The sequence below is a fragment of the Lynx canadensis genome, chromosome D2, assembly GCF_007474595.2.
Source record: "Lynx canadensis isolate LIC74 chromosome D2, mLynCan4.pri.v2, whole genome shotgun sequence".
NCBI classification, from domain to species: domain Eukaryota; kingdom Metazoa; phylum Chordata; class Mammalia; order Carnivora; family Felidae; genus Lynx; species Lynx canadensis.
In genome coordinates this window covers 9,517,451-9,587,758 of record NC_044313.2, presented here as the reverse complement: position 1 = coordinate 9,587,758, position 70,308 = coordinate 9,517,451, and the positions used below count along the sequence as shown (strand labels likewise).

General features: G+C 51.6%; 2 protein-coding genes across 2 annotated transcripts in view; both read left to right on the top strand.

Annotated features, from left to right (window-relative positions):
- LOC115527058 (transforming acidic coiled-coil-containing protein 2-like) overlaps window positions 1-3,826 on the top strand; it is a gene marked incomplete at its 5' end in the record, with an annotated part of 24,271 nt that extends 20,445 nt beyond the window's left edge. The window contains one exon of the mRNA XM_030334441.1: window positions 3,512-3,826. Coding sequence (XP_030190301.1) covers window positions 3,512-3,577 — 66 coding nt within the window. The remainder of the gene's footprint in view (window positions 1-3,511) is intronic.
- A 9,792-nt stretch (window positions 3,827-13,618) lies between these two features.
- On the top strand, window positions 13,619-58,404 carry BTBD16 (BTB domain containing 16). The gene is made up of 15 exons (XM_030335093.1): window positions 13,619-13,636; window positions 15,905-16,053; window positions 19,510-19,583; window positions 21,761-21,904; window positions 25,576-25,665; window positions 27,310-27,424; window positions 30,940-31,009; window positions 32,427-32,557; window positions 39,809-39,928; window positions 51,585-51,676; window positions 52,553-52,635; window positions 54,820-54,897; window positions 55,602-55,700; window positions 57,028-57,201; window positions 58,272-58,404. The coding sequence occupies exons 1-15, from the start codon at window positions 13,619-13,621 to the stop codon at window positions 58,338-58,340; spliced, it is 1,506 nt and encodes a 501-aa protein (XP_030190953.1). The 3' UTR covers window positions 58,341-58,404.
- The last annotated feature ends 11,904 nt before the right edge of the window (window positions 58,405-70,308 follow it).

The following is a 70,308-nucleotide window of genomic DNA, read 5'->3' as shown; positions in this document are numbered from 1 at the left end:
AGCCGACGGCCGGTGGGGCTGGTCAGACCCTCAGATCAGCAGAGGCTGGGGTTTCCTGCGGCCTCCGCGGCTCCCGGGACAGGTGTATGCCTCGTGAGCGTACGCTTGTTCTCCATCCGGAAGATCCAGTGTGAGGCCAGCCCTGTTACTGTCCTCTCTGCTCTTCCTGGAATTGCCGTCCGCTTGGGTGTTTGCTGCTGGTTTTCGCTCCCTTTTCGGCATCCATTCATTTGTCACACATCTACTGAAAAATCTCGATGTGCTGGGCATTGTACTTCGCCCTGCATCTAGACGCTTACCGGTGGGGGAATCGGGTAACCACCAGAGGCCAGGGGCAGATGCAGAGAACGGGCCACGTTGGGGTCGAAAGGTCCCCCAGATGTCCGCCTGCTTCCACGGATGGGGGGGACCCTCCTGAGGTCCCTTAGCTTGTCCTGATTTCCGGTCTAGCACTCAGTCCACTGCACACACCCTCTCCCCGGGTGTCCAAATGAGAAGCCCCTTCCGCCCAAGAGCCGAATCTGGGTAAGTGTGGGCCAGGCAGTCTCCCTCCCTGAGTGTGTTTCCAGAACAAACCCATTATGGTTGATCCACTGAGCCTTCGGAGTCCCCTGGATGGTTATCCGAGAACCCAGTGGCCTGGGGTAGCATCACTTCACCTGCATTTGGGCCTTAATGGGTAGTCACGGTTGGGGCGGGGGTGTCCTTTGGGGGCCAATGGCACCAGTGCCATCGCATGGTGCTGGGTCCACAGTCTTCCTGGCTGTCCAGAATTCAGCACTAGAAAACCCACATTCCAGATCATTCTTGTTCTTTGCCTTTTCTTTTTGGGATGAAGACAAGTGGCCGCCAGACAGAATTGTATTTTTAAAAAAGAAAGAAGGAAAAAGTCTGGACGGTGCCAAATACCCCAGGTCTGTTCAACCGCCTCGATTTTCCAGGCTCTGCTCCGCGTTCCTAGCAGTAAGCACAGAGTCAGGTCCAGCATTTACTCATTCTGTCTGTATTTTTTGAGCGGCACTGCATTGTTAGTGTTAAGTGGGTGTTTACTTTTAAAGATTTAAAAAAAATTTTTTAATGTTTATTAATTTTTGAGAGTGAGAGACAGCATGAGCAGAGGAGGGGCAGAGAGAGAGAGACACACACACACACACAGAATCCAAAACAGGCTCCAGGCTCCGAGCCATCAGCACAGAGCCCGATGCAGGGCTCAAACTCACGAACCATGAGATCGTGACCTGAGCTGAAGTCGGACACTTACCCGACTGAGCCACCCAGGCGCCCCGAGTGGGTGTTTATTTTTTATTCTTTGAATGTTGATAATCCATGTGTGGCATATTGGGTGACTCCTGAAAAGTGGAATACTCCTTTAAGTTAAAGACCACATTCCCCCCAGCATTTTGGGCACTAAGGCAGTTGGGCATCAGATGTTTCTAGGTGGAAAATGCAGCAGTATGTTTGTTCCCTTCTGTTTGCATCAGGATTCGATGGTGTTTGCACTGTATCCTGGTGTCAGCAAAAACAGTAGAGGTAAAACCCGAGTCAGGATAGATGTTTTCTAGGCAACCTGGCCTGTTGAGACTCTTCCATTGCCAAATGAAGGTAATGATAAACGTTCTGGCAAACTAGAAAACACGGAAGACGGCGAGGTGGGGTGCACCGTTTTGGAGAACAGAAAAGATACAAATAGATCTGCAGCCATCTGAGACTAAAACTGAGGAAACACGGATTTATCCCGAATTCTTCCCTACGGGACTCTGAGATCCAGAAGGGACGGTCTCTGTTTTAAAGAGATTCAGAAGCATTATCCTCTCCCCCCCCCCCACCCCACCTCCCCACCAGGCAGTTCTGAAGTGAGGGCGCTGGGCATTTTGCCCAGTCAGGGTGCTGGAAAGGCTGGTGCCCAGTGAGCTGAGCTGCGTGGTGGCTGTTTGCTAGGCAGTGGGCCGATGCTGCAAAGACGGAGCTTGGAGAACCTCCAGGAGTCCATAGCGGGTCCGCCAGTGCCTCTCAGCCATCAGTCGCTGGACGTTACGCCAAATAAGTGAGATAGCAAAGCCGTCTAGGAGCCAGGCCGGCCTCAGTCTGTGCTCCAGGCTTGGAGCCTGGCCAGCTGTGTGACCTTCCGTTAAGCGCGACGCGTAACCTCTCTGAGCCTCCGTTTCCTCACTGAAACGTGGAAATAACAGTGGCTCCCACGAAGGGACTGTTGTGGGAACCGAGTGGGGCCACTGCCCGGGGTGTGTTCGGCGTGGTGCCTGGCACACAGGAAGCGTGCTGGTAAGATGAAAAGTTATCCTGGGCGGCCCCAGCAGCCGCGGGTTGGCGAGAATAGTAATTTCAGGATGAGCGGCCAGTGCGGCGTTCCTGCAGGGCACCCCTCTTCCCTCAGGCATCTCCGCGCCTCTGAGAACGGAGCTCTCAGGGCTGTGAATCCGAGCAGGGGGTGAGCCGGGGTGACCTTCCGGGTGGGGCTGTCTCCCGGCGGGGGCTGGTGGCTGAACTGCAGTGAGGATTGAATTCCTCTTCCACTAAGAAGGCCCGGCTCTTCCCAAGCAGTGACACTCAGGGGTGGCACCCGGAGCCCATCCCGGAAAGCACGGGACACGCGGCTCCAAGCTGGACCAGGAGGTTCTGAGGTTTCCAAAGAAGGGTCTTGGGCTAGCCCCAGGGGAGAGGCTTGAGGTTGAGGCTCCCCGTCCACGGGGACCTCGAAAAAGTGGCTGTGGTGTGTTCCTGGGATACCGATCCAGCCCCCTTGGCGAGGGCCGTTCGAGATGGGCCACCGAAGCAGGTCGGCATCAGGGCAGAGCCACACCTGCCTTTGAACGGACTCATCCCGTCGGATCCCCGTTCCCCGGACAGTGTTGTCTGCTGGTCGGTGCGGGCTGAGCATGTGGTCGGCTCCCCCCCCCCCCCCACCGGCTTTGGCACACGGGCAGAGCGTGCGTGGCACGAGGGAACCTGGAGCATCTCGCATCTGCCCCTGCCCCTCTCCCCACCTCCCCATATCCGCAGCACCCCCTCGTCTCGCAACCTCTAAATGCTAGAGACCCTATTCAAGTAGGATTGCTCAATGCTTCCTGGTGACCTTTCTCAAAAAAAAGCCACCAAAGAGCTCAGCCTGGACCGTCCTTTCATGTCCGCATCCCTCAGAGGCAAATGAAAGAAAGAGAACCAATGCTTGCTTCAGTCCCTACTGCGTGCCGGTCACTGCTGGGGAGCTTTGCATTCTGACCGCATTCCTTTCTCAGACAGATGTTATCATCCACATTTCAGAGATAAGGACACCAAGGCTCAGAAAGGTTGCGTGAGTTGCTCAGGGTCACAGCTAGCGCTTGGATGTGTGCTTTGATTCATCCCTCGTACCGCTTTGGAGAATTTCAGGGGGACCAAGAAGCCTGGGGCACCCGGGCCCCTGGAAAGCCCAGAGACCATTCTGCTGGGCTTGATTTCAGGCAGCCAGGAGATTTCAGCAGCCTTTTCTTTTCTGTTTTGTCTTCGCTTTCAGAATAAAGAGATAGAGGAACTCACCAAGATTTGTGATGAACTGATTGCCAAAATGGGGAAAAGCTAACTTTGAACCGAATGTTTGGACTTGACCATTGCGTGCAATATGACCGTCGGCACACTGCCGTCCTTCCAGCGACGCGGACAGGTTCTGTTTTCACTTTTTCGTATGCACTACTGTATTTCCTTTCTAAACGACATTGATTTGATTGTATGCAGTACCAAGGAGACTATCAGAATTTCTTGCTATTGGTTTGCATTTTCTTAGTATAAATTCATAGCAAGTTGACCTCAGAGTTCCTGTATCAGGGAGATTGTCTGATTCTCTAATAAAAGACAAACCGCTGACCTTGGCCTTGCCCTCTGTACATGAGTTCCCAGGGTGAGCGGCTTTTGGATTTAATATGAACTTGTACAGCTTGCACAGGGACTCTTGCCTTAAGGAGTGTAAACTTGATCTGCGTTTGCTGATTTGTGTTAAAAAAAAATGCATGTTTCAAATAAAATTCTCTATTGTAAATAAATTTTTTTCTTTGGATCTTGGCAGTAAGCGTGGCTATGATTTCTTTTCTGGGAAGGGTTGGGTCTTTTCTCGCCTTTGTTAGAAATCATATCAGATCTGGCCCTTTCCTCCTCTCTGTCTGGCTCACTTCTTCGTCCGTAGATTTAAATAACATTTCCTTCGTTATCGTGGCTGTTTGTAGGTTGGAAGCTAAGGAGAAGTATTGGTTTGCTATTTTTTAAATGCTTATGGGAGTGTATTGAATTAGCTTAGATTTGGTTTTTACAAACGCTTTCTGAGTTTTGGCGGGAAAGTCTATTTTCCTTTACTGGCTCGGGGAAGTTGCACGCTGTCCCTCTTCCTATGCATTCTTTTAGTGTGTGACCATCAACCCTGAAACATGGCCCAGTTCCCTCTAAAGGACCAGCCCCAGGCGAGCGGTTACCCACAGGAGACAGGTAGTGAGGCCAGTTGGGAGATGACGGCCGGATGCACCGGCTGTAGATTCTTTAACGGCTCCTGACTTTCTCCCAGCTTATAGGTTGGGCAGTGAGAGGGTGGGAAGGTATCTTAGTTTCCTAAAATTGCCACCACATCACATATTAGCAGCTTAAAACAGTAGAAATGTATTCTCTCGCCGTTCTGGAGGCCAGAAGTCCCAAATCTGAGCATCAGTGGGGTTTTTTCCCCTCCGGGGCTATGAGGTGGAGTCTGTTCCTTGCCTCTCGAAGCAGTCCCTCGTGTCCCTTGGGTGGTGGCTGTGTCACTCTAGTCTCAGCGTCTGTCTTCATGAGCCTTTCTTTTCTGTGTCTCAACTCCCTCTCCTCTCTCTGGTAAGGGCACCACTCATTGGATTTCGGGCCCACCCCAAACCCAGGATGATCTCTCAGGATTCCCGATTACATCTACGAAGACCCTGTGTCCAAAAAAGGGCACACTCCCAGCTGTGGTGGGCATTTTTGTGGGGTCCGAGTGTGCCCGTGGGACGGGTGGTGTGCTGTGTGAGCTTGGAAAGCAGCCGCGAGCCCCCGGTGGCCCTCGGCTCAAGCGCCCCTCGTCCTGCCCAGGCGCAGCGACCACGGGCTGTTCCCCTCACATGGGACCACCCGACGCCTCACAGGACAGGCATCACAAGGAAAGAAAGACAGCCCGCCTCTCCAGAAACGAGTCCCAGCCTCTGGCCCCACCGTCAACCCCCCTAACAGGGCAGGGGTCTGCCTCCTCCCACCGCCCAGCCACCTCTGCCTGGTCCCGTCTCCCAGTCTCCCCTCCTCACGGCTCAGCCGGGCCCCCCCCGGGCCCCCCCAGTCTCACTTGTCCAGGCCAAACCCCTCCCCCACCCTCACCCCAGATTCTGATCTCATAGTGTTCTCAAAACAGCCCAGCCTCTTGCTCTTGAAAGTTTCTATTTTTCTTATTACCTAAGCAAAACATTTCCATTGCTAAAAAGTCCAGAAATGCAGGTAAGAAAATGAAACAAACAAACAAGCAAGCACCATAATCCCTAAACCAAGAAATGATCACTGTTGATGTTTTTGTATTTATTTTTCTATGCCTTGTTTCCTCAGTATATGAAATATTTATTAACTTATCTTTTTAAAGGCGGGATTATTTGGAGTTCTGCAGCCCCCTGCGTGCCGTTTTGTAAACCTTTTTTTTTCATGTAATACTATAATGTAACCATCGTGTTATGCAAACTTTTATATCAATAAATACAGCTCTTTCTCATCATTTCGAATGACTGCATGTATTCCGTGGTACCCAAAATGTGTCTAACCAGCCAGCCGCCCACTACTGGACATTCATATTGTGTCCATTGTTTTGCTGTCATTATGCACGCACATTGCATTGAGTTGCCTTATGCATACACGTTTGTGGGCAGGAGTTTTCCTTAGGCTGAATTTTTAAAGTGAATAACCTGGGTGAACATCGTCACTACTCCCACCCAAGTCCAAGTGGGCTTTACGGCTCGTTGCAGTGAGGGAGGACAGCCACCAGGGGGAGCTGTAGGGCACCGCCGGAAGGGCGTCTTGGGAGGCAGGTGGGACAGGATTCGGACTTGGTCCAGCAGCTTCTGGGGAAGACGGCAGGAAGCAGGGCTTTGCTGCGTATTGGATGCTCTTGGGGCAGAGACAGTTCTCAGGTTGGGTATCTCATATCTTCGCTAGACTAAGGCAAAGCTGTAGTTGGTAAAGAAGCAGTAGTTGCTCATACGCATTAGCCAGGATGGAAGGATATTTGGTCCTTTTTGGGGTTTGAATAATGTTCAGGTTCTGTCTGTTCAGACTGATTCTGGGTGGGGCTTGTTTTCTCTTGACCCATCACAGCGCGGCTAGTCTGACACTGATTTTCGGCAAAATTGTTTGCGTTCGACAGGAGAACAGCAAGGCCAGGCCAGCTCCCAGATACCACAAGCCGTTTTTCTCCCTCTTGGACGTTATACACATTTTTAAAGTTTGGGAAACCCATTGCCAAATAGGCTTCCACTGAGGTTGTAGTAAAATTTACCCCCCGGGAGGCGCCTGGGTGGCTCAGTCAGTTGAGTGTCCGACTTCGGCTCAGGTCATGATCTCACGGTTCGTGAGTTCGAGCCCCACATCGGGCTCTGTGCTAATAGCTCGGAGCCTGGAGCTTGCTTCAGATTCTGTGTCTCCCTGTCTCTGACCTTCCCCCACTCGCACTCTCTCTCTTAAAAATAAACATTAAAAAAAATTTTTTTTACTATACCCCCCCACGACACACACACCCAACACGCACACATATTCAGTATATACCTTTTGAGGCATACATCTACCGCTAGGCTACTCTGCCTGTCAGCCTGGTCTAGCATGGAAAGGCCTGGCCCTACCTTGGCCTCAGGCACCTGCATGCTGGGCTGCTTCACCAGACCTACCCACAGGGCCACCGTGCAGAGGGCCTGGCCTTGGGAACCCCTATGGGTTGAGATCAGCTGCTTTGCGTCCTTTGCTCACTTGATATAACGCACACGTGCTTGCACATGTTCACCCAGGTGATGGCTGCTAGGGACTTCAATTATTTTGCTGTGCTGAGTGGGACAACCACGAGAAGCCAGCACCTGACCTGCCGTCCAGTGCTCCCCCGGCAGCCAGCATTACCACCTTGGAGATGCTCAGCGCCTCTCAGAATTTCGGTTTGCCAAGTCCGTTGAAATCTCGAGCTCTGAACATCCTTTTCGCTTTGTTTCTGGGTCAGCATTTCCTTAGGGCTCTCAAGTTGAAGGCGGTGTGACGGGGATACTAAGATCACCCATGAAGACAGAGTGGGGGGGGCGGATAGAAACGAGGCAGGTGGTCACTGATGACTGGGATGGGGGCTGCCATCAGACGGGGAGAAGGTTCTTTTTCTCTCAGGTTTGGCGCTCAGCCCCTTAGGTGTGAGATCTGAGGGGCCCAAGGCCACGCCAGGAGCATGACACAGATGGCAGAGGTGATGGGCCCGAGTGGGGGCTCAGGCTCTCTAGCTGCTTCTTTCACTTAATTGTCGGCGTTGGGAGGATGCTCAGGTTTTTTAGCCAACCTCTCTGCTTTCCAGGACATTCCACTTGAAAAGTTGAACTAGGCGGGGGCGGGTGTTCCGATGAAGGCAGGGTGGAGGTGTGTGCACAGGCAGGGAAGGGCTGGCAGGAGGAACGCTGTGTACATCTGAGGCCCACAGGGCTCCCTCGGGGTTTGTGCTCTCTAGCCCTGAAACAATCTGGTGAATGGGAACTATTTTTATTTCCATTTTACAGGAAGGAAACAGAGGCTCAGAGGGGTTAGAAACCTGGGGATTTGACTGAGTAGCTCAGGCAGGAGAAGGGCCAGCCAGGATTGGATCTCAGCTCTCCAATGACTGCAAGTTCCTCAGGCTGACAGCATCCTTTGTAAGACGTCCGTCGAAACTAGTGTGGAGAGGGGCGCCTGGGTGGCTCAGTGGGTTACGTGTCCAACTTCGGCTCGAGGCATGATCTCGCGCGGTACATGAGTTCAAGCCCCACATCAGGCTCTGTGCTGACAGCTCGGAGCCTGGAGCCTGCTTCGGATTCTGTCTCCCTCTCTGTCTGTCCCTCCCCCACTCATGCTGTTTCTCTCTGTGTCTCCCTTAAAAGTGAATAAACATTAAAAATGTATATATTAAAAAAAAAAAAGAGTGGAGAGAAGGTACCGGAAAGAGGATGTGCCCTCGGGCCGGTAGGGGTGCTCACATCCATCCTGTAATTAGACCGATTGGTGGCCCTGCCTTGAGTCTGGACTGGCTCTGCTGCTATTTCTATGGACCATGAAAGCCCTGCCGTTCAGTAGATAGGAATGGCTGCGGGGCTCCCCCCGTGTGCCCTGTGAGGCTGGCGTGAGTGGCTCTGCTCCGCCTCGCCTCCACGTTTCCCTCTGCAGTGGGTGGACCCGTGACATCTCCCCAGGCTGGTGGCACCTGGCTGGGCTTCTGAGGTCCCCGAGGCCAGAACAGCAATGGCAGAACACAGAGAATTCACGTATCTGCCTTTTGGGTTTTTCAAGAACTGGGAAACACAACCTGGAGATCAAAGGGGTAGGACTAAACAAAGCCCCTTCCCCCATTCCCACCCTACAGTGCAATCAGAGCGCGTGGTCATTCCTTCCGTAGCTCCTGACCCCTCTACCGGGGACACCCACCCCTGCCCCATTAAGGCTCATTATTATGATTATTTTTAATGTTTATTTCTGAGAAAGAGAGAGAGACAGAGCATGAGCAGGGGAGGGGCAGAGAGAGAGAGAGAGAGAGAGAGAGAGAGAGAGAATCTGAAGCAGGCTCCAGGCTCCAAGCTGTCAGCACAGAGCCTGATGCGGGGCTTGAACTCACAAACCATAAGATCATGACCTGAGCCGAAGTCGGATGCTTAACCAACTGAGCCACCTAGGGGCCCCTTTAAGGCTCATTATTGATGTCACATCCTCCAAGAAACCCTCTCTGAACCCTCAGGCCTGGGTCAGTGTTTTCAAATGTAAGTTTTATAATTATTCAGGCATAATGAGGCCGTCAGATCGGGAGACAAGTGCCCATTGAAGACATCGTTCCTTACCCACAGTTTCCGAGAGGGCACGCCATGCCGGGTAAGACCACAGAGTGAGGCATCCCAGTTGGTCAGGAGGCAGGGGAGCAAGGGAAGGGTAGGATGTGGACAAGAGCCTTTACTGTGGTTCCGAGGGAAGGAACGGGTGAGGGGGGTAACTAGGCTTAGGATCGGCTAGTTTGGATCATTTCCGTAGGCTCTGGGCCACTGGGGCTCTCTGTAGTTGTTTAATGTCTGGCCCTGGGGTGATTCGCATAGGGGGACAGTGGTCCTAAGGGTGAAAGTCCAATAAAGGGAGTGATGGGATATGGGCTCTGGGTTGGTTGGTTTGCAAGTGAAAAGTCTCGCTCATAGACACGTTAGTTTTACCATCCCCAGGAACTGACTAACCCTGAGAGGGACGGTCCCTCCTGGGGTCAGTCAGCAAGACGTCAAGATGCGGGAGCATCAGGATAAAAAGACGTGTTTCTGTAGTCGGCTGCCCCTGCCATGAACTCCTGCAGCTCACCGAGCTTGACCCTTGACTTGTCCATCACGCTGTACTGTCGTAAGGGCAGAGGTAAACCTCCCAAAGCAAAGCGTCTGCGCACAAAAGATGATGGGGGTGGGGGGGGCAGCTCACAGACAACGTTTTGAAACAGTTATATAGTTAATCTTATGTGCTCATGTGCATTAGAAATAAACCGGCATACCAATGTGTTATTTCATCGATAAAATAAATTTAGAGAAGATGGCTAAATAAAGAACATTCCAGGTTGGGGGAGGATTTGAAAGTGCACAGGTGGTTCTCATCCTCTACTTTGCCCCCCCTTTAGCCCCAACCCCCAGCACAAACCTGATGCTCAAACTTTGTTTAAATGTGTGAATGGGGCAAGCCCTAGGCCACCCAGTTTGTCATCACCCCCACCCTCCCGGAAGTCTGGGAATACTAGGATGGGCCGGGATAGAGCTGAGCGGTTGTTTTGTCTGAGCTTTGTTGAGCAGATGAGCCAGAGAGAAGAAGGCTTCCCCGAGGCCCCACAGCAAGTCAGTGGCCAGGGTCTGACCCAGTCTAGGGCTCCTCACTTAGCACTGAGACCACCCCACCCCGGCCATACAGGACTCCGTTCAAGGGCAGGACCCACCCTCTGCTTCTTGGTGGAAACCCCTGCCTGTCTTCTGGTTCATACGCCACCTCAGCCAGAGGTCTGGTCTACAGGCTGCACCCCACCTGCGGCAACCTGGACCCTGGTGCACAGAGAGCCCCCCACCCCGGGGAGCCAGGCAGTCCTGATTTGGGCACTCACAGCCTCCCACTGTGCACACACAGACCCACTGGGTCCTGAATCTTCTAGAATGACGTTCCTTAGAGCCAGCATTCAGGCTCTGAGGTCAAGACACTCCAAACGGCCAGGACTCCGGGCCTCTGGGTGTACTTTCCACTTAGGGAGGTTAAGGTCATGTCCAGGGGTCACACACAACTAGTCCCAGAGCCAGAGTCGGAATTGGATGTTCTTTCCTGGGTACCCCACTTCCCCCCACCATGGGTGACTGGATGGAGGGGGCTGAAATGGGCTCCCTGGGAAGCTAGGGAGAAACTTGTCCCTGGGGTGTTCGAGAAAATGGCTAAGTCACCAGAATCCCCCTGTACCGGGCATGGGAGATTTTGGTACGAGGTGGTTCTAGCTGAGAGCTGTGCTCTTTGGGGTTCGATGTCTGAGCCCCCAAAGGCCTTTGCTCTTGGGGTGTCTGGCTTGGCTGGGCCCATGGGGCATATATCCCAGCACACGGGGCACCACCGGGAAGAGGCCTTCAGAGAAACTTGCTGGGAGCTGTTTCCATTTCTTTGTATTAGTTGTCTTTGCCTTTGGCTAATAGCTCAGCTTGACAGAGCTCTATGGGGTTGTATGTGCAGAGGGCTTTGGAGATGAGCTGAAGGCCTGTGGGGGGGTGATAGACACAACCAAAGCCAGGGTCCTGCTTAGGGGCGCTGGGGAGTATGGCACTCTGGGACACTTCCCTAGAGTGGCCACTAGAGAGCGCCCAAGGGCCAGCTCCCAGCTGTGCCCCAGAAGGGGTGCCTGGAGGGTGTTTCTAGGCTTGCCCATGATGGACAAGATGGTCCAGGACAAGGTATTTCAAACTCTTTCACTGAAACCTTACGTGGGACCTACATTCCAGGGACAGGTAGCTGAGAAAGGTTTGGGGTGAAGGGAGAGAAGCGGCAAAGCAGAAATCTGTCCACTTGTGCACAGATATCTGCTGACATGAGATGGTGACCCACACAGAAACAGATACACACATGCATACGTGAACACGTGTGTATACACACACACACACACACACACACACACACACACAATGCTCACCCATGTGCATAGGCTGAGCAGTGGGTAGGGACTGGTACATCCATTTACCGAGTCAAGAGATGGCTTTTGAGCACTTCCTAAGGGCTGAGTTTGGTTGCTGGGTCCTGTGGGGATACAGGAGTGGGTAAGGCACCAGAGAACACCCCACAGAAACCAACTACTCTCCCGAGCAGAATGTGGGTGTCAGGGGAGGTAGAATCACAGATCTGAGGGTGAGGAGGGAGGGACACTTAGAGGTGCCTCCTATTTGTGGAGAGTTTTATATAGTTCTAGAACTCCGTTACAAGTAGGCAGATCAGTTACTTTCCTGTTTCACTTTATAGTTTGCATGACTCAGGAAAGGCCGCACATGAAGACCCTGGAGGAAACAGGTCTCGGGTCTTACGAGGGGCACTGCCTCCACCGTCATCATCTGTGAGCCCTGGGGTGGAGGTCCAGGACTTTGATGGACCGAGACTCCCAGGCATGACGGATGTGGCCCCGCCACCCCACCTCCTGGCTTCCGGCCTGGGCTTTGCAGACGAGGTCACGGAGTGCACTGCAAGATTCTGCCACGGCCCCCGGAATGAAAGCTCTTGACTTTGTCCCTGACTTTTAGGCAGTTCTTAGTTGTCGGAGAGAGCTGATTAAAAATCATCTATCAAGAGGGTCACCTGGGTGGCTCAGTCAGTTGAGCGTCCAACTTCAGCTCAGGCCATGATCTCATGATTCATGAGGAGTTCAAGCCCTGCATTGGGCTCCCTAGTGTCCGTGTGGAACCCACTTCGGATCCTCTGTCCCCCTCTCTGCCCCTCCTTCTCCCTCTCTCAAAAATAAATAAAACATTAAAAAAAAATCATGTATCAACAAAACAAATCATCAGGCATGGTTTTAATAATGTAAAACTCTCCAATTTTTTAAATTTATTTGGAGAGAGAGAGTGTGTGCGCATGCATGGGCAGGAGGGGCGGAGAGAGAGAGGGAGAGAGAGAATCCCAAGCAGGCTCCATACTGTCAGCGTGGAGCCCGACTTGGGGCTCGAACCCACGAACCGCGAGCTCATGGCCTGAGCCGAGACCAGGAGTCAGACGCTCAACTGATTGAGCCCTCCCAGGCACCCCCAGACTCTCCACTTGTTATTTAAATATTTTTGTCAAAACACTCCTGGACACTCGAGCTAGAAAACAGAGCACCCCAGAGTGCCAAATCTGGGAGGGATCTGAGAAGCTTCCAGTGCAATCTTCTCCTCTGACAGACGAGGCCTGAGGAGTTGGGGGTGGACTCTTCACAGAGGCCCTCTTAGCGGATCTTCCGGGTTACCCCGGCTGCTGTAAAGAGACGTGGAAACAGGGACAGCTCCGCTCCCCTGAGGAGCATGGCCTGGGACCTGCCACCCTTCCCAGAGCCCCTCGGTGAGCACCACCCCCACAGCCCCCAGCTGTGCTCAACCAGGCCTGGAACAGGAAGTGCTCGGAACCTTCCCTGACGTTGCCATGGCGCCCACGACCCGGAAACCAAGGGCAAGCTCTCCCCGCCAAAGCACCTTGGCCCCTAAGAAGAGAAGGGTGAGCCCCAGATGTCATGAGCGCTCTCGGGATTCAGAGTCGGAAGGTGAACGGCCCGCAGCAAGCCTGTAGTTCAGAGACCGGTGCAACGAGAGTGTCTCTGTTCCATAAGCTTCTCCAGTAAACACACCCGTGGCGGCGAGGGGGCTTGAGAGCAGTAAGTATGGCTGGTGCTTTTCCATCCCCGTTAGAGAAGGAGGGGGTCCCTAGTGACCGGCACTGCCCGGGCTTGGTAGGGAGGGGCTTCGGGGGTGGGGGGGTCCAGGAAGGCCTGGAACCCGAGGGACCAGCACAAATAGCAAATTCTGTGACCAGCCTACTTACAGACCTCCTTCGGTTCCGATCCCTTAGTTAAGGGCGAAGAACGGTGGGTTCTCTCCCCTTTGGCCTTATTGGAGCCACGTTGCCAGCACAACGGCAGAACTTTGTCAGTCTCCTGGCGGCCTTTAAAATGTCCGAGATTCTTCTCTTGATTTGCTGAATAACCCACCCTCCAAGTTTCCCCGTGATTACTCTTGTGGCAGAATACAGAATCTCCGGGCTAATCTCCTGTTTAGAAGAGACCCTTGGGGAAGTTCTTGAAAATGGAAACCTCACCTCTTTTGTCTCCCAGGTGTTTCTTCCCCCCCACCCTCCGCACCTCCGAGGGTCATTGCCACTGCCGCTCATGAAAATGCTGAATCCGGTGAGTAGACGAATTTCCCAAGGGGGCCGGCGGTGGGGAGCAGCGGAGGCATCTGCTCGCGGCTGTGCCGCCAACGTTGCCACAAGGGGATGGGTCACGCCACCGAGGACCCCCAGCTTTACCGGCTGACCCCGCTGTCAGCAGGCCCGCTGCCCGAGCCGGCCACTGTTCCCGTCTGACGCTGCACGGGACTACTGCCTGTAGATCCCCACTCCACCCTGTCCCATCGCCCACCATTTCCAGGCACTAGAGCGTACTTCCCAAACTTCATCTGACCGTGTTAACTTCATCACCGTCACCGTCATCATATGAAAACCAACAGACTCAAAGGTTAAATGACTTGCCTTAAGGCCATACAACCCGCTAGTGGCGATAACAAGATTTGACCTGAAACTCTCCATCCCATGGCCCCTGGTCTCCCCACCCCCCCCACCCTGCTGGTGACTGGCGTGGCTTAGGAACAACTGTATCCATTCCTGGGGGGTCCCTCGTGGTCCACTTTTCCTGGCGAGGTTTCTTTGAGCCACCACGTCTAAGGTTATATTCCAAATATTCTACTGCTCCCCTAAGGAAACTGCTGAGAGGGTTGCTCAGTCAGTTAAGCGTCTGACTTCGGTTCCGGTCACGATCTCGCGATTCGTGAGTTCAAGCCCCACATCGGGCTCTGTGCTGGCAGCTCAGAGCCTGGAGCCTGCTTCGGATTCTGTCTCTCTCTCTCTCTCTCTCTCTCACTCTCTCTCTCTCAAAAATGAATAAACATTAAAAAAAATTCTTTTAAATAAAGGAAACTGCTGAAGCCCTAGGACCTCAAGGAAATGTCTCAGTAAAAGTCTCTTCCCAGTGGCCCAGCCGTCCATTCCTGAGCACACACCCAAAAGAATTGAAAACAGGTGTTCAAACGGAAACTTGCACACAAATGGTCACAGTAGCATCGTTCACAGTCACCAAAAGGGGGAAACAACTCAAGTGCCCATCAGGTGACGAATGGATAAACACAATGCAGTCTCTACGTCTCTACGTACGACGGAATATTATTCCCATTCAGGGAGTGAAATTCTGACACCTGCTACAGCAGGGATCGACACTGAAAACACTACGAAAGAAGCCAAGCCTAAAAGCCCACATAGTGTATGATTCCACTTATGTAAATATTCAGAATAGCGGATCCACAGAAGCAGAAAGCAGATGAAGGGTTGCCAGCAGCTGGGGGAGGGGAAGTAGGAGTGACGGCTTAATGGGTACGAGATTTCCTTTTGGGGGAATGCACATGTTCTGAACTGGATAGCAGGGGGAGGGGGCCGCGTGGCCTCGTAAACGGACCAACTGCTACCGAGGTGTATGCCGTAAAATGGTGAAGGTTCTGTTTTGTGTATTTTGCCACAATAAAAAGCAGTCCCTACCTAGGATCCCCTCAGTTTGTTAACCTCTCAGAATCCCGCGTGAGGATGGGCATTTAAGGAAGTTTCTGGACGCATCATCCTGTCCTTGCTTGCGGGTTCTTCAGAGCTGCCTGCAAAGAAAGCATCTCTCTCCCCGTTGCCTCTGGCACCTTCTGGCCTAGATTCTAAAATTCCAAATTACTTGGTACCTGGAAATCCTCTGTCTCCTGAATGCGATGTTTGCCTGGAGAGGATGGCTCCTGGCCACGTTTGAAAGTTGACCAGTGTCTTCACACGTGTCTTGATTTCCCTTCTGCTGCACAATTTGGAAAACCTGGCGCGTGGGTGAGGTTAAAAAAGGATTTTCTTGGGGCGCCTGGGTGGCGCAGTCGGTTAAGCGTCCGACTTTATCCAGGTCACGATCTCGCGGTCCGTGAGTTCGAGCCCCGCGTCGGGCTCTGGGCTGATGGCTCGGAGCCTGGAGCCTGTTTCCGATTCTGTGTCTCCCTCTCTCTCTGCCCCTCCCCCGTTCATGCTCTGTCTCTCTCTGTCCCAAAAATAAATAAACGTTGAAAAAAAAAAATTTTAAAAAAAAAAAAAAAAAAAAAAAGGATTTTCTCGGGGCACCTGGGTGGCTCAGTCGGTTAAGCGTCCGACTTCGGCTCAGGTCACGATCTCGCGGTCCGTGAGTTCGAGCCCCGCGTCGGGCTCTGGGTTGATGGCTCAGAGCCTGGAGCCTGCTTCTGATTCTGTGTCTCCCTCTCTCTCTGCCCCTTCCCAGTTCATGCTCTGTCTCTCTCTGTCCCAAAAATAAATAAACGTTAAAAAAAAAAAAATTAAAAAAAAAAAAAAAAAAGGATTTTCTCCCTTCCTTTGCTTCCGACAGCAGCGCAGAGCTCGGCTGGAACGCCGGATGGTTGGCTCAACAAACCGGTGGCGTTTTCCCTCAAAGCCCTTCTCCGGAGACCTGCTGGGGCTTTCGCAGAGGTGCAAGGCTTTGAGCGTGGACCTTGATGAGGCTCTGAAGAACCCAGACAGGTAGGGAGATCGAAGGCGCATGGCCGGAAATGCCCTGTGGGGGAACTGCGTTTCTGAGAAGTGCCCCACAGGTGGGTCGCTGGGTTATCTGGGCTGCCGTTGGGACCATCCTTCAGGACGGACGACTTCCTCGGAGGAGGTCCGTCGGTGTGACAAAAGCATGGAGAAAGACGGGCCTTTTTCTTTTTCTTTTCTAGATTTTTCTTTTATATTGGGAGCTTTGGACCCTAACAGGATTCTGTTGTGTTTATCAACGGGGCTGTTGACAAAGGAAACTTAGCTAGTCTTGGCTGCGGGTCTGACCCGAACTCATGAATGGGCATTTCCACCCGGTCCTGGCTCCCCATGTGTGAGAAGGAGGCTCCTCCCTCGTTCCCAAGGTGTTCTCACAGCAGGCTGGGAGCATTACTTCTCCATGTGACAAGTTCTTTCCGGCCTGGCCTGGGACATGGAGCTGGACCCTACTGCAGAGGGAATACTTTGCTTCCCTGGTGCTTTGGACGTAAGTGTGCCACTACCCTCCCTGGGCTGACAGTACCTGCCTTCTGAGCACACGGTCGAATCTTCCCGAGCGTGGCCTGTACCCCTGGGCGGCACCTGGCACAGACAGAAGAGTTGTTTGTTCCACCTTCGCCGAGCGAGTGGCCAAATCCTCCCTTTCTAGAACCCCCGGCCAGCCCTGCTCCAATACCCCAGCCCCTCACAGGTGACCATACGTTACACACATTTGGATAAATCACAACCATCTGTGTTTGGTGCCTCGCTTCTCTGATGACCCCGGCTTAGAAAAATCGAGTGCTGTGCGTTGCTGTGTTTGGCGTTAGCCTTCAGCTATCTCGAACTTATTTTGTATTTATTTCATACTTTGTTTGGGTAGGCGTTTGAAGAAGTCTTAGAGTCACAGGCCCTTGTGTTCCTCAGTGCCAAGGCCAGGCTGGGGAAGCAGGCAGTGGAGCTGGTAAGCAAACTGATCCTGAAAACCGACGAGGGCAGCCGGGCAGCAGGAGCAGAAGTCTCCAGAACTTGGTCTGTGCGATCGCTGAGCTGAGCTTCAGGTGGTGGCCTGAGAGGCAAGGGCACAGAAGCCTGAGGGTGATGGCGGTTGCTGCTGGGTTTTAGGACTACGAGAAACAGCCTATCAGACAGGGTTAGAATTCCTTCTCTTCCATTTACTCAGCTGTGTGACCTTCAGCCAGTGGCTTAACCTCTCTGAGCCTGTTTCCTCCTCTGTGAAATGGTGGCCACAGCATCTTCCTTGAAAAGTTATCTTGGGCGTTAAATCAGACAGTGCACTGAACAGGCCTAGCACGGTTCTAGCACGTGCTAGATGACCCATTAATGCAGTTTTATCTCGATAGCCCGAGCAACCGTTTTGGTTACTGGTCCTGGTGATTTCATTCTGGGTTGTGTCAGCCCTGTGCTCTGCCAGCCAGCAGCCCCATTTTTCATTCTGCCTTGTACCACCTTCCCCAAAGCAAGACACCATGCCTACCTCACACAAGCGACACGGCGGGCCTCTCTCCTTGGTGATGCGAGGAAGCTGTGGGTCCAGAGGCCAGCTGGGGCAAGGAGGCACTCCGGGAAGGCTCATCACTCATGTACCCGGCGGTCAGCTGACCTAGGCTCAGCTCACATGGGCGGAAGGGCTCTTCTCCGTGAGCCTCTCGACCTCCTCCAGAGAGACAGTGGACTCACCTGGGCGTGTTCTCGTGCTGGTGATGACAGAGGACAAGAGGCAAGCCCAGGTGCACAAGTGCTTTCCAGACCTGCAGCTACATCACGTACACTAACACCAAGGCAAGACGCGTGGCCAGACTCAAAGTCAAGGGGAAGGACGTCAGGAGTTTTGCAAGTATTAAGCCAAAAGCCCTTTGAGTGGTTCACCGCAAGAAGTCCTTATGTCCATAAGATACATAGAGAATTTCCCCTTTTTCCTCTCTTATTTCTTCATCACGACTGGGGGAACTGAGTCCCCAGTGTAATGGCGCGTCTCCAGAATTTCCATGTGCCACTTCATCCCGGGCTGTCTAGTCCCAAAGGGTGACGAGGACAACTCATGCCATTTATTCCATTAACTTTCCAATGGTCCTAAAATCAACCTAGCCCTTGAAATTTGCGGAGCCCACAGGGTAAATGGTATACCTTGGCAAGCACCCATGACACCAGGCAAAGGCAATGTGGTTACTTCTGTTGTCTGGCTCAGCCGACGACAGTGATGTCTGTGAGAGTAGGTGAGCTCATGGGCATTGCCCACAGTTTCCAAAGTCCGTTGCCTCACTTTGAGATCACAGTCTGAACCCCTGACCTTGACCAGCGCTTCCCAGACGTGTGACCAAAGCCACCAGAAGGATCGAGGCTGGCTTGGGTCAGGTCCACTACTCCTGTTGGATAAATACCTCAAGCTCTCACTGCCTTCCTGGGGCTGAGTCACCGGAAGCCACCTTCCCCACTTGGAAAGGGCAACATGTGGTCAATATTATTCTGGACACAGGTTCCCCCACCCATGTGCCCTCCGTGAACCCTGGCCCACGAGGGTTCTTGGAACCATTGGAAAAACAGCATGGCAAAAGTGACACTGACCCTATGCGGTCATCAAGTGCCCTTTGGCTGGTTGGCCTTCTTAGCCATGCTGAGGAGCGTGGGCTTTCCCCGAGAGCCCTGGAGAGACACTGAAGGATTCTCGGTAGGAGACAGGCAAGAGCCGATGTGCGTTTCACGTGGTTCTCAGGCTGCAGCCTCAGCTCTACACCCGAGGGGAGCTCCCTGGAGACTGGAGACTGGCGGGGATTACAGGGTGATAATCGTGGCTTGGGCGAAACTCACAGCAATAAGGGGAAAGAGAGAGGGATGAATTCACAAGATACTTGTCAGATCTAGGCAAGCGATCAGATGTGACAACATTCAGTACGCGGGCCTGGACAGCTGGAGGCTGGTGGTGCCATTTGCCGGAGAAGGAGCAGGGCTGGTTTGGGGTAAAACCTGAGTTTGGTTTTTGGACACATTGAGACTGGGGCATGCATGACCCCTAAACAGAAGTACTGGTAAGTAACTTGGTAAGTTATTGGTAAGTGACTTCCCAGAAATGCCCAGAACCCTCCCTCCCTTTCTCTAGCAGATATTTGTTGAGTACCTACTCTATGCTACTGGACATTATTTTAGACCCTCAGCGAAAGAGGAGTCATGCAGGCAACCAGATATAACCTCAGATACCTTCGTGGTAAAGCCTCCCCGCAAACTGAAAACAGGAATCGAAATTCGGAGCCAGCCATCAGACAAAGCTTATCGTTTGCCAAACCGGCAGTCAAATGGTGACCTAAGGAAACTCTCGAGGGGCAAGATATGATAAGACAGATTAATAGGTGCTTTGAGGACACTCACACTAGAACGATACATGTTGCAGCTGGAGAAAACCGTCAGTATTAACTCCAGAATTTTTTGTTTGCCTTTTCCCTTGAGGTTATGCGTTTCACAAATTCAGAAAATTTTCTCTGAGACCTCGAAGAACAAGCCCGTCCAAAGCAGGGAGGCAGGTGAGTGCTTGTCGCCAGTGGACTCCATCAGAATTCTGCTGCGCTCAGGGCCAAGTGGTTTCTACGGAAGGAAACCCGCTGATAGGCCAGGTTCCTGGTCTCTGAGTTTCAGTTTCTGCCCATTGCACACTGTCTAATGTCACATAGGCTCTGTAAATATTTGTCAAATGCACCGTGAAATGATGCGTGAAACCAGGCTTGGCAAACATATTTTCATATGCTAATTGGTCACAGTCGAGACAGACATGCCGGTGTAAATAAATAGGCTTTGGATCGGTAGACTAAACAGAAACTCCATCAAGGATGGACAGTTCTTTCTTCTCTGTCCCTTTCAGCTCCAACCAGTCATGACCTGGACATCACATTTGCACGGGTCCAAGAGGACTTTTTCTGATTTAGAATCAAGAACCAGGCTAGGTCTGTCCAGCTGGGAAAAGGCTCACTGAGCCTCATCAGGCCTGGACAGGTCAGGTCCTTAAAGGAGTTTTTGGTTTTTTTTAGATAAAGCCCACCCCACACGAAAGCTGCCTGAGGTCAGAGCCAGACTCCTGCCCCAGGACAGGCCAATCGATTTCTTCTCACCTCTGGGTTCTGGTTGACTTGAGGCCCTGAGGAGTAGTCTGGGGCCATCTCCTGGCTCAGAGAAAAGAGTTCTGGGGTGAACTGTGACGCCTGCCAGGCGTGGGCCATCGTGAAAGCAAAAGTGGGTGTCCGGTGAGGGCACACGCTTTATCCACAAGTCTGCTCCTGCCTGAAATCACCCAAAACAGAGTAGGATTCTTTCTAGCCCGGCACCACCAGACCGTTTCCCAAGGTGACCCAAGATTTGAGATGCGAGCCCACATTCTGAACCGCAGCACAAAACAATACCATAAAGTTGGTGAGTGACAATGTTAGTGACAGGAGAGGAAACAGGTGCCCAAGCTCACACAGTCAAAATAACGGCAAAGTCAAGAAACAAGTCGATGGGGGCTCATGGCCCTCGAGGTCCCGTCTAGACCTGAGCTTTCACCAGCTCTGTGCTAACAGGAGTCCAGCCTGCAGAGGCCTCCTGCCCACAGCCTCTCATGCCTCACCTGGCCGGGTACCCTTGGGTCCCCCATCTGTCCTCCTGTCAAGGTCTCTCTCTTTTTCAATTTTTTAATTTTTTTTAATGTTTTGAAATGTTTATTTATTTTTGAGAGAGAGACAGTGCGAGCAGGAGAGGGGCAGGGAGAGAGGGAGATACGGAACCCAAAGCAGGCGCCAGGCTCCGAGCCGTCAGCACAGAGCCCGACGCGGGGTTCGAACTCACGCGCCGTGAGATCGTGACCTGAGCCGAAGTCGGACGCTCAACCAACTGAGCCACCCAGGCGCCCCAAAGCCTTTCTCTTTTTAATCACCTATACTATAAGCATGTGATAAAGCCCCTTGCATAAAGCCCCCTACAGTTTGCAAAAGCCTCCTTTACCTTATAATCTTGTCCCACCCCTGTAGCGGGGTTTTCCAGTGGTCCCCATTCCAAGGGAGGCTTATGAGGACTCTGCCTCCTGGTGACGGGACTTTGAGCTGCACTTTGCTGTCGCCTTTCAAGTGGGTGAAAATTAAGCACCCATGCCCAGTAGCTTCAACAGGGGACTGGGTAGTGAGATCGCTTCGCAGGGGATATTTGCCAATGTCGGGAGACATTTTGGGTTGTCACAACTTAGGCAGGGGAGGGTGCTACTGGCACCCAGTGGGTAGAAGCCAGGGATGTTAAATAACCTACAGTGAACCGGACAGCCTCCCAGCAGAGAATTATCTGACCCCAAATATGATCAGTGCCAAGGGTGAGACATATCGTAATGGGAAGTTATGGGGAGGCCCCCAAGAATATCCCAACCAGTGTCCCTTCCCCATGAAGCCTTTCCAATTCCCCAAGTAGAGGAAAGCACATGTCCCTCTGGAGTCCTACAACTGTTGGTCAGCTGCTCTTAGCCACTTATCTATTTGTGTTGCTTTGTAATTCTGCTTATTATATCCCCCTGGAGCAAGCGCCCCGAGGCCCACGCTGCCTTTTTGTTTTCTTCCTGGAGGGCCCAGCAAAGCCGCTGCCCATCTGCTCAGTGACTGTGACTGAATGGAAGGCGGGGGGATTGACACGTCTCTTGGTAGGGACGCCGTGGAAGCATTTACTCAGCACTGTGTTCTCTCCTCAGACGTGATTCTCGAATGTCTGGGCTCCAGATGGGAACTCCATCAGCCCCAGCTTTTCCAGTCCGAGACCTTGAGCAAGCTCTACCTGATGGCGCTGGCCCAGAGCACCAAGAGGCCCACAAAGGAACTGGAGAGTCTTCTGCGAGGTATTTTCTCCCTGGCACCCAGCACTGAGCCCCAAATGCCCTCTGGTCTGAGGCTCCCCAGCTTTGAGTTTGGTCATCTGTTTCGAGACCAAGGCCACTCTGGCAGATAAGAGCAAGGCCCGTGGTGTGACCTCATCACAGGATTTAACCTCAGTCTCTGGCTATAACATGGGAATAATAAATAGTTCTCACTATGTTCCTTTGAAGCCTAGAGAAGAAGGTAATACCTGTGAAATTCTAGAACAATGCCTGGCATATATTGGGCACTCAGTGAATGTCAGTTATTTTTCTCATAACAACCCAGTTCTGGCCAGCTGAGGTGGAGACTCTCCCTGCTTCTTTGAGAAGAACAAACGGTGGTGTGGAGTCTCCTGATGAGTTTTCTGGAAGGAAGGCATAGTTGTCACATCTGGCCCGATATGCTGGTTAGAGGTTTATATGTTGTACGTCGATGTTATGTTTCCTTTGCTTTCTCTTTTCCTAACTTCACGACATTCCATAACGTGTTCAGGCCATTTCTTTCTTTCTTTTTGTCCTTTTCAACCCTCGTAATCCCCAGGCTCCCCTTCTGTGTCCCCTAAGTCCTTCTCCAGATGCACTGCCTTCTTTGGGCGATAAAGTTTGGCATCGCTTCAGGACGACTCATAAGCAGGGACCATGGAAAAATTCAAGGTTTCCAGAGGCAGCCAGCATGCCAGTCAGGACAGGACTGCACTTCCAGGATGTGGCAGCGAAGTTCTGTTATTCTCCGGCCAGACAGGTTGGCTGAGCCCCCAGCTGCTGCCGCACCCTGAGCCTGGAGAGAGGGCCTGGCCAGGAGGCCTCTGACTCAGTCCTTCCTCGCAGAGCTGGGAGCTGAGAGCAGGCTGCGGCATTCCCCCAGGACGGTGACGTCCCTCACGCGCACTCACAATCTTCCCTACTCTTCCCAAGTGTCTGTCCCAGTGTCTTCGAGAAAGGGACTGAGTCCTCCTTCCGCGTCCCCTGTGTCCGAGTCAGAACACTCACGAGGCACCCGGGGAAAGACCACGGAGACCCAGACATGAGCGCATTGAGAAGCAAGAGAACGTGGACGCCTGGGTGGCTCTGTCGGTTAAGTGTCCGACTTTCGCTCAGGTCATGATCTCGTGGTCTGGGAGTTCAAACCCCGTGTGGGGCTCTGTGCTGACAGTGTGGAGCCTGCTTGGGATTCTCTCTCTCTCTCTCTCTCTCTCTCTCTCTCTCTCTGCCCCTCCCCTGCTTAGGCTCTTTCTCTAAAATAAATAAGCTTTAAAAAAAGAAAGAATTGGAAAGAGAAAATGGAATGACTGTTAATGCTGTGGTCTTTGATACGTCTAGAATGATCTCGCTGACAAGACTGGGCCCTGCGAAGACAAGCCCCCTGCTAGAGGCTGGGCCTGACTGGGGGGGCGTCAGGGAAGGTGCAGAGATGAATCCCCACTGCCCGGACTGTCACAACTTTCCGGGGTCTCTTCCCAGGCACCAGCATGTGCACCAGGCCCTGGGGACCATGTTCACATGATGCTCAGTGGACACGGCTACCGGCCTTTGTGCACCTGGGAAAGCAGGATGCATCTCACAGTACATGGCTGGTCTCATGACCCCTGCTTTGGGTTCCTGAGAACACCCGCACTGCATCCTGGAGTGGTGGCCTGTGTGGAGAGGCAGCTCCCCGCGAGCACCCCTGTACTGGCCACACACAGCTGTCCTAGCTGCTCACTTTAAAAAAAAAAAAAATTTATTTAGAAAGAGAGCATGTGAGTGCAGAGCCTGATGCGGGGCTCAACCTCACGAACCACGAGATCGCGACCCGACCCAAAATCAAGAGTCGGACGCTTTAACCGACTGAGCCACCCAGGTGCCCCCAGCTGCCCATTTTTGTCCCACCGAGAGTCCCGGGTTAGCTGTGCTTTGGCAGGACGTGCTTCTTCTCTAGGAAGAACCCCAAGGAAGAAACAGTGCTCTTTTCCTGAAAAGGAACCACCTTGGTTTCAGAGAACCTCAGAAGCACACGATTCAGCTATTACTTTCCTATTCGATTTTGAGGTTCTACATAAAACAGAGGGAAAGTTGAAGTTCTGTCTTCCACTGACTCTGACCCAGCCAATGATATTCCTTTCTTCCTTCAACAAATGTCAAGTGCTTAACCCCTCCTAAGCATGGTCCTAGGAACTCTGTCAGGAGGTTGGGGGACAGACAAGCCAACCCAAAATGACGATAAAGCCCAATAAATAGCATGACCCATGATGATGCGAACTGCCACTTTCGGAGTGCCTCGTCGGTGCCCAGCACCCGTGCAGCCATCCCAGTCAGTGCCCCCAGTGGAGGTGGACAGAATGCAGCGTGCAGGCGAGAGGCGGTGCTGAAATCCTGGAGAAAAATGATTCAGAGAAGAGAACGAGGCTCAATAAATATTTGCCAAATGAGAGCCTGAACAGAGCCAGGTGCCGTGAGCGTGGTGAGGGGAGGCTCGACAGGGCCTTGCACGTCTGAGGAAAATGGATCTTTATTCTCCCTTTCTCTCCGCGGTCTTCGTAGTTGAACAGCGTGACATCCTTTTTTGGATCCTGACTCATGTCATTTTTCATCACCTACAACCTTGAGCTCACTAGGCTTAGGATTCTGGGGATGGAATCCACTCATTTACTGGGGACCTGTGTGGGCAAGACTGTGTCGGGTCCCGGGGATGGAGTGGCGAGTAAACCGTCCGGTGTGCCGGCCCCGCGGGTGAAAAACCAGCAGGCACATGACGTAATCGCAGGTGGTGGTAACAGTGAGTCTAGGAGGAAAAGTAAAGCCAGTTTGGGGGGAAGGTGAGGGTGGGGTGCTATGTTACATATGGAGGCAGGAGGGTGCCCGATGGGGAAGGGATGGAGCCCCGCGACTCTTCTGTGGAACAAGCCACAAGAAGGCAGGTTTGGGGTCCACTGAGCCGGAGACTGGTCGTCTTGGGGCCACTGGAGGGGCTTCACCTTGGTACCAAGGGTGTGGGATGCCGCTGGAGAGCTGCGAGCGGCGTGTGTTGTAACTCACGTCTTCGAATAAGTCTGAGCGGCTGGGGGAGGCGGGCAGTGAATCGGGCTGCCCCTCCCCTGCCTCCTGGAAGCCTTAGGTGGCAGGGGTCCACTCTTTGGACACCCGTGGGGCAAAGCTTCAGCAGCCACTGGGTGGGTGCCTGCTTCCCACGCTCATTCTTTAGCAGGGGGTCACTGTGATCCCATCTTGTGCTAGGTCTGGGCTGGGCGCTTGGGTGCAGAGATGACAGTGGCCCACCCCTTGCCCTCAAACTGCTCCCAGACTAAATAGAGAAAGGGAGGAGGCAGGGAGAGAGAGTGAGCTCGGGAGGAGCTAGTAAAAAATAACTCGTGCAGTGAGAGCAACGGTCTCCCAGCTTTGACCGTCACAGTGGCTGTTTAAGAGCAGGGGGCAAGGTAGCCGACGAGTGCACGGGAACTCTGAACGATTTTTACAACTTCTTATACTTCTTCCACTATTTCTAAATAAATAATCACTTCAGAAATACATCTTCTAAACCAGCAAACAGGAACAAAACCTGGTGCGCTAAATGCCAAGGTCATGGTTGCAAAAGGGCCGTGGGACCTCCCCCTGTACCCGGCACAATTTGCTGCAGCTCTCAGGTCCCTACATCCCTCTTCTTTTTCCTTTACCAGCTCAGCTGCCTGGGAAGATCAAGGAAAGACCCCCCACGAGGAAGATGATCATTTCCTTGAAGATCAATGACCCCGTGGTCACTAAAGTTGGTAATGTACCCCTGTCGTCTTAGGCTAAGAATGCCATTGAACAAACGGCCCTCCCGGCTTTAAAAACAAACAACAGAACCACAGATGAGTGGCAGTGTTCAGTATTTCCTGATTAAAACTAGCTGAGCAGAGCAGAGACGGTGGAGTGCAGCTAAAGAGAGGTGCTCATCCCTGGAAAAGAGGTGTGGAGGGTGCAGAGGAGAAAGGAAGTCGCAGGCTCATTAGACCCAAAGGCAGGGAGGCTCAGGTCTGTCCTCCCTCAGGGAGCACTTTGTGTGCCCCTTCCCACCAACTCCCATCCCTGGCTGGCTGCCAGCAGCAGAGAGCTCACCCTCTCCCACTGCACCCTGGCCACCTGGAAATGGACTTCAGTCTTAGTGAAGCACGTGTGCTGTCACATGCTGTCATGGTCTGCAAATGTGCAGGTCAGGAAGCCATCCGCAGAAGCACCGTGTAGACCAGTTGTCCTCAGAGTGCATTGGCTCCCACACAGTGCTGACTGGGATCAGGGAAAATTTGGAATAGCCCAGTCCCTCTGCTCCCTGGTCCCCGGACCTTAGTTCTTAGATATGAAAATATCCGGGCTCTTTCCAGGCATCCTTTTTTTTTTTTTTAATTTTTTTTTTACATTTATTTATTTTTGAGAGACAGAGAAACAGAGGACAAGTGGGGAGGGGCACAGAGAGGGGGAGACAGAGAATCTGAAGCAGGCTCCAGGCTCCAAGCCATCAGCACAGAGCCTGACGCGGGGCTCGAACTCACAGACCGTGAGATGATGACCTGAGCTGAAGTCGAACACTCAACCAACTGAGCCACCCAGGTGCCCCTCCAGGCATCCTTAACTTTTTGGGAGACCCCAGACTCTGAGGACAAGATTTTCCTGAGGAAAAAAGCACAGCCACGCACACACAGCATTCTGTACGTATTTGGGCAGTCACCTCCCTGCACAGGCCATGGAGCCCAGGTTAGCAGAGAACCCCTGAGGCGCAGACCCCGGGATGGGTTTAGAATAGCATTCTTTCAGTGCAAACTGGTGCAGCCTCTCTGGAAAACAGTATGGAGGTTCCTCACACAATTAAAAATAGATCCACCCTCTGACCCAGCAATAGCACTGCTAGGAATTTCCCCAAGGGATACAGGAGTGCTGATGCATAGGGCACTTGTACCCCAATGTTTATAGCAGCACTTTCAACAATAGCCAAATTATGGAAAGAGCCTAAATGTCCATCAACTGACAAATGGATAAAGAAGATGTGGTTTATATATACAATGGAATACTACTTGGCAATGAGAAAGAATGAAATCTGGCCCTTTGTAGCAATGTGGATGGAACTTATTATGCTAAGTGAAGTAAGTCAGGCAGAGAAAGACAGATACCATATGTTTTCACTCTTATGTGGATCCTGAGAAACTTAACAGAAGACCATGGGGGAGGGGAAGGGGAAAAAAAAAGTTACAGAGAGGGAGGGAGGCAAACCATAAGAGACTCTTAAATACTGAGAACAAACTGAGGGTTGATGGGGGGAGGGGGGGAGGGGAAAGTGGGTGATGGGTGATGGGCATTGAGGAGGGCACCTGCAAGGGAGGGACACGGGGTCCAGAGCCCCGGGCTGACGGCTTTCTCTCTTGGATGCTGCCTCCCAGCCTTCGCCATGGCCCTGAAGAGCCTCTACCTGAGCCAGGTGGAGATGAACGTCAACGACGTGCTGGCCGTGCTGGCTTCCGCACACGTTCTCCAGTTCAGCAGCCTGTTTCAAAGGTAAGGAAACATAGCAAGGCTCGGGCCAGGCCCAGCCCTGGGCAAGGTAGAGGGGGGCCCCCCTGGCCCATTCATAGAATGGCCCCTGTCCACGGGCTAGAACATCCGGGTTTCTTGGCACAGAGCTGTGGGTCTGCAGAGGGACCGAGGCACAAATCCACCCGTCTCTTTCAGTATTCTTCAAAAAAAAACCAGTCTTTTTCTTAAAGTTTTCTATTTATCTTTGAGAGACAGAGTGCTAGCGGGGAGGGGCAGAGAGAGAGGGAGACACAGAATCTGAAGCGGGCTCCAGGCTCTGAGCTGTCCGCACAGAGCCCGATGCGGGTCATGTGAGATCATGACCTGAGCTGAAGTCAGACGCTTAACTGACTGAGCCACCCAAACGCCCCTGGAATAGTTTTATTCTTATAAATGTTACACACGGTCACGGTAGATCTTTCAGAAGAGAGAAAAATGCAACGATCAAAGTCAGCTGCCCACCAGTCCCGCTGCCCACTGGGGGCACAGCCTTTCTCTTGGGGATTCAGACCCCTCTGACCCACCTGGGCTGCCTGTCAGGGGGGCCGAGCAGGGGAAACCAGGGGGCGTTCACAGTGGATGGACATCGAATGTGAAAGCCTGCTCATCCTGCCAAGGGTTGCCTGGGTTCATGGGCACCAAGAGAACGTGTGGGTACTGAAAGCAGAAGAGTGCAATGCAGCCTTAGGGGCTGACATTCAGAGGCTCCCAGTTTTCATTAGACTTTTTCCACAAAGCCAGAAGCAGCCTAGGATGTGAGCAGCAGGGCCTGTGCTGAGCCCTGCCATAAGCCGCTCTTTGGTCTCCCTGGGCCTCAGTGTTCTCAGATGTGAAATGGGGCTCATTACATTCATCCTGAGTACTTCGCGGGACTTTGTTCAGGGCGAGGGGATGTCAGCACGAAGGGCTTTGAGGTGGGGCCTTTGCCCCGGTCAGACATGGTTCTCAGCTTTTGGCGAGGGTGACCTCACTTTATCCTCCCTGCAGGGAGGTGGTATATCATTATGTCCACTTCACAGACAAGAAAACTGAGGCCTCACGAGGTGAGTAACTTGCACAAGACCACAGTAGAGCCGCCAGAACATGCAGGAGGCCAGGGGTCTCGGAACCTGTACCCCCAACACTGTCCTTTTCGGCTTTGCTCTGCTGAGGAGGTAGTGTCGCTTGCTCGTTCAGGGGTTCACTGACTTTCAATGGCATTTGGTGAGGTGAGGTTTGCTTGGGGCCAGTCACCTGCCAGCTCATTCCGTCACCTTCGTTCACTCATCTGCTCCTTTAAGAACGACGTCTTGGGCGTCTCCAGGACACCAGGACCAGAGGGGCAAGGGCCCTGCCCTCTGAAGCTTCTTGCCCTACGGTCTCCAGGGCACAGGAAATGAGTAAAGTGGAATGAAGGACAGGGATTCCCAGATGGAACATTTTGTGTTATGTGTGATTAATTTCAAGTAAACGGGGCCCAGTGATTAACAAGAACAGTTCTTAGAACCTCCCCCTTTTCCGTATCCCGTAATACTGCTCCATTCCAGTAACTTACGAAAGGGTAGGTGAACCGAGTGGAAAATTGCTGATGGGATTCACTCTTCTAGAATATTCTGTCCCTTCCCTTAGGCTTTTTCGGGGATGTGTGCCTCCTGCAGTCATGTCCCGGACATCGAGCTGGTGTCTTATAGTCTTTGATTTCCTAATACCTTCTGGGATTCAACATAGAGAGGGGATTTAGGGCAGGGATGGTCCACCAAGCTTGTTCTGCTCTACGCCTCAGTATCCTCTTTTGAGGAAATGAATGGATGAATGAACTTCCCATCCAAGACAAGAGAGGACATCAGCTGCTCTGTAGACGGCAGGGGTAGGATCTCTCCCAAGGATCTTGCAGGTTTCAATTCACTTTCGTAGAGTCCACACAGCCAGCTTCAACCCCAAAGACGCTTTTGAGCAGGGGTCTCATTTCTGGGGCACCTGAAATGACTCAGACCAGGTGCTCGATCAAGAGCATCAAGAAGCCTTATGAGGGATGCAGACGTCCCATGAACTGAGGGATACAGGCTCTCGGAGGCCTGGACGTGACAACCGAGGGCACACTGAGGGGACCAGAGTCTTGAAGAGGTGCTCCAGCGTGTCGGCATGGCCTGACCTGGACGGTGGGTGGCGGGAGGTGGGAGACCAGCAGGTGTAGATACAGCCAGATTGTGTAGGGTCTGGGGCTGACTAAGGAGTCCAGTCTAGACTGCAGTTGATGGCTGATCGTCCGGGGTTTGCTGAGATTTCCCTCGTATTGTATATACCACCCATCTTCCGTGCCATACAGCCTTCATAAAACTGCTAAGTCCCAGCTTCCTTGCTCAGGACACTTCTGAGCAGCTCTTTCCTGGTGCTCTAATATCTCTGGTCCCAAAGCCGGAAGGCCAGCCTCCCTCATGGAGCAGGGATTCCAGCTGCTGTCTGTCAGCCTTGGCTGCCCTACCTCAGGCCCAGCTTCCTTGGAACCCTAGCCCTGGCTATTGGGGGCCCATCTTGCTCTTGGAACCCTAGCCCTGGCTATTGGGGGCTAAGCCAAGAATGACAGGTTCTTCATTTTCCTTCCTCCACCCCAACTTGGTTCAAGGTCAGAGCAGCAAGGGCTTTGGGGATAATGAGCCAGACCCGTCATTGCACGGGGGCATATGGACCTTGCTCAAGATTCTCCAGATAGCCGTGGCCAGGTCTTACAGGTCAGATCCTGGTTGGCCTGGCACACAGCTGGGCTGGCTGTCACCTGCCTTCAAGAGGCTGATGGTACATTTGGCCGCAATGTGGCAGCACAAGCCTCAGTGTGTGTATATGTGTGTGTGTGTGTGTGTGGTACGTGGGTGCATGTGGGTGTGTTTGTATAGGGGAACAGAAATGTCATGTGGGTCACTCTGATAGCATCACAAATCCAGGTGCTGAACAAGACCTCAAAGGTCATCTTGGCTGAGCTCCCAGCCAAGGGAAAAATCACCCAGATGGCTGCCCTGGTCTGAATCACACGTAGCAGAAGCCATTCCCCTTCGGGGGATGCGGAGTGTGCGTGCCGGTTCCATCTGGTACGGTTCCTTGATTTCGTGCATCAGATATGCGCACTGGCCCAGCTGGGCTCAGGGCTGTCACGTGCATGCATGTATGAGCATGTTTCAGGCTTGCTTGGTGTCCCCTGGTCTGGGGAAGCCTGGCCATTCCAGTTCAGCCTGGCCGATGAGTCTGACCGTGAGAAAGGGGGAGCACGAGTGAGGGCGTCAGCCTCTTAGAACACTAACTTCTGTGCCTTAACTCCAAGCCCAGCTAATTCTGTTCCCGTTTGTCGCTGGTAAGAGCCAGCACCTAAAGAACACCATGCCTGGTGGCCGGCAGGACTCGCACCTCTGGCAAACACTCGGTTTCCAGCTCTCCCACCATCCTGGAGTTGAATGAAACCTCTGAGGCTGCCCCTTCTCTGAAAGCAGCCTCGGGACCCTCCAGGAACAGCATTTCTCTCTCTGCAGGTGTGTGGCCGTGATGATGAAGGGACTCACGCCAAGCACCATCAAGAGCTTTTACCTGGCCGGCTGCAAGGTGAGAACAACCTGGACAGAGCATACGGCACCTGGGGACTTTTGGGAGCACCCCAGCCTCTAGGATTTTATCCGCCGGGCCCAGCTCCAAACAATTATGAAAAATAATTTTAGGGGCGCCTGGGTGGCGCAGTCGGTTGAGCGTCCGACTTCAGCCAGGTCACGATCTCGCGGTCCGTGAGTTCGAGCCCCGCGTCAGGCTCTGGGCTGATGGCTCGGAGCCTGGAGCCTGTTTCCGATTCTGTGTCTCCCTCTCTCTCTGCCCCTCCCCCGTTCATGCTCTGTCTCTCTCTGTCCCAAAAATAAATAAACGTTGAAAAAAAAATTTAAAAAAAAAAAAAGAATTTTATTTTGAAGGGACATCTTAGGGGCGCCTGGGTGGCTCAGTCGGTTAAGCATCCGACTTTGGCTCGGGTCACGAACTCCTGGTACGTGAGTTCGAGCCCTACTTCAGGTGAGCTCGAGCCCTGCTTCGGGCTCCGCATTCTCTCTGCCCCGTGTGGGATTCTTTCTGCGCCTTGCTCACTCCTTCAAAATATAAATAAATAAATAAATAAATAAATAAATAAATAAAGTGTTAAAACATTAAAAAACAAAAGGACATTTTAAAGCCAAAAATCAAATAATAATAATAATAATAATAATAACAATAATAAATGTAAACAAAAACTTAAAAACTAAGGGCGAAAAAATACGAGCACAGTCTTTCTCACCAGAATAGCAGACAGTCAGTATCAGGAATAAATGATGTAATCTAATGGTCTCATTCTCAGAGGAGAACGCCACCTGATCCATCCTGATCAGGGTGACAGCTTCTAAGTGGCAGTGCTGGGCTCGAACCCCAGGCCATCTGACCCCTGCCTTCCTCTGTGAGGCTACCGTTGACCTGGATGGGCACTCACCCCGTGAAACAGGCCCGTCTGACCGTGACGTCTGGTTCACTCACGATCGGCTGGTCCCAGTGCTCTCGTAATGGCAGCTAAGAACGTGCTAAGTGCCTATTTTGTCAAAGACAATAAGTGTCCCCACCGTCCATCAGTAACTAGAAAGTCACTCTGTGGGCAGTGTCTTTGCATTCTGGTCAACGTTTTCTTTTCCGGCCACTCTTGGCCTGGGAAGGACTGTAGCCCCCAGGACGTGCAAAGCGTACTGAGACCCTGCCAAGGTCCCTGGCCCTGGGAGAACCTTCCCACTTCCTTTGGACTTTGATGTCAGGGTATGTGTCCCCCACCAGCCTCAGCACTCCATCTGGGGTACACCCTGCAGGCCCTTCCATGATCCGTGACTGACTTCAGCCCAGAGATTTCAGTGTGCAAGTCCTGTGGTCAGACCACCAGGCAGCATCGTCACAGGCCAGCAGAGGGCGCCAAGAGTTCAGGGATCGCTTTATCTATCCTTGGCTTTTCTTGCCTTCGCAGTACAAGGAAGAGCAGCTCACCACTGCCTGCGAGAAGTGGCTGGAAATGAACTTGGTCCCTCTGGTAGGGACACAGATCCACCTCCGGAAAATCCCGCAGGAGCTGCTTCACAGAGTGCTGCGGTCCCCCAGGTCAGAGCTGGTGCCCAGGGGTGCTGTGTTGGGGGTGGGGGGTACCAGGAGCCCCCACCACCCTGCCTGGGGCAGCAGGGCCGGTCCTGGGAGGGGGGTGCTCCAGCGGGGTGCATCCACACCCCTGCTGGCCAGGCCAGATGTCCTACACGTCCTCCATCCCAAACTCCCCACCATCCTGAACAGCTGGCCGGGGTGGGGGCTGAAACACGGGGCACTGTGGGTAGGGATGGGGACAAGATCCCTTCACGCTCCTTCACTGGGGTGAGGACCTTCTGGGTGCCCGCTGTCCCGTGACCCACATGGTGGTTCATTCAGTAATTGCCTACATAATGTTAAAAAATCCTGACAACATTAATATACACCCACTGTGGAAAATGGAAAACAGGGAAACACAGAAAACAGAAAATAAGCACTCTCGTCCTAAATTGATTCCTGCCTTTAGCCCTGAGCCCTCTCCTGAACAGATGTGACCCAGACACCGGACTCTCTGTTTGACGCTCGAGCTAAAACCCAACCCTGGGGGCCCCCACCCTGTGTTCCTTTAGCGGCTGATCAAACCGGAATCTTGGGGGGGGGGGGCCTTCTGAACATCACGTGACCCTCCGCCCCGACTGCGTCAGTAGCACTTTCAGACCCAGCCCGTCTCTAAGGGCTTCTCTCCACAGGCACCAGCCAGAGATCTCCGTCATCTGTTGTCTGGACCACTGCAGGGACCTCTGACTCAGGGTGTTGTGTCAGCTCTTGACCCCCTCCAAGAACATCTCTAGCCAAAGAGCTGTTGGCATGCCCACATCTCACCAGCCACGAGGCACCCACGGGGGCTACCTTGGATCTCAGCCCTGCCCAGCTCCTTGGTACCCACCAGTCTGCTCCCCTCCAGCCCAGTTCCTAGAAACGTCCCCAGTTCTTGGCCTTTTAGGTTTATTTCCAGTGTTTTATCAATATGAAAGTAGCGTCTTGGTGACCTCCTTCAATGTACCTCCTATCTTCATCCCAGATTATCTTCCCACATGAAATTTCTAGAAGTGACATTATTAACAGGGCTTTCTGGTTTTGTCACAGGTAAAAAGCATTCTAAAAAATATTCTATTTGAAAAGAATTTCTAACAAATCAAGATGGCAAGAACAGTATAAAGAATATTTCTATACCCTTTACCCTATTTTGTTCAGTTTCTGCTGTTTGTTTGATCATCTGCATCTGTAGGTATAACTGTGTACCCACATAGTTTTTCCTGAACGCTCTGAAAGCAAGTTGCACACATCATGTACCCTGTCTCCTAAATGCTTCAGTGTTTATTTCCTAACAGAAAGAACCTTTTAATGTAATCACAATGCAGTTATCAACTTCAGGGAACTTAGCATTGATGTTAATGCCTTGACATGATTAGCCCAGTGCCGTCCTTTATAACATTTCTTCCCCCAGTGCGGGATCTGGTTTAGGATCACATATTGTATTTACTTGCCATGACTCTTTGGGACTCTTGAAAAGGTTCCCGATACCCATTGCCAAGGTACCGAGATTGTATTCCCTTTGGGTAGGTTTCAAAAGTGAGAAGTAAATTCCACTACACATTTTAGCCGTATGTTAGAAATGGAATGTTTACTCGTGGTCGTGTGGCGGAAAGCGTTCTGATATCAGAAATTAGATCTGCAAAGATTCATTCCACTGTTGGTTTGAATTTACTAAGTGGCTTGTGATGCCCTCGCACTTACAGAGAAATGTGGTTGGTGGAACAGAGTTCTGGTGTGGAAGGAGACCATATTAGCAGGAAGACCTCAGGAACCCAGTCCAGGAACACTTCTGGGGCCCTGGGCGGGGAGGCACTCCTGGTGTCATTCTGCCCTACTCCCTGATGCTTTTCCCCAACCTCCGGCAGAGGAGAGGTTACACAACCGTGGAGGAAAAGGTAAACAAGGCATCCCTTAGACTTTTCGTAACACCGTCCCTCCCTTGGAAAGACTGAGCTGTCTCACCCTGGTAGTATTTGACCAAGAAAAGGGAAAAGTTGTCTGACCACAGCCAGAACCTTGGTGATGGAACAGGCCTTACAAAATGTCCACTAGGCAGGAAAAGAGGTCAAGCACCTTCCACATCAAGCGTCTAGACTCACAAGCTTGGAGAGACATGACGGAGCTGGGAACTGGGTCCTGCTCCTCGGGCCCCTCCCCCAGGAGCTGTGTCCACACAACCCAGAGCCATCCCGGCAGCTGGAGGAGACCCTGTGTGGCCTTGAGCATGTCATGGGGCCCATGTGCCTTGGAGAGACCGGGCTAACGGCTCCCAGACTCGTGCTCGTGTTCCCCGGGGCACATTCTCCTCACCCGCCCTGTTGATGTCCAGTGACCGCCTGCTTTAAAGCTGGAGGGAGGTGGGGAACAGAGGGTGCTGGAAGACAGGGCCTGGCCGCACCCCGTGCCCGGCAGGATTGTTAGACATTCACCCAGGCTCAGGTTCCTCATCTGGGCGAACTTGTTGGCTGGTGGATCTGGCACTTTGGACCGCAGCTAATGAAGAACAAACCCTTGGACGAGTTCACTGTTACCGAGCACACTGGGGTATGTGCGCAGCCCTGTGCGCTGTGCCTTTCAACCACCACAACCCTATGCGATAGGTAGTTATTGCCCCTAAGATAAGAGGGACAGTAAAAGGCAGGGCTGGGCTCCAACCTGGGACTCAGGCTCCAAGGTCCAGGCTCACACCCTCCATGCTGCAACGTCTCTTCATTCGTCACAGAGACCAGGCTTCCCGGCAACCAGAACTCCACCAGATCTGGGTCATCCTGGCAAGTCACGTGACGCCAGAGGAGCCATGTGGCCACGCCAACCCTTGAGGTCGGGGATGGCGCATCCCCGGGGCCCAGGAAGGTACACTGTGGCCCACCCCCTGGTGTTTGGGTTTCTAAGCATCATCGGAACAACATCCTTCTCAGCAGGTGCTTCAACTTCTGGGCTGTTCGCCTTCCCTTTCTGAAGTCCCTTTGACCTCAGCTCCCTTTGGGTTTTGCTCTCCATTTTATAAATGACCTCGCATAAAATACACACCGGTTTACTAGCCTCCAGGGCCTCTGGTTTTAATTTCTTTGCCTGGGCCTTGGGTTGTCAGTTCATTTTGTCTTTAGAGGTCACCACTAGGTTACCCTGTTCCACTAACTCTAATATTATGAAAGCTTCATTCCGAGTTTTCTGGAAGCCAAGCTCCTTGTAGACTCAGGAACATGGAAAACTTGGCAAGTTGTCTGGTTCCTATCAGCAGGAAGGCTGCCTTGCCGCCCCTGCAACGGGGGTGTGCCCGCTTCTCCCCGGCTTCCTGTCGAGGACACCACACGTCTTGAGGGCTCAAGAATTCCCAAGAGAAGCCCCCCCCTGTCCTCCACATCAGGCCTGTCCAACAGCTTTCCCACTAACATGTGGAACACCATGGGGCATGGCTCTCAAACGTGATAGTTCCTGGGGCGCCTGGGGGGCTGAGTCTTAGGTTAAGTGTCTGACTTCGGCTCAGGTCATGATCTCGCAGTTTGTGTGTTCGAGCCCCGCGTCAAACTCTGTGCGGACAGCTCAGAGCCTGGAGCCTGCTTCGGATTCTGTGTCTCCCTCTCTCTCTGCCCCTTCATCACTTGCACTCTGTCTCTCTCTCTCTCTCAAAAAAGTAAAACATTAAAAAAAAAAAGTAGGGGTGCCTGGGTGGCTCAGTCGGTTAAGCGTCCGACTTCAGCTCAGGTCACGATCTCGCGGTCCGTGAGTTCGAGCCCCGTGTCGGGCTCTGGGCTGATGGCTCAGAGCCTGGAGCCTGCTTCCGATTCTGTGTCTCCCTCTCTCTCTGCCCCTCCCCCGTTCATGCTCTGTCTCTCTCTGTCTCAAAAATAAATTAAACGTTAAAAAAAAAAAATTAAAAAAAAAGAGAAAAGTAATAGTTCCTGAAGCTGGTGGTTCTCTGGCTAATCGCAATACCTACTAACTATTGAGCACTTGTTGCATACAGAGCACTCTGAGTGGGTTATCAGCCTAATTCCTGTAGCCACCCAGTGAGGTGGGTACTGTTACCTGCTTTCTTACCTGTGGAATGGAGATTACGGGAAATGCAAAGATTGACCCAGGCTCCCTCCATGCAGCATGAGAAATGGGATTTGAATGCAGGTCCGGGCAGCCTCAAAACCCCAGGTCATTACCAGCCTAGCCCATTTCTCCTTATTGATAATCAAGATCAATAAGGATATTGATGGATCTATTTTTCATTGTAGAAAAAACTTTTAAATGTAGGAAGATCACAGTTGGGCCCACTTCCCAAAATGAACAGTGACATTTTGTCATAAGAAAGAAAACATTACCAACAAAGCAGGACTCGACTGTGCACCCTCCCCAGCCTTATTCTCCTTCCATTCTCTCTGCCTCCCTCCCTCCCTCCCTAAAGACAATCAGGCCATTGTCACGGGCTCGCGTGAACTCATCCGTGTGATTATATTCTTACTACATATATGTGTGTCCATAAATAACATTTTGCAAAGGCTTAAACTTCCAATAAATGTTCTCATAGTGACCTTAATGTTCTGCCGCTTACTTTACTCACTAACATGATGCGATGTGTTCTCTCCGTATTGGTACTTACATATCTGATTAGCATTTTAAATTTGATGTTGTACAGGGTTCCATAGAATGAATAGATAGCAATTTTTCTTTCCCCTCTTAATGGCCTTTTGATTTATTTTGCTTCATTTTTTTGTCATGGCAATCGATGCTGCCATGGGTACCCTTGTTCGTGGTTTCTTGTTTGCGTTGAGACGGTGTTCTCTATACTCAAAGGGGGCCTTTATTATTTACATACAATTTTCTCAAAAAAAAAAAAAAAAGACAAACAGTGCCTTGTTAGAAGCATTCTTCTCTTAAAGAACAAATGCCAGTTGCCTCCCAATGGCTATTAGTGAGCCCCAGTAAACACAGGGAGAACAGCCCAGATGTTCCCCGAGGGAAGTTTAAGAACTCTGTAAGTTCTGTTTTGATTGAGGCCATCAGGGCTCTTATGTAAATGAAAATATGTTTGAGTGTCCTGAGCAGGAGCCAATACTTTACTGGTACTTGGCCTAAAGACAGGGCTTTATTTGAACAATTACCTTTCACAATGAAAGTAAGACCAGAATCCTGATTCACGGAGCCCCAATTACTCCTCCTGTGTTGCTGCCTGTTCCTCTTTGGAGAGGTCCCAAAGAACCTTCTGGGCTTGGGAACCTTGGGCTTGGATTCTGCACCGGGAGTCATGTAGCTCCCCAGCCCAGAGGTGGTTGGTGTCCCTGTGGAGTTCTATGTGGGCACATCATATCAAGTGGCTGTGACATCCCCCCTCCTGCCTCACTGTCATTGCCCAGACAGTGACAAATTTTGTCCTGTCTGGCCAGAGTCAAAGCCCATGCATCTGTAGGTAACCAGAAAACAGAGCAAAGAGACATTCTGTGATCAGAAATAGTGTCAAAGGTGGGTGGGTGACATTTCCATTGTTCTTTAGAGTCCCTACTTAGCTTGGGTCCCACCCACCAAGACCACTCAAAGTTGTGGGTGCAGAGGCCGCGACAGGTTTCGAAGCCAGTGTGCCGTTCCTGTGGTCAAGACCGGAAATATCGAGGGGTTTAAGAAACACCGAAATGACTTCTCGGATAATCAAGTTGTTGGAGGCTGTTTAGAGAACCTCTTTGGGAAACACCCTTCCTTTACAGAGTTGACACCGTGGGGAGCGACACTCGCTCCTTCTCACCACTTGTTTCTTGATAAGAAATCTCATGCCGCTGCAGGCCAAGCGTGGGTTCTGCAGCCAGGACCTGGCCCTGCCACTTACGAGTCCCAGCGGCCACTCACTAGGTGCCAGGCGCTGCACTCAGCGAGCTGTACGTGTGTGGTCAGCTCGATGATGTCGACATCCCAACCCCCAGAGCCTGTGAATCTGTCAGGTTGCATGGCAAAGAGGAAAAACATTGCGGATGGATGACCTTGAGCTGGGGAGGGCGTCCTGGGTTACCCAGGTGGGCCCAGGATAATCACAAGGCTCCTTCCACATGGAAGAGGGAGGCAGGAGGATCAGAACCAGAAGGAGATTGATTGGAAGGCACTGTGCTGTTGGCTTGAGGGTGGAGGAAGGAGCCACAGGCCATGGGATGTGGGTGGCCTCTGGAAGCTGGAAAAGGCAAGGAAATGACTTTCCATAGAGCCTCCAGAAAGAAGGCGGCCCACCCCTGGATCTTAGCTCAGTGAGATCGATTTTTATTCTTCTGACCTCCACAACCGTAAGATAATGCATGTGTGTTGTTTTAAGCCACTTGGTTCATAGCTTGTTACCGCAGCGACAGGAAAACTCAGCATTGTCACTCACGTAGACTTTGAGCGTTGGCTGTCACCACTATCTGCAGATGAGGGCGAAGTGGCTGGGGGACCCCCCAGCAGCCTGCAGGAGGCCACACAGCCAGCGTGGGGCCGAACAGAGCCACGCCAGGTCTGACCCCAGGATCCTGTGACCTTGGATAAGCTATTTAGCCCTCAGTCGGGGCTGGGACTAGAAGGTGATGAGTGAGGCGCTAACCTCGGGTGCAAAATTTAAGGGGACACAAAACAACCCTCAGTCTTCAGGTAAAGTATATTGTAGTGCGATACTTCAAAATCGACAGTAATGCAAAAAAACACAATGAATGAATGGGGCGCCTGGGTGGCTCGGTCGGCTAAGCATCTGACTGTTTATTTCAGCTCAGGTTATGATCTCATGGTTCCGGGATGGAGCCTTGAGTCGGGCTCCATGCTGGGCATGCAGCCTGCTTGAGATGCTCTCTCTCTCCCTTTCCCTTTGCCCCTCCCCACTCAAAACTCACGCTGAACAAAATATTAAAATTTTAAGTAAACATAGGGCCAGTCTGAATTCACATATCCATATAAGGAATGTATCGCAACTTTGCAGGATTGCCGTGTGGAATTAAACGAAAGAAACATCCAAACACGTCTCACACACACCTGTCTGTGGGTAAGGGCTCATTAAATGCTGCCCGTGGCTTTGGTGGCACAGCGGGTGGGCGTCAGGCTGCTGAGGGTCACATCCCAGCGCTGCCATTCACTGTCCCAGTGACCCAGAGAAGGTCACTTCATCTCTCTCTGGCTGAAGTGACCGACAGACTCGGGGGTGGTATTGCCTCAGACCTCAACTCACTTTTAACTTTCCGTTTTCTTACAAATCGTGTGAGATTTTGCTATTCCTGAAATGTCTTCTCTTATTTCGGCCAGGTTGTTCACTTTTAATGAGTTTCATCTTCTGAAAACGCTACTTTTGTGGGTCTTCTTGCAACTGAACCCCAAAGTGCAGACAGTTCCTGTGCAGGAAACGGTGCTGGCATTTTTTACCAGGTAACACGACTTCGTGTTGATTGATGAAACGCACATACGCTGGGTTTCTGTACTCATAATATCATGGAGGAAAAGCATCAATGACATGATTTTTGATAGCATCATCTAGAGTGCACAGAATGCAATTTTCTTTATGGGGCCTAAGATTCTGGGGTATCTTCAAGCCGCTGGAAATGGCTCACGTACTTGAAAACGTGAATAACATGTAGGTGCGATCATAAGAGATACTCATGTGCTTCTGAACACGTTCTGTCCAGCAAAAGACATGCTATACGAGGTACTCCTTTTATTTAGAAAAATGTATTACCAAACCACACTGACCTTAAAAACATCGTATTTTAAATGTACCTAGGGGCGCCTGGCGGATCAGTTGGTTAAGGGTCTGACTCTTGATTTCCACTCAGGTCACGATCTCACGATTTTTGGGTTTGAGTCCTGCATCAGGCTCTGCGCTGACAGTGTAGAGCCTGCTTGGGATTCTCTCTCTTCCTCTCTGCCCCTCCCCCACTCGCTTGCGCGTGCGCGCTCTCTCTCTCTCTCTAAGTAAATAAATAAATAAACTTTTAAAAAGGTACCTAAATTAGACCAGGTTATCCTCACTTATATTTCACAACAGCATATAAAATTCTGAATTTTCTGAACAAATGAAAAAGCATTTGAATGTACAAAAGTTTCATAGAATTAACTCAAGTTTCTTATCCTCTCTAAACTTATAAGTTCTGGGGCGCCTGGGTGGCGCAGTCGGTTAAGCGTCCGACTTCAGCCAGGTCACGATCTCACGGTCTGTGAGTTCGAGCCCCGCGTCAGGCTCTGGGCTGATGGCTCAGAGCCTGGAGCCTGTTTCCGATTCTGTGTCTCCCTCTCTCTCTGCCCCTCCCCCGTTCATGCTCTGTCTCTGTCTGTCCCAAAAATAAATAAAAAAAAAAAAAAAAAAAATTTAAACTTATAAGTTCTAAAAATTGCGTATCTCAAAATTTCAGTAAAAAATAACTACAGTTTAATGGACACCATTTAATTATGCTTACTAATTCCGATACGCGCTTTCTTTTTTTAAATGTTTATTTTTGTGAGCGAGAGAGAGAGCATGAGCAGGGGAGGGGCAGAGAGAAAGGGAGACACAGAATCAATTCAAAGCAGGCTCCGGGCTCCGAGCTGTCAGCACAGAGCCCGATGTGGGGCTTGAACCCATGAACCGGGAGATCATGACCTGAGCGAAAGTCAGGCACTTAACCGACTGAGCCATCCAGGCGCCCCGACGAAAGCACTTTCTATTCATAATCTCATTTCATCTGTAAAAGACTCCGGGGCTTGCTTTGTCATTCCCATTTTACAGATGACTAAACTGAAGTGGAAATGAACTATCCTGTCAGAGATCACACAAGTGGTAAGGGACGGGGTCTGACCTGAACCCGGCCTGCGGAAATCCCAAGACACTTTGCTGCCCATTCCTAGAATGGCCGATTGGATATCCTCTCTTGTGTCCACTCAGCTGGTTCAGTAATAGCTCCCTGGGCACTGTGTTCAGAAAGATCCTAGGCTGCCTGTAGGTTCAGTGTTGTTGTTAGCAGGGGACTTGGAGTGCGCCTTCCCCTCCCCGTGCTGCCCTCTGCTGTGAGTGTTTTCTATCTGTCCTATCAAGAGTGCCCCCATTAGCAGTGGCAGCCTGGGCGCAGGGGAGCGGGGTGGGGGGCAGGGCGAAACTGGTAGTCTATGGGCTCCCTTTCATGCCTCTTTATAAAGCTTCGATTAAAACTTTGTATGTATGCTCACATCACGCAAGCTGGCTGTGGAGTGTGGTGGCCCTGTGGCTACAGACAGTCCCAGGCGGGCCGCAGGGGGTCTGCCTGGAGGAAGTGACAGCCGGCTTCACTTTCATTGTCGGGTTTAGGCATCGGCTCCCCACCTCAGCAGGAATGGGGTTTCCAGGCACCATAAGGCGTGTTCAAGGGAGCGAAGAGGCCCCATTCCTTTTGCACGTGTGAGTTTAGCAGATAAACACATCTTCCACCTATTGGTCAGTGGCTTGACCTGATCAAGCCAAGCTCCGTTTGCATTGTTCTGAAGCAGTGAATCCTTTTCTGGAACATCTGTGCACCATGTTAACTAAAGAGCCCATTTTTCCTGTCTCGTTATTTGGGGAAAGCGGTATTCAGTGCCAGGATGATATGCACTTTGCTTAGTTTCTATATAATTTGCTTTGAGCGCAAATGTTTTACTAACCACCCCCCACTCTTTTAATAGCCCAAGAGACACTTTTTCCAGTGAGTCATGCACAACCAGGAAAACTTGCTCTTTGGCTCCAGGTTAGCTTTCATACTGGGAATGTCTTAGAACCGGGAGGTAGGAAATGAGCTGGAATGTGGAAACTGTTTTTAATGCGGTAGAAACAGAGGGAATGAGGCTCTCAGGGGGGTGGCCCCCCCCCCGCTGAGAGTAGGGTGCGCTTGGTTTTCCTGAGCTGGAGTCCCAGGGCTCCTCCTCACTATCATTAGCTTTTCCATTCCTCTTGAACCTACGCTGGTTGCCTCTTGACCTCACACCTCCCACGCCTGGCTACATTTCCCAAGCCCCCGATGCTACATTGTTCCTTGTTGGAAACCATTTGTGAGTTTCCCTTTGGTCCCAGTATCTTCTACTGGGGGGCCCCGTGTTCTCTGACTGCAGCACAGCGGGGGACTCCCAGCAGCCTGTGCGCCTGCCTTCCCTCCCGCTTCCCCGCCAGCACGCTTGGTGCCCCAGGGAGAACAGACAGATGGTCTGGGCCTCGGGGCTCTTCCCCTGCAGCTGTCCAGGCGCACCCCCGACTCTGAGGACCACGTGCCCATTTTTAGGATTGTGGGCGACTCTCCTCTCATCCCAGCTCGCTCTTCTGCCCTGGAACAGTGGCACCTTTAAGGTGTTCCCTCATCCATGGCCTCCACCTCCCAAATGTGTGTCCCCTGAGTCTCCAGACTCAGCCTAGGGATCAGCACTTGCCTCTCCTGCTAATGTAACTCCCACCCGTTCTGCCCCCGCTGCCAGTCTGTCCACGGTGGGGCCTCCCCTGAGAGCCTCTCTGACCCCTGAGAGCCTGACGACCACTGATGTCCCCTGGGGACATCATGAGCAGCTTCAAGGAAGGGTCTGTGGGCCTTTATCACACCCCTAGCTTGTCTGGCACCGTGCTGTGCATGGAAGAGCTTCTGAAGGATGAGTTTCCAGCAATCGCTTTTTTTTTTTTAACACTTATTTATTATTCAGAGACAGAGCATGAGCATGGGAGGGGCAGAGAGAGAGGGGGACACAGAATCCGAAGCAGGCTCCAGGCTCCGAGCTGTCGGCACAGAGCCCGACCTGGGGCTCGAACTCACAGACCGCGAGATCATGACCTGAGCTGAAGTCAGACGCTCAACCGACTGAGCCACCCAGGTGCCCCCAGCAATCATTTTTGTGTGGCTTGGTTCCCCTCACGGAAGTGGGTTGTAATATGCTGATGCAAAATTCAGAGAACACCTTGTCTGTAACAGGGTCTGTAGACAGATGACTGATGGCGGGTGCCTGCTTGGTGTTCTAGACAAGGAAGGGTTCCAAGGCTTTCTGTAGGCTCGGGGAGAAATAACGTCTCGGTTGGTCAGTGATGTCTACCCCGGACACGGCAGTGGGTACTGGGTGCCTTGTTCCGTGTTTACTGTCCCTTCCTGTAGATCCCCGGGGCTGCCCCGCAGCAGGGCAGGGCCTTGGGGCTGCTGGCCCAGAGGAGCTGGTGGCCTGAAGGCTGGAGCTGCGAGAAGGCACTTCTGCTCTTAGGGGAGGAGGGAGGCTGCCGGGAGTCACAGCCAGCGTGGGCCAGAGTCGGGTCACCAGGGGAGCTGACCTTCACGGCTCAATGAGGCACCAAGGGGAACAGCTGGTCAGGCCTCTGTGGCCACGGGACATGCCAGGGACGCTAAAAGATGAGGCAGAGGAGTAGACCCCCTGGGAGACAGTACATAGGCTTCGGAATGAGGATCAAGGAAGCTGAGTCTCTGGCCCAGTTTTTAAATATTTTTTTTTCAACGTTTTTATTTATTTTTGGGACAGAGAGAGACAGAGCATGAACGGGGGAGGGGCAGAGAGAGAGGGAGACACAGAATCGGAAACAGGCTCCAGGCTCCGAGCCATCCGCCCAGAGCCTGACGCGGGGCTCGAACTCAGGGACCGCGAGATCGTGACCTGGCTGAAGTCGGCCGCTTAACCGACTGCGCCACCCAGGCGCCCCATGGCCCAGTTTTTAAAGTTACGTGTATTGATGAAAGAATGTAAATGACAGACTGATCTATGAGGGATCTCCCAGTGGTCAGAGTGGACATCTTGAGGCCACCACAATATGGGGACTTCCCAAATGGGACCGTACTTTTGTAACGTGCAGCAGCGGGACAAGTGGCCCGAACACAAGCTAGTGGGGATCTGTGAGCCACTGGAAACAAGGCCACGCTGCAGCCGTGCCTGTGGCCCTGGCCGGCCTGGCGCCCGCATCGGAGGGTTTGGAACGGTAATTGAGTAAAAGTAGGGGCGCCTGGGTGGCTCAGTCGGCTAAGCATCCACCTCTTGATTTCAGCTCAGGTCATGAACTCACGATTTGGAAAACTTGAGCCCTGCATCAGGCTCTGCGCTCACAGCACGGAGCCGGCTCGGGATTCTCCCTCTGTCTCTGCCCCTCCCTTGCTCGAGCTCTCTATCTCTCTCAAGATAAATAAATAAACTTAAAAAAAAAATTTTTTTTAAATAGATCAGATGCCCCTTTTCTTATCTGTCTTAGCAAGGTCTGGAAGGCACGCTAGGAGTGAAGGTATTTTAACACTCGACCCCAGTACCAGCAATGCCTGCAAATAAAGACATAGGTCCAAGCCTTGTTTATTCTCCCAGGTTCTTTCATTCTTTGATTTTTTTTTTTCAAGTTTTTATTCATTCTACCGGTAGTTATAGAACATGCGTTCTATGCCAGAGACCCTGACAGAAAGCTGAAGGGGAAGTTTCTCTACCTAGCCAGACACGTACAAACACTTTGCAACTTCTTTTCATGGCTGAGTATAACGGCATAGGAGGGGAGCATTCACACACACACACACACACACACACGCACGCACACGCCCCTTGGCCCCCACAGTCTGTTTTCTGGCAGTGGTTAATTTAGAAAAACAAATAGACCGGCCAGAATTAAATTTAACATTTCCTTGTAGGAAAAACAAAAAACGTAAGCAAAGCTCACACAGACTCCATCCACAGAGGAGAAGTCATCATTTCTTTCCAGTTAGCAGTCTGGGAAGTCCAGGAAAACTGTAAAAACTCATCAATTGGAGTAGGGCCAGAGGCAGGCAAGTTTTTCACTTTTTTAAAACTGCATTTTTTTTTTTAAGTTTATGTATTTATTTTGAGCGAGAAGGTGGGGAGCAGAGAGAGGGAGACAGCAGGTTCCCAGCTGTTAGCACATAGCCGGAGGGGGCGCTCAATCCCGCGACCTGTGAGATCATGACCTGCGCGGAAATCAAGAGTCAGACACTTAACCGACTGAACCACCCAGGCGCCCCAAAGGTACATTTTTAACCAAAGTATAAAATACATACAGAAAAGTGCACAGACCTTAAGTGGATTTCCGCAAAGCTCACACATCTGTGTCAGCAGGGCCCAGACTGAGGGACCGACTCGACCAGGCACCTAAAGTGTCTTATCTCAGTCCCCACCTTTCCCAGAAAAAGGAAAACAACATCCAGGCTTCCTTTACTTTCAAGATGTCTTGGCTGCTTTTGAACTTTGTGTAAACAGAATCTTACAATATACACTTCTTAATGTCTGCCTTCCCTTTCACTCAATAGCGTATCTATAAAATCCGTCCAGGGAGGGACAGCCAGGGAAGGCCAGGGACTTGCTCAGGGTCCTTCTGCAATGAATTGGTGGAGGGTCTTCTAGATCTTTGGACACGTCCTTTTATTCTATTTTTTTAAGTCCATTTATTTATTTTGAGAGAGAGAGAGACAACACGAGTGGGGAAGGGGCAGAAGAGAGGGAGAGAGAGAGAATCTCAAACAGGCTCCACGCTGCCAGCACAGAGCTCAATGTGGGGCTCGAACCCATGAAACTGTGAGATCATGACCTGAGCTGAAACCAAGAAATGGACACAACCGACTGAGCTACCCAGGCACCCCCCACATCCCTTTATTTTAAGATTCTCCAGATTGTAATTCTGGCCCTTAACTGATTTGTTAATCACTAAGTGGGTCCTTCTTAGACACAAGGATGGGTCCCAGCAATGGGCTTACAACCTTTCCTGAAGGAGGTCACTGAAAGCAGTCAGTGAAGCCAGTTTCCGCACGATCCCAACGCCTGGATTTCCCTGGCCGCTGCTGCTGAGTCTCCCCTCCTTCCTGGGGCCTATCCAAATCTGATCCAACCTTGACAGCACTAGCTGAGGACTCCTCTGGGAAGCCTTCCCAGATCTCACTTGCACACAGGACGGATTCCTCCTCTGAGCTCCTCTGTGCAGAGGGAACAAGAGCATGTGCTGACTGGGTGGGTGGGCACTGACCTGACAAACCCAGCACCATGTTCCCCCCAGACCCTGTGAGGGGAGCCCTGGAGGAGAGCCACCATGCCACGGCCTGCGCCCGTGACCCCTGAGCCTGCTGATGTCTCCAGGGAGACGCTTTGTGATCCTATGTGCTGGGGCGGCCAGAAGCCATGCATCTACTGTGATTAATTAGTGGCATTTGAAATATGGCAACAGAGTCATCATGAAACTGGGCACCCCTGGTGTGAGAACTCTCATCTCTTAACCGGAACATTCATTTTGAAATATCCCATGAGTCACGGACATGAGCGCCATTAAATTGTTTGGTCTCAGATTAGCCAAGCCCTATAGAGGGGGGTAGGTATATTTGGGGACAACGGGGTTTCCCATCGCTGGACTTTGGTGTTTCTTGCCTTTTTTAAATATCTTCTTTTGCTCTGACCACATTGCCTCTGCTCCGCTAGAGTCTGGCTTTCTGGAAACTGAATCTCCTTTCTTTTCAAGGTCCCTAAATATTACCCCCATTCCTTACTAACTTTTCACTTCGGTCACATGGCTTCTTGGCTTGCCACCCAAACGGGGCGGACCCAGTGTGTCATCTTCAATGAGAGTAGAGACGTGGAAGGAGCCCAAGAAGTGTAGAGCGTCCAATGCAAGAGGTCCCTCCAGAGGGCAGCTAAGGTTATCGTTACACAGGATTTCTAGACCCAGTTCTGCCGTTGGGCAAAGGTTAGGACGGACTTTCTTGTCAAGATGACATCGAACTGGGTCTCAATGAATGTCTAGTAGGACTTGACCCGGCAAATAAGCGTGGCAACAGCAGGGGGGCCCATAGCACAGGAAACCCAGCCTGGAGCAGCCTGGTCTGTGTGCACACGTGTGTGTGTGTGTGCGTGTGTGCGCGTGTGTGCACGTGTGCGTGCATGCACTGGGGCGGGACAGCTGGCGTTCCTTGAACAGCCACATGGGCGCATGGAGGGAGGGGATGGCAGGACGGAGGCTGCTGAGTTGGCGGGATCGATTCCTCATCCAATTCATTCACTCAACAAATTGCAAGCCGGCTGAGCGCCAGGCCCTGCGAGAGGCGCCGAGAGGACAAGAGCAAACAACACAGATGCCAAGCCCCAGCTTCGCGGCGTTTATGACCTCGGAAGCAGAGACAGACAATACGTCCAGCGAATAAGATGCATGTTAGCAGATGGTGGCCCTGAGCCTGGGTCCCGCTCCTGCCACAAGCCGGCTGGAAGTCTTCGGACGAGAACCTAACCTTTCTGCAGGGACATTAGCAAGACCCATGCATCAGGTGCAAGTTCGTTGGGACTCCAAGGAAAGGCCCTTGGCGGGAGGCGCTGAAAGGCAGTGACATCTGATAGGTGACAGTGGGAGCAGCCATCAGAAGTGTTTCATTTACCGCACCGTGGGGTTAAGAGGCTAGAGGATGGGCTCGTGGTTGCTGGCTTTCTGAAGGCACCCAGGTCTATACTGAGGGACGGCTGGAAAAAAGCCGTGTGCCCTTCTCATCACGAGGTATTGCCTCAAAGAGTGCAGTTTTTTTTTCACGCTTCACCTTAAAATTTAAAACTACTATTTCAAATATTTTTTCACAGAAATGAAGTAATGTTTTAATCCTAATTCTTTTTTATGATAGTAAAGTATTAAGATAAAATTGGCCTTGTTAGGGGCGCCGGGTGGCTCCGTCCGTCGGTTAAGCCGCCGACTTTGGCTCAGGTCATGATCTCGCAGTTCATGATTTCGAGCCCCACGTCGGGCTCTGTGCTGACAACTCAGAGGCTGGAGCCTGCTTCCGATTCTGTGTCTCCCTCTCTCTCTGCCCCTCCCCCACTGGCACTCTCTCTCTCAAAAAAAAATAAATAAACATTAAAAATTTTTTAATTAAAAAAAAGATAAAATTTGCCATTTTAACTACTTTTATGTGTGTCATTGAGTGGCAATTAAGTACATTCACACTGTGGTGCAACCATCCCTGCCTTCCATCTCCAGAATGTTTTTATCTTTCCAAACTGAAACTTTATCCATTGAACAATTAACGGATCTCCATTCCCCTGTCCCCCTGCCCCTGGCAAGCACAGTACTCCTTCTGCTTCTGTCAATTCAACTCCTCTAGGAACCTCATGTAAGTGCAATCACATAGAATTTGTTCTTCCGTGTTGGGCTTATTTCCCTGAGCGTAAAGTTTCCAAGGCTCATCCATGGAATATCATGTGTCGGAATTCCAAAGTGGATATTTTAAGGCTAAAATTTGAGGTGCTGGGGTCATGGGGCCCTGAGTCAGACACACAGGAAGGATAAATGACTCCGACGGATGACAGGATGGGGGAAGTGAGAAGGTTGTGGCTAAAAGCAGCTCTAACATTACGACTGGTGCCAGTCAGAGGGACACTTGTCCTGGGCATTGCCTTTCAGGAAGTCTGGGTGGGGGGGTTGTCCCCGGGGCCCTTGAAAGCAGAACCCAGAGCCAACCTGGGCATGTCTTTCAGTCTCAGGGACCTATGAACTGTCCTCCCCAAAGGGGTCATGCCCCAAGGGTTTCTTGAAGACCTGTAGGAGGCAGACACCATGGCCTGACGTTCGTTCCAGAAAAGTCAGTGCTAAACCCAAAGGGATCTTTGCACGGATGGCATCGAGTGCCAGGGGAAGCCAGGCCAGCATTTGATCCCACCAACAGAGCCGGGCAAAGAGGCCCCCCAGCTTTGTGTTAGCTTTCTGTCACATTGGGTTGGGGTAATGAGCCCATCACCGGGCCAGAGAGTAGAGGATGCCTCTGCCTTCAGACGGTGGAGAGGAGCCGGGTTCGATGGAAAACGCACTGAGCTGTTCTCAGGAGGCCTAGGTAGAGTCCTGGCTCTGCAACAGTCGGCCTCACCCGTCTCCAAGGGCAGGGCTGTGTGCATTGGTTCAAGGTGCTGGACCACATCCCTCCGATGCTTTCAGATTTTAGAAAATCAACAGCCGAAGTCACCATCTTCTTCCTCTGAGATGGCCCAAGGCTTGGGCAATTCAGAGGCTGGCAGTGACAATGAATGCCACCAAAAACAACTCCAGGCCCTTGGACAGCTTGAGTCCAGGTCACTTTCCCAGGGACGAGAGGACAGTGGTGGTAATCATGAGGTACGGAGTGCTTGTGGGGCATCGGAAGCTGTGCCCAGCACCATCACCTTTACTCTTCCTTGATACCCATGGAGGCACACGTGGCCGTTGTCCCCACTTGACAGAGAAGGAGATTGGAGCTCAGGGAGGCTCAGTCACGTGACTGACGGCCAGCTGGTCCAGGACCGGAAGCTAGTCCAAGCTCACGGAAGCATGATTAGACAACGGATGAGCAGACTCATGACCTCGTAAGTCAGCCACCATCGGTGCCACTTTCCTGTGACCCAGAGGGATCTTGAAGTCCAATCACCTGTCTCCACAAAGCTCTTTCCCGAACCCTCTGGGAAGGGAGGTCTGTCGGGAGAGTTCCTGGCTGATGGGCTGTCGGGTCCGAGCACCTCTTCCAGGGAGACTCTGCGGCTTGGCTTCCTGTACCCTCCCAGCAGCCGTCCCACAAAGCTGCAGAGTTGGTTCCTGGGGGCTTCTGAGTCGCAGGGGACGTGCTGTCCTCAACCGTTCAGCTTTCTGGGCTGAAAGTGTCTCTAACCGGCAGCTCCAGCAAGTGCTCCCTTCTTAGGGCAGTACCAGAACGTAGGTGCCCTTGCCGGGGACGCAGTCTCATTCCCTAGAGCACTCGGCTGGAGGGGACTGTGCCAGCTCGGCCCCTTCTTCCCTCCGTGACACCTACACCCAGTATGATGTCACCTAGCTTGTTCCTCCGTTAAATGGTGAGAGAGAGGCAGGAAAGGGGAACAAGCGAGTGTTATCCGTCCAGCTAAGACATCACGTTCTCTGGGTACCGGCCTGGCCTACACTAGCCCAGCTACATGTGCGCAGGCTGATGGAGGGCGGGTTCTGGGATCAGTAGAACTGTACTGTGCCTGAAAGCATCAGCATTCCTTTATTTACGCCTGATCTGTCTACCACCAGAGACTGGCACCCAGTGGCATCTAACAAATAATCACTGAATTGAATCAACTCGTTTGTCTTGTTGCCCCTCTCCCACCCCACGCGCCTCAGCATCCCTAAACTAGCTCCTGGGACCGCGGACACAGAGGATCCCAGAAATTCCTAGGACTTCTCAAAGCAAATGGTCCTTAGCAGGCTGGCGGGCACCTCCAGCGGGACACGGGGCCAATGGTGCATTCAGTCTGGCTGAGACAGGGTGTGAATTGAACATCACTCTTGATTCATGGAAAAATAATCTGCGGGCGCCCTTGGCTGGTCTCATACAGATCTGCCTTGAGGGAATGACTTTGCGTTTCCAAAGGGACTCGGAAAAATTACTCCCGTTGTCCCCATTGATGAAACGTGACCCTTTTACGAAACAAGTTGTTGCAAAACAAGAATGGTGGATGTGTGTCTGCGTGTATGCGTGTTCGCAAAGGGAATCTGATCTCAACCCAGCCCTGACCTTCAACATGGATGGAAATTAACTGGAGCTTAGTACCGACGGTAACTGCAGAACAGCTACTGAAATTCGTCACCCGCTTTCCTTCTTTTTAACCCTACCAGAAGGCACTTTTGAAGGACCTAAGTTGGCCACTATTGAAAGGGTACCTTGTGTAGAGGAGGAGTACAAAGTCCTGCGTTCAAGTCCTAATTGAGCCTTTATTTTTTCATCTGTAAAATGGAGCCCATGACACCTGCCCTGTCTCGCCCGCAAGAAGTTTGTGAGACTCAAGTGAGAAAATGTATCTTGAAACCCTCCATAAAGTAACATATGTTACCGCCAGTCACTTACTTCATCAGTATGTGCTGTGCACCTGCTCTGTACGTAGCGTGGCAACGGATGGCAAGGGACTAGGACCAGTGTCTCGTTATCACCCGTGGGGTCAGCCTTCACCCAGGCTGTCCCAGCTGCCCTCTGCTTCCGCACGCCTCACCCATCCAGAGAGAACCAAGCACATCTACCCCTGACTGGTGAAACCACTAGTCTCTTTGACATGACTCTCGTTAGCCCTCGCCAATTCCAGAAAGGAGGTTTAATGACAGTCTCTTGTTCCTCTTTGCACCTCTGCTCAGCTTCTCCAGGAAGTATTCCTTTCTGGATCAGGACACGGGACAGAGCTTGGTGCCACTTTTCCTTTGCCTGCGCCTGCACGGCATCATCAAAGGTAAGCCCTGCCTGAGTGCATCTGGGAAGGCTCTTGGGGACCCGCCCCACCCTCAGCAACTCCCAGGAAAGACCCCGCAGGCCTTTCCAAAGGAATCAGCTGGGATATGGCATGGTCACCTCCAAGTTGTGTGACTTTGGGAAAGTCACATAACTGCCTGGTCTCAGTGTCCCTGTCTGTAAAATGGGGGATAGTCAGAGCTTCCGTGAAATAGGATATTGGATGAAGGGACTTATGGATTGTGAAAGTATGTGCAGCCTCCAAGGGCTGTGTTATTGTCATCTAGCCACGTGCCCTGCATCTTAGAGCGGCGTCCCCTCCAGGTCACTTGCTCCGTGGTTGGGGAGGAGACTCCGGGTCTGTGCGCCAGACCTGGCTTTCTCAGCCTCCTGCGCTGGGCCTGGGGGAAGGCATCTGTGACTTGGAAAGAGGAGGAAGCCCCCTGGGGAGTGTGTTTTGGGGCTGCCCGGGTGCCCCCCCTCCCAGACCTTTGTGAATGAAAGCACATTTGGGAAAGTTTTCAAAGCCATTTCCAATTATCCAGATAAAACGCATAGCTTTAAAACCCAGGAATGGTTGATGGACCCCAGGTAGTTTTGTCCAAGTTGCTTCTAGACGCTCCCCAAGACACTGATGATCCGAACTCAGCCCTCCCTTCCTGGGCAGGATTTCGGCCAGGGGGCCGTGAACACTCTGGGGGGAAGTGCTCTGTGCCGGTCCATTTGGGCCCCACGCACCTTGTGACCCCCGGGGGACCCTGGCCAGGCCCTCTAATCCTCAACCCTTGACTTCCTCCTTTTTCTCTCTGCAAATCAGACTTCTGCGGCTCTGTTACGAATAAATCTATAAAAATGTTCTCTTTGTGTTTCTTCCAAGGCAAAAATCTGGAGGAGTTAAGGCACATTAACTTCTTCCCGGAGTCCTGGCTGATCCGGGTTACAGCCAACCATTACCACGCAGTGAGTTGCCAGCTCAGCAAGGAAACAATTATTGAAATTTATTGCTTTTCTGACCTGGCTTTCTCTGGAGACGTGTTTTGCATTTGAAACCTCTGAGCCTTTGAGGTCGGGATGTTTCTGGCTCCTCCTTCAGCGGAGTGGAGAGATTCAAGCCTGGCGGGGCGGAGGGAGGAGGCTTGGGCGGAGCCAGGTGCTTCGGGCATGTGCACTGTTGACCTGGGGAGTGAGGCGGGGTCCGGGACCACTGGCTGCCCCGCCCTCCTGACCCAGCTCCCCCCTCCCCCGTGGACACACACGTAACCTGTGCTTGTTACTGAAATTTTTTTTATTAATTTTATTTTTTTTTAATTTACATCCAAATTAGTTAGCATCCAGTGCAACAATGACTTCAGGAGTAGATTCCTTAGTGCCCCTGACCCATGTAGCCCCTCCCCCCTCTCACCCTCCCTCCAGTAACCCTCAGTTTGTTCTCCATATTTGTGAGTCTCTTATGCTTTGTCCCCCTCCCTGTTTTTATATTCTTTTTGTTTCCCTTCCCTTATGTTCATCTGTCTTGTCTCTTAAAGTCCTCATATGAGTGAAGTCCTATGATTTTTGTCTTTCTCTGACTAATTTCACTTAGCAGAATACCCTCCAGTTCCATCCACGTAGTTGCAAATGGCAAGATTTCATTCTTTTCGATTGCCGAGTAATACTCCATTGTGTGTATAAATCACATCTTCTTTATCCATTCATCCATCGATGGACATTCGGGCTCTTTCCATACTTTCGCTGTTGTTGATCGTGCTGCTATAAACATGCGGGTGCATGTGTCCCTTCGAAAGAGCACACCTGTATCCCGTGGATAAATGCCTAGTAGTGCTATTGCTGGGTCGTAGGGTAGTTCTATTTTTAGTTTTTTGAGGAACCTCCATACCGTTTTCCAGAGTGGCTTCACCAGCTTGCATTCCCATGACATTTTTTAAATGCAGAGAAACTGAATGAAAGAAAAGACATACCCCTCAGACCCATCACCCAAAGACAACCTACAACCACTACTAAGATCTCGTTGTGTTTTACTGGCCGCAAACTCTTCCACCAAGAACATCTGCTATATAAACAACACTACTTTGCCTCTCTTTTAATGCAGAAAATTTGCCACGCTCCTAATTGTTAACTATTAGACATGGCTGTAGGCTGAACATATTTGCACGTGATGGTTTATTTTACTATCCTTAGAATTACTTTCTTGCAGGAGATTGTCAAGAACAGAAAATACTGGCCCAAAAAAGGAATGTTCATTTTTGTTCTTGATACGTAGTAACAGTTTGGGACCAAAACGCTCTTCCCCCAGTAATGAATGAGCTTGCTTCACTTCGTACATGCTCAGCAAATTGGGCGTTTTTATCTCGGATCCCTTTTGTCAAATGAGAGGCAAACAACGAAATCTCATTTCTCAATATGCATTCCCTTTATTACTAGGAAATACGGATATTTTTCCAAGTGGCATTTCCCCCTTTGTGAATTGTCCTCTGCCAACTGTTGTAGTTCTTGTGTTTCCAATTGTCCATTTTTAGAGATGAAGTAGGGCAGTGTTTGAGTTCCGAAGATTTATGAGTCACTAGTTAAAATTCAATTCAGCCCAACAAATACCTATTGTAATGTGCAAACCACAGCACCCAGTGCCCCTGCACAACAGATAATGACACAACAGAACTATGCTCTAACAGAGCACAGTGGAGGCGGGAAACAGTCCTTGGGGCTGGACTCCCCTCCCCCCCCACACGCACACCCTCTTCATGTTCTTCTGACCTGGCCCACCTCCTTCCTTTTGCCCCTTGTGGGATCCCGCCATGTCATGGAGCCCGCCATGTGGGATCACGCTTGTGACTTTATGGGCGTGATCGTTCTCTGCATCACAATCAGGCTATTTATGTGCACATTTTATTTACCCGGGGAAAATTCTCAGGAATTTTTCTTGTTCTCATCTCTCGTTCTCTGAAAGCATTAAGCACAGTGCCTGGCACATAGTCGGCGTCGACAAATACTGCAGACTGGATGCATGGCCAAGTGTGGGATCCAGAGACAGAGCTATCTATCAAGCACGGTGGGGGTTGTGGGATCAATGAACCGACGCAGAGATGGGGAGAGATGCTCGTGTCCCAGGGTCAGATTGCCAGTGAACTGTGTGCACCTGTCTTTCAGCTGGAGAGTGGGGGTGACATGGCCCACGTTAAAGATCTTACCACCCAGGCTGTGAGATTCGGGCTGCTCTTTAACCAGGTACAGACCCCTGGGCCCAAGCAAGGGGAAGGACCGTTTTCTCCCATGCTCGGTTAAGGACATTTGTATAATCGCTTCTTACCTCTGTTAGGAAGGCCAGGGAAGAAAAGAAAATAGTCATGTCTCTTCTGCATGTTCCCACCACACCCTGGGCTTTCAGTTGTTGAAAGCCACTCCAGTAGTGATCTCAAAAGAAGTTGTGTTTCAGGGACTCGGGGCTCTGAATCTATCATCAGAGACTCCCCTCTGGGTCAGGCCTGGATGGGCTGGGTCTACACCTCGCTTGCCTACACCTGCCTAAGTGGACAGACCACACACCGCAGGGGCCAGGAGGACACCCTGCAATACCATGAATATGGAGTATCTTTTAGGCCCATCCAAATTGGAGCAAATGCTTTGTTTCATAGGTCTGCAGGCCACAGATTATCTAAGAACATGCCTAACTCATCCTTCTCCCCACTAGAGGATGTGCAGAGCAGTTAAGATCATCACTGAGTACAACCCATGGGGTTTGTGAAGTCACTACAGTTTGTTCGGCCCTTCCTGAGCTAAAATTGCTGTTGTGTTTTAATTAGTCACTTTTGTGTGTCAAATTAGTCACTTTTGTTTCAGCTAGAATTTGTTTTTTCTGTGTCCTCTTGCCTTTGAATACAGAAGGTTTCTTTCCCTGTCACTTTGTTGTTTGTTTATCCTTCCCAACTTAGGAGTATACAACTCATTCGGAAGTGATCGCCATATACGGATTCTTCTTTGAGATAAAGGGAGTCAGACATGATACTACCTCTTACAGTTTTTACATGCAGGTAAGAAGGACAGCGCACAGGAAAGTTGTGTCTCTGAAACAGTCTTTTAGATCCAGAGTCAATTCATACGAAATTAATAATAATTGATCAATCATTAGCTAATGATGAATATGAAATGTGTTATATATAAGCCTACTGCTAATTATGCTCATACCTGTGAGGCCATTTGATTTTTACAACCTTGGGAGGTTTGAGGGTCCACATGGCCCCTATTGGCAAAGTTGGGGTTCCGTTCTAGACTCCGACTCTACGTTTGGGGCCCAGTTCGTCTTCTGTTCCTGCGTGATGGGCGATGCTTTACAGATGATCATTCTTCAGTGGAGGGAAGAGGGAACGGTCTTGTTTAGAGAGGCAAAGCAGGGCGGTGGACAGGACACCGGTGAATTCAGGAGGACAGAGGGATTCGCCTCAGTGCTCCTGCTACAGGCTTTTGGAGGAGTGCTGTGTTTTAGAGCAGAGTCGAAGTCAAGCTGCCTGGTGAGCCGCAATGATGTTGACAAGCCCGTGAGCCTCCCCATGTCCGGCTTCCTGAGCCTTAAGATGGGGAAGGTAATAGGACCTACCTGACTTGGTTGTGGGCAATATTACTGTGTTCATTTGTGCAAAGCATGTGGAACAGGGCCTGACGCATAAGGCACTATATGATGATGCCGACAATGACAGAGACCACTATGATCAGGGACCGCTATGTTCCCCTTAGGATTTGCCTTGTAAGTCTCTAAGGCATCAAGCTTCTTGAGAAACCGTATCTCATTAGTCTTTTTGTTATCACCACTAATCACAGTACCCGGAACACGGGGAGGTGCGTTTGTATTGTGAGCAGATAAATGGATACATGCACGCCTGCAGAAACCTGAGCTTCAGCCCCAGCTTCGCCGCTACCTCCTTCCATGCCCTTGAGTGAGTCACATCTCTTCCTTGGGTCAGTTCTTGTCTTCAGTGACTCAGGCATTTCCCTACATGATGGAATTTACTGGATGCAGGAGATGAATTATGTAACAACACCCCTCGAAATACCCGTGTGCACACTCCATTGGTTTTTAAATCCTGGCAAGGCGATAGTGAAGACCTTCCAATTCGGTACAGCCTGACTTAGTGGCATTTTTCTGGGCTCGCCAGACCCCAGTCTGTCCGCCGGTGGTTTTGGGGGGGGGGGGGTCAGATGCGAGCTGACTCAGCAGCGGCAGCCGTTCTCAGGAGGTGGGGTTGCGGGGAGCACCCCCTTGCTCTCCGCACACCTTACACGGGAGAGTCGACGGACCACGTTTTGCTAACTCTGGGTCACCCCAGCTTCAGTTCCACCTGAGGTGGGTCACCCTTCTTGCAGAGAGTGAGGCACAGTGACGTGGTCTGCGAGCACGGCCCCGTCAGCCTGCGGGCGGAACGCCTGGTGAAGTACGAGATCAGAGCCCAGACCCTGGTGGACGGCCAGTGGCAGGAGTTCAGGACCAACCAGATCACCCAGAAGTTTGGGTTCTCCAAGCCGTCCTGCAAAAGCCACGTGAGTGTTTGACTTCTTTTCTCTTTTGTGTCTTTTTTTGCACTTTCTCTCCACCACTCCTTTTTTTGGGCGATCACTGGCTTTCCATCTCCAGTGATCCACAGGGGAAGCTTGCTCGCTTTCTTAAAAGATGGTCACAGCTCCATGTCACGCTCAAGAGAAACCTAGAATAAAAAGCTGAGGATGCGGAAAGCTATCACTATCACGCCAGATCCAGTTTGTAAATGTCAAAGGGTCCTGTTTTGGGAGGAGGAGAGGTTTGGTGGAGTGTGCCTGCCACCATCGCCTCCGCTGTTGCCTGGACATCCCCTGTGACGTGCCCCAAGATCCGTGGCCTGGCCCACCTGCCTCAGTGGCCGGCGCGAGCATCTGGGCGGATTCTGTACCTGGCCTGGCTCCTGACGGGTAAAATCCAAAGTCTGCCAGAGAGCCTGTCTGTAGTCCTAGGAGGAACTCTGAGCGTGAATTTCAGGAGGTCCAGGGGCCGCCCTGGGTGCCCCGCAGGGAGTGGGACTCAGCCTTAAGCCAGGGGGTCCTTCCCCGTCGAGGCTGCGCATCAGAAATCAGCACGCTGGGCTCCTCGCAAGGTCCACGGGCCTGCGCGCCACCCAGCTCCTGAGGCGATGTATTCCGCAGTAGGGCCCGACATCAGTGTTGTTTAAAGCTTCCCAAGTTATTCTCTACGAAGTCAGAAATCAGAACCGCGATTTCCCCTTGTGGAGGTGGGGGCGGGGGGGGGGGCGCCAGGATATTGGCCAGGAGGGAACGTGGCGGTTTCGGGGGGTGCCTGAAATGTTCTCTGTGGTGATCGGCGTGGCAGTCACCCAGGTGTACTCACTCGTGAAAATTCACCGAGCCAAACCCTTAAGATGTGTGCACTTTATTGTATCTAAGTCATACTTAAATGTTTTAAAGTTTGCTTTACAGACCTTCCCTAGGCGGTTCTAATGTGCAGCCAGAGTTGGGAATGGCTGCTTACACCACTGTTAAGGCCGTCCCCCCCCCCCCTCAAGAGAGCAATCGTGTTCATCCTAAAAGCCCCGTTTGCTTTCTTCCATTTCATCTTCTAGGCCTTGAAAATCCACACCGTGGGCCTTCCAATCTATGCAAGTTTTTCATTCATCTTCCCAATGTCTTGACAGTTTCCAGAAGAACCTGTGGGATTTTTCTTTCTTTCGCCAGGGTCTACATAAAAGAAAATAAAACGGCGTTAAAGGGACTGCTCAAGCATTCAGGTGACTTTCCTAGCGGGTAGCGAGCGATCTCAGCAGAACTTGGGCCCCCTGTCGGGCTGCTGTGACAGAGAACCGCAGGCCGGGGGGCTCACAAACAGCAGACGTTTACTGCGCACACTTCTGCGGGGTGTCCAACATCAAGATGCTGGCACATTCAGGGTGGGGGCTGGTGATAACTTGCTTCCTGGTTCACAGACGGCTGCCTCCTCGCTGGGCCCTCACATGGTGGAAGGGGTGAGGGGGCCTCTGGGGCCACGTGTTTTTTTTTTAATTTATTTCTTTATTTTGAGAGAGAGAGAGAGGATAGAGGATCCCAAGCAGGCTCTGCCCTGTCAGCACAGAGCCCCATGTGGGGCTCGAACTCACAAACCATGAGATCGCGACCTGAGCCGGAGCCAAGAGTCACATGCTCAACCGACTGAGCCCCTCAGGAGCCCCGTGGGGTCACTTTATAATGGTTAGAATGGGGCCATCACGACCTAATCACTTTCCAAATACCCATCACCTTTGGGGGTTAAGATTCAACATAGGGGTTCTGGGGAGACCTTCAAACCAGAGCACCATATTTGTATCATTTGTGGATGGAAAGTACCAGACGTGAGGCCATTCACCATCCTTGACCTCAGAGCAGCCGGAGGTCAGCCCTAACTTGCTGCTTGAGCTGGGACACTGCGACGGGCGCATCAGCAGTGACAACGAACTCCAGTTGGGAGCACTGATGCGTCTCTGCCTGCTACACAGCACATACCAGACCACTGTCCCTGCAGCTTTGGTTCAGCCAGAACAGGCAGCAGGAAGGGAAGGGAGCCGTTACAAGGTACAGAGTGACTTATTTCCCATCTGCCTTTTCAAATGGTGCTCACTGGTTTGGAGAAAGTGAGGTAGAGAGCCTTTCTCCCCACTTTGCAGATTCGTTTTCTGTTGCAGTGTAACAAAGGACCACAAATTCAGTGGCTAAAAACAACAGACAGGTATTGTTTGACAACTGCTGTGGGTCAGGAGTCCAGGCAGCTTTGCTGGGTCCCCTGCTCAGGGTCTCACAAGTCTGCAGTCTAGTGGCAGCTGGGCTGTGTTCTCATCTGAAGACATGACCGGGGGAGAGCCCACATCCAAGTTCATGACGGTGTTGGCAGATTCATTTTCTTGGAGCTGCATCACTGAGGGCCTGGCTGTTCACTGGCTGTTGGGAGAAGGTCACCCAGGTCCTGGCGGCCCCCCTGCAGTCCCCTGCCGGGAGTCTTTCTCTATAGACATTTCAAAGCATGGCTGCTTGTCCTTCAAGGCCAACAGGAGAGTGTTGCTTGTGCCAGTCTGTTAAGACAGAGTCTTATACCAAGGTAATCTTGGGAGTGACATCCGACCATCTTACCGACGTTGTCTGGACTAGAAGTGAGTTACATGTTCCACCCACATTCAAGGGAAGGGGGTTATACAAGGAGTCATCTCAAGTGTGCCCACTGCAGCATGTTATCCAGTGTCTTTGGGAAAGTGACGGAGCATCCTTGATGCTGTGCAGATACCAAGGTGGGCAAATTTTGTCTAATGATCACCTCAGTATCAGACATGGGCCGAAGGGACCCCCTTCCCAGCAGAGGACCGATGCTCCGTGCAGAGTGACCTGGGAGGGAGGGAGGGAGGCTGGTGGGAAGGTGGGAGATTTGGAGCAGAGAACTGGGAGTTGGATCCATTTTCCAGGGGTATCCCTGCCCCCCGTCCGCAAGTCCTGGCCCGTCTCCCTCACCAGCTTGCTTCTGGCCAAGTCCCACCCATGGGAAGTAGTGACAGAGGCTTGAAGGACAAGAGACTAGGAGAAGCCAGGCGTTTTCCAGCAGCAGCTGTGTCTCTTTCGCGGCTTCTGCCTGCCTCCTGCCATGGTCCCAGCGTCCATGAAATGGCCCTGCTTCTGGTTCTGTGTCCCTTCAGGCCAAAAGGCCACAGTGCACGCTTCCTTCTGCTGCGAGTCTCTGGGTTATCTCATCCTCTGTTTGCCTTCTTAGTTCTTCCTTCATCCCCATAATCAGTTCTCTGTATTGTATTCATTCTGTTTGAAATCCCTGGAGTACTGTGTGCTTTCCAGACAAGCCCCTGATAGGAAAGCTTTTGATTAGTTAGTAAGTGTGCCCCAGTGGGGTAGGTGGTTGGAAAACCCCATATGGATAATTCTTCCCATCCCTGCAGGGCTGGGGCAAGGGTGAGGCTCCCCTCGCACCCAAGTGCTCAGTAATTCAGATAAATAATATTTTAATGCAATATTTAAAATTTTTAACATTTATTTATTATGGAGAGACAGAGAGAGACAGAGAGGAGCAGGGGAGGGGCAGCGAGAGGGGGAGACACAGAATCTGAAGCAGGCTCCAGGCTCCGAGCCGTCAGCACAGAGCCCGACGTGGGGCTCGAACTCACAAACTGCGAGATCATGACCTGAGCTGCAGTCAGACGCTCAACCGAATGAGCCACCCAGACGCCCTTCTGATGCGATATTTGAAAAAAAATAAAAAATCAATGCTAAAAATCTATGATGCAGTTTGATGAATTACATACGGTGAGCATGCACATGTAACCAGCTCCGAGATCAAAACCCAAAAAAGCATCATCCACACCCCAGACACCCCCACCCCTGCTCGCTACCCTCCCAGTCACTACGCCTCGAAAGTAAACACTGCCCCAACTGTCACCATTAATTAGTTTGGCCATTTAGTTGCAATATTCAATCAACAGTATCACACAGTGCACTCCCGTTATTGTGTTCAACATCTTGTTTAAGAGATTCACTTATGTTTTCATAGGGAGGTACGGTTTGTCTTCAAATAAGCATGATAGTTTCAGTTTTCTTTTTTTAGAACAGGAAATGTTATTTCTAATAATATAGGCTTGTCAAAGAAAAAGAAGAAAATACCAAGAAGAAAATCAAGTCCGCTGGGATTTTATTATGTTTATTATAAAGTTATTTATTTATTATAAAATTTTATTTATTGTAAAATTATTATATAACTTATTATTATTGTATTAGATTTTATTTTTTGTTATCTCCATCACTCCCAAGTCTGGCGGGCAACCTTTTGGAATCAGTTGTAGGTGCGCTTACAGTTTTTGTGGGGTTTTTTCTCCCCATTCAAAATGGGACTATGCCGTTCTTCTTCCTTAGAACCTTGATTTTATTCTTAAGGATGAAACAGAATGATTTCCTTAACCAAGGAGCGAGTATTTGGGGAAGAAGACAGCGAATGGTGTCATCTGCGTCACCTCCAAACTAATTGTGCCGAGTTGTACAAGTCGCCTGTCACTTTAAAAGTCACCTGTCACTTACCCTCAGTGAGCCTTGCCGGTTCCTCTTGGGACCTCGAGCCTGTGCCACTGCTGCGTGTGACAGCCCCTTTACGGCCGGCCCCTGTGCAGCCGTGTGGGGGCGTGATGACACTGGCTCTAGAAAAAGAGCGGCCTCCTGGAGCTTTTCCAGAATCCTGTGGGATAACAGCGAACGTGAGAACTAAAACCTTCTGAAAAGCGAGTGTGAGTCTGCAGATGTCCAAGAGAGAAGAGGCTGTTTGGAAACACTGCTGAGACAGGGATGATCGCCCACCATCTAAACGATGCAACGGTGCCAGCTTAGCCCTGCGGAACGTGCAAACTCGTGATCCCGGACCCCCCAGGAGTTCGAGAAACTCGCAAAGCAGCAATGCCAAAACTATCTCCCTGAGGTGCATAGCCAAGCCGCGAGGGTCCAAAGCCCGGGATGTAGGAGGAAGGCAGCCCCCCAAAGAAAGGGTAGGAATCTCCTGCCTCCAGGACCAACAACAGAAGGGCAGGAGGAAGAAGCACTTGACTGGCAACGAGAGGGGCACTTGGATGTCATTTCTACCTGCTCATTCATTGTACAGTGGGGGAAACCGAGGCCCAGCGAGCTGGAGGGACAGTTCTGGTTGGCAGATGCTTACCAAGCACCTCTGACCCATTAGGCACTTGCCACCCACCTTCTCACGGAATTCTCCTAACCCTTCATGAGTTAGCTATACCTTCCACATCTGGTAAGAGTGGAAGCTGAGCCTCAGAGAGTAAGGCACTGAGGGGTCCAAGGCTCCTCAGAGTGACAGAGCTGGGGGCCACTCAGGGCTGGCCACAGGGCCGATGTGTTTCCACTTCCCTCCATGACCAATGAGAAGAGGCGAAATGTTTTAGGGTACTTAATTCAAGTATTGAATGAACGCCTACCTTATTCTCAATAAAACTGTGCGCTGAACATCCGGGGCATGCGGGACCATGCCGCGTAGGGCGGTGTCCCATGTGAAAGGCCATGTGATTCTGACCGGGGCTTTGGGACGGGGTGAGGGTGATCGCACTGAGAAGGTAGTGCATACATGGGCCTTGGAGGGCGGGCAGTATCCTTGCAGGTGGAGGACGGGGAGGGGGGGGGGGGCGGCCCACTGGTGGGAGCAGGCGGGTCTCCCGGTCCAGGGCGCTTGGATGGAAGGCCTCATCTGAATCCCCTGGGAGCTGGTGCAAGAGGAGGTGGCCAGGCCCCAGCTGCAGAGGCTGACGTTGCAGTCCAGTGGACGCCTAGGAACCTGCGCTTTAAGAGGCTTCTTGGGAGGTCCTAACGCAGGACGTCTGCCCCCACCCTCCCGCGCACGCCCCCCCCCCCCTCCTGCGCCCAGAGACTCCACCCTGAGGGTGTCCTTCCCACCACAGGGTTCCCCGCGGCACCACACACACAACCGACTGCCTTCCTTGCCCAGTGGGGAAAATCTGACAGTTCCACCAGACCCGTGAATCCATTTCGCCTCGCTGATTTTAGTTTCACAACCAAATTTCCTGTCCTATGAAAGAAACAACTTTTCAGGAGGCGCCACCCCTTTCCACTAGGGGGCGAGGTCTGCCTCCAAAAGGGGAACCGGGATTTTCGCCGCAGAAATTCGCACCCCAAAACTTCACCTTGCGGAGTCCCCCTTGCTTAGTGGCTGAAAGTGAACTTTTGCACAGCCTACGTCAGGCGCTGGTCCTTTGAACGTCTACAGTGTTCACGTCAGAAAAATCTCTGAACTTGGGGAGCGTGGGTCTTGAAGCAAAAAAAAATTTGGGGATGATCTTACAAGCTCTTCTCTTCATGAGAACTTAGACCAGAATTTTACTTTTTATTTATTTATTTATTTTAACATTTATTTATTTTTGAGACAGAGAGAGACAGAGCATGAACGGGGGAAGGTCAGAGAGAGAGGGAGACACAGAATCCGAAACAGGCTCCAGGCTCTGAGCGGTCTGCACAGAGCCCGATGCGGGGCTTGAACTCCCGGACCGCGAGATCATGACCTGAGCTGAAGTCGGACGCTTAACCGACTGAGCCACCCAGGCACCCCTAGACCAGAATTTTAAAACTCACAGTCACATGCCCACAGCAGTGACCGTGAGTGCTGGTCAACATAACCTGTTGTGTGCCAGGGCCGTGAACTCCTCTCTGCTTCTGTCATCACCCACCAGCTGGCTCACCTCTCCAGACCTTGTGTCCAAGAGGGATGGACAGAAGCCGCTGTGCGTGCAGCAACACCTTGAAGCCTTAAAGTCAAGAGTTTGGGTCCTGGCTCTGCCCTTTACTTTCAGTGTAGCCTTAGGCAAATCACCTAACCTCCCTGAGCCTCAGACCCTAATCTGAAGTTGGCAAGTAATCCCGTGGTAAGTGTTAAATAAATCGATGTGTGCTTTACAAAGCCCCCAACGCATAGCAGGAGCTTAATACGATTTATTCTTGCTTTTCCCTCATCGCTTGAGGTCATTTGGTACCTGTTGAAGGTTAAGACGGACACTGTGTGATCTCCGGCATGTTCCTTTCCTTTCTCTGGGCCTGCTTTCCCTTATACAAAATGACAAGGTGAAACTAGGTGCCCTGGGTGGACCTTTACAGCCGCAATCTTTTGAGTCCTCTGATTCCCCGGGGGGAGGAGAACCGAAGTGAATGGATGAACCTAGGAGCCAGGAGAAGGAGGGCCTGGGGAAGAAATGAACTGCCTTCCCTTTCCACAGGCTCATCGGATGGAGGACCAATCAGAAAGAGTAAGAGCTCTTTTTTTTTTTTCCGTGTCTCCTCTTTGGAGGGTTTTGCATCCTGGAGACTGGTGTGTCTATGGGAGCGGACAGGGGAGAGGAAGTTTTTGTTCTTGCGAGCCTAGGCCGGGCAGGGGAAGTGCGGGGGGCTGCTGAGCTGCTGGGAGTGGGTGGGCTTCTGAGGGACTGGGTGGGGGAAGTCCCAAGCTGCATTTGCACGCCGGGTGTTGGTGTAGGAGGTGTTGGGGGCTGGTCCACAGACCCTGAGCCCTGGAGAAACCGGGCAGGGACGGCAGATTCTCTTGAAGGAGACAGAGACGGAGAAACCTCTGTGAGGGAATCCTCGGGGCAGTGCTGTCCACTGAACTTTCTGCCATCATGGGAATGCCCTAGACCCACCCTGTCCAGTATGGTAGCCACTAGCCCCGTGTGGCCACGGAGCACTTGAAATACGGCTAGTGGGACTGAGAACTTGAGTTTTAATTTTAGGTCATTAATGTATTTAAATGGCCACAAGTGCAAGTAGGAGCGAAGTGACAGTTGCACCCACCGAGGAGGGACCCCCAGGTCCTTCCTGCTTCTGGAAACCCTCCAGGGTACTGAGCCTCCTGGCCTCTCCCGGAGGCCCCAGGAGTGTAACTTCAGCCTGGGCACCCCCCCCCCCAAACATTTACAGACCGCTGGGTGATGTCTACCTTCCGGGGGGCGGGGCGGGGGCGGGGGGCAGGAAGAAGCCAAGCTGGGGGGAAAGAGAGGCTCTCATGCCAGGAAAGCAAATTCAGCTCTGTATGCGGGGTACATACAACGATGGTACCCCCCACTTCTTCTACCAACACTGACGGTCATTTAAATTCAGATAAGTTAAAATGAAATAAGATTAACCACTGAATGTCTCCATCCAACGGGCCCCATCCCAAGCGCTCAGTGGCCACATGTGGCTAGGGGCTACCCTGCCGGGCAGGGTGGATACAGGACACAAGGCTCCTACGGGCTCCGCTTGGTGACCTTGAATGAGTCATGTGCTCTTTGTGCTTTCACTCCCTGACTCATTCGTTCATTCCACAGACTGCTAGTGGCTGCTGCCGTGGGTCAGGCTTGGGTTAGGGTTTCAAAGGTGAACAGCGTAGGCCCTACCCTCACGGAGCCTACGGGGTGGGGGGAGACGGTGGGGATGGGTGCCTGAGCGCCCTGAGGAGAGGGAGCCCAGTCCTGTGAATGCAGAAAGCAGAGAAAGCCGACAGAGACCCCAGGAGGGGGAGTGAGGCCCGTGAAGGACCCTCCCCAGGGAAGTGACACTTAGGCTGAGAGCAGAATAGGAGTGGAGTTAGAACAGGTTTGCCAGAGACACTGGAACAGAGACAGAAAGTACATTAGCGGGTGCTTGAGGCTGGGGGGTTGCAGGGAGACTGCTAAGGGGCACAGGATTTCTTTTATCTTTTTATAAAAAAATTGTTTTAATGTGTATTTATTATTGAGAGAGAGAGAGAGAGAGTCAGCGGCGGGGAGGGGCAGAGAGAGAGGGAGACACAGAATCTGACGCAGGCTCCAGGCTCTGAGCCCGATGCAGGGCTCAAACTCACAAACTGTGAGATCATGACCTGAGCCGAAGTTGGACGCTCAACCAGCTGAGCCACCCAGGCGCCCCAGGGGCACAGGATTTCTCTTTGGGGTGATGCAGATGTTCTAAAATGGACTGATGGTGTTCATCCACAACTCTGTGAATATGCTATGAATCATTGACCACTGCCTGTACCTGGGTAAATTGTGTGATACACGATATATCTCGATAAGCTGTTAAAAAAGGCAAAGAGGAGGAGTTGGGGGCTCGGGAAAAGTCTCAAGCCCAGATGACAACATGTGCAGGGGAGCCTGGCGCCTCCAGAAGACACAGAGTCAGCAGAGCAAGCAGAAGTGGCTGGAGCCAGGAGTGAGTCGGACCTGGAAGCCACATGAGGGATTCTGGTCTTTTCTCAGACGGCAGCCAGGAGCATTGGAGAGTTTTTAAGCCTGGGCTTGACCTGATGAAATTTGCATTCTGAAAACAGTGTCATTCTGGATCATATATGGCAGAAGGAGTGGGGGTGGGGGCACAGCAGGACCGAGCATACTTAAGAGGCTTTGGTGGTGGGTGACCCGAGGAGGGGGGAGGGGGCGTGGGCAGGGGTGACAGCCGTGGGGATGGTGCCCCAAGGACAGGCTGGGAGAGAGGCTGAGCTCACCCCCGCTCTGTGCAAAGGGAATGACCATCCCTTAAGTGCCCTGCATGAATGTCCACCGTGGGCCACGTCCCTGGCACCACCCAGGGGTGTGGCTGTGGCCACTTGGGACAGATATCGTGTGCACCCTTTTAGAAGTGGGTGCACAGGTGCAACAGTTTGTTTAAAAATAACTATTCACGGGGAGCAAATGGTAGCAGGGAGTCAGTTTAGCCTCCGACCTGAGCTGAGGTCATGATCTCGCAGTTTGTGAGTTCAAGCCTCACATTGGGCTCTGTGCTGACAGCTTAGAGCCTGGAGCCTGCTTCTGATTCTGTGTCTCCCTCTCTCTCTGCCCCTCCCCCACTCATGCTCATGCACGCTCTCTCTCTCTCTCTCTCTCTCATAAAATAAACATTAAAAGAAAGAGAGAGAGAGAAAGAAAGGAAGGGAGGGAGGAAGGAAGGAAGGAAGGAGGGAGGGAGGGAGGGAGGAGGGAGGGAGGGAGGAAGGAAGAGTGAGCCTAGGAGGTAAACTTCTGTGGTAGATCATCATTATAATGGCCCCAGTAAATCCCACCTCCCCATGTTCCTGCCCCTCAGCAGGCTCTATCCATCAAGAGATGATGCCTGTTTCTCCACCCTCTTGGAGCTGGGCTGGCCTCAGGGTTTTCTTTGGCCAACAGAATATGGAAGAAGGAACATCGTGTGTGTTCAGAAGTCTGGACGCGAGGGGCCTTGCGGCTTCCACTCTTGCCTCGTGGGAACCCTGACACCAGGCCGTGCAGCAGCCCAGACCGGCCTGCTGGAGGCCTCTTGAGAGACCAAGTGGAAGGGAATCGAGGGCCCCAGCCCACTGCCGGCACCATCTGCCAGACATGGGAACTTCTGGCCCAGTGGACCCTCCAATCAGTGACCTCAAAGGGGGATCACACTGCAAAGGATTTGTCCAGCCAACCCTCAGAATCACAAGAAATAATTCACTATTATTTGAAGCCACTACATTTTGGGGCACTTTCTAACCTCACAATAGATACTGAAATACCCACCCTTCTGATGAAACAAATCCACTTTAGGTATTTATACCAGTAAAAACAAAATCAGAAAAATAGCCAATGGTTTAGCTACAGAGGTGTTCCTTGAAGCATTGTTTATGATACAAAACTTCGGCATGATCTTAGATTATCCAAAAGCAGGAATTAGATAGAAGGTGGTACATCTGTATGTTATGGAATCATTAAAAAGTTATCGTTGAGGTAGGTGAGTGGCAATAGTTACAGAATCACAGCTAGTTGGAAAACAAGACAAGTAGAATATGCATATTTTTAAAATTTGTTAAATTTAATGTTTATTTATTTTGAAAGAGGGAGAGACAGAGTGCAAGCAGGGGAGGGGCAGAGAGAGAGAGGGAGACACAGAATCCGAAGCAGGTTCCAGGCTCTGAGCTGTCAGCACAGAGCCCGACGAGGGGCTCGAACTCATGAGCCGTGAGATCATGACCTGAGCCGAAGCGAGACGCTCAATGGACTGAGCTACCCAGGTGCCCCAAGAATATGCATATTTTAATTACATTTTAAGGCAAAATTGATGGGTCCAAAGGCAAGGGCTATTTCAATTTGATATCGGTGAACTGTTCTCTAAGCTGGACGTCACTATTTATCTTCCCACCAGCAGTGATGAGCCTTTCTGCTTCTCCTCGTCCCAGTCACGTCCCCCCAGCCACCTGCTGACATTTGCGAGGCAGGTCAGTTCACTCTCAGAGCTGATGTGAGTTACAGCAAAGGTAGCTTCAACCTTTATTTCACTGAACAGGATTTCCTGGTTTCTTGGCCACCCAGAGACACCCTCCCCTGACCCATTTCTCACCCAAACAAAGGGGTCTGATTTACTCCTGGACTCCCTTTCAGAAAAGGAACGTTTCAGGTGCATGGTGAAAACCCAGCAGGAAGCCAGGCGTCACGCCAGTGCCAGTCGGATGGGACTGCGGCTGGCAGCAGGGGAATTGTCATGTGTCAACCCGGCCCAGCAGAAGAGGCTCGGTGAGTCTCAAACACAGTGATTAACTTCTCTTTAATCTCTGCATCGCTGAGCAGCACAGCCCTACTGCACGGCTTCCCCAGCAAGCTCTGCATGAGTCACTGATGTCTGACTGCGGATGTCCTACTGTGGCCTGAGCGTGTTTCATTTCAGGCGGGTGTGACTGGTCCTTGATGTGCCCTTGAGATGCCCAGGGAGTGAGTGATGCCTGCTGTCCCCCCCCCCGACAGCAACCACAATGCCTTATTTAAAACAAAATAATATTGCTCTCGAGTCTTTTTTCTGCTCCATTTCTTTCCTTTTTTTCCTGGCTGTTGAACCAAGGCTGAAGGTCCCTGGGATATGGGGCATCTCCTTAAGTAATAGGAAGTTTATTGACTCATGGGTTAATTGAGAAAATCATTTACCAAACCATATGTGGGCAGGCTGTGCCAGCAACCCTTGAACTGCCATAAAGACGGAGACCCAGCTGTGGCCTGCTTAGCTCTTTCTTCTAATGTGGGTCACTCCTTGAACTAGGACAGTCTGCAGGTGTCCCTTTGTGCTTAGACAGATACTCAACTCTTAACCCTTGAAAGAAAGAAGTAGAAACAAAGGCCTGCCTGGGCATGTCGGGGCACAGGAATCAGGGAGAGAAAAGCAGAACCTTTTTCACATTGCAGATGCCTTGTACTCCTCTGACTTTATTACATAAACTGTTCAGTTCAACTAGACTCACAGGAACCTTCCCTTGCCTACAACTTTCTTGCTGTGTGACTTTCAGCAAATCACCCCACCTTCCTGAGCCTGTTGCTCAACCTCACGGAGCCATTGTAAAGATGAAATGGAGTGATGGATGGGGACGTGTGGTAGGCAGAATAATGGCCCCAGTCCCCGGAACCTGTGAATGTTGCTTTATATGTCACTAGGGACTTTGCAGGTGTGATTAAGAATTTTGAGTTGGGGGGGGGGATTATCCTGGATTCTCTGAATGGGCCCAGGATAATCACAGGGATCCTTATAAGAGGGAGGCAGCGGGTCAGAAAGGCAGAGAGATGAGACCATAGAAGCAGAGACTGGAATGATGTGGCCATGAGCCAGGGAATGCCAGCAGTCTCCGGAAGCTATAGGAGGCAAGGGGCAGATTCTCTCCCTGGGCCCCCAGAAGGAACCAGTCTTGCCGATACCTTGAATGTAGCCCAGTGAGACCAGTTTCAGATTCCTGGCTTCCGTAACCGTAAGAGAACAAATGTCTGTTTCAGGCCACTTGGCTCGTGGTAATTGTTACAGCAGCCACAGGAAACTAATATGGGATGATCTGGAAATACAAAATCCTGCACCAGTAGGGAGATTTGCCGTAAGGTAGCCAGAGCCAGGTGAGGCCGAGTGTGGTGGGAGTGCTTCATCAGGCCAGCAAGGTGTCAACCTGCAGGCGTCTGTTTTTGCATGAGCTTATTTGCAGGGAGGGTAAGTGCCTCCCCCAGGGCCGTGAGTGGCTGTGTGGCTGGAGTGACGTCTGCTATCTACTCCTACCTGGTCACCCAGATGTAAGCCCCAGTCCAGTGGGGAGACGCTCTGGACAAAGCTGAAGGGACTCTGACAGCCTCATGGGTGGCAGCTGAGTCGCTG

What these genes read in the sequence shown, in the direction of transcription:
- BTBD16 (XM_030335093.1), top strand. An exon ending in CCTGCACGGCATCATCAAAG is followed by an intron (nt 51,677 to 52,552) that starts GTAAGCCCTGCC and finishes GTTTCTTCCAAG; the next exon opens with GCAAAAATCTGGAGGAGTTA. An exon ending in CTTACAGTTTTTACATGCAG is followed by an intron (nt 55,701 to 57,027) that starts GTAAGAAGGACA and finishes CCCTTCTTGCAG; the next exon opens with AGAGTGAGGCACAGTGACGT.